The sequence below is a fragment of the Rhinatrema bivittatum genome, chromosome 7 (genome assembly GCF_901001135.1).
Source record: "Rhinatrema bivittatum chromosome 7, aRhiBiv1.1, whole genome shotgun sequence".
Taxonomy (NCBI): domain Eukaryota; kingdom Metazoa; phylum Chordata; class Amphibia; order Gymnophiona; family Rhinatrematidae; genus Rhinatrema; species Rhinatrema bivittatum.
Genome location: NC_042621.1, coordinates 145,484,410 through 145,556,498, shown reverse-complemented (window position 1 = coordinate 145,556,498; position 72,089 = coordinate 145,484,410).

Genomic DNA, 72,089 nt, shown 5'->3' with positions numbered 1-72,089 from the left:
CGCGCAAGGCCCTGCTCGCATAAATCCGGGCGGATTTACGCGAGCAGGGCTTTGAAAATTTGCCCGCCAGTACGCTCTATGGGGTAGATTTTCATACTCCGCGAATAGGCCTACTTTTGTTGGCGCTCCAGGCGCAAACAAAAGTATGCTGGATTTTAGTAGATACGCGCGGAGCCGCGCGTATCTGCTAAAAACCTGGATCGGCGCGCGCAAGGCTATAGATTTTGTATAGCCGGCGCGTGCCGAGCCGCGCAGCCTACCCCCGTTCCCTCCGAGGCCGCTCCGAAATCGGAGCGGCCTCGGAGGGAACTTCCTTTTGCCCTCCCCTCACCTTCCCCTCCCTTCCCCTACCTAACCCACCCACCCGGCCCTGTCTAAGCCACCCTCTTACCTTTGTCGGGGGATTTACGCCTCCCGGAGGGAGGCGTAAATCCCTGCGCGCCAGCAGGCCTCTTGCGCGTCGGGCCGCGACCTGGGGGCGGGTATGGAGGGCGCGGCCACGCCCCCGGACCGCCCCGGGCCGTAGCCACGCCCCCGTACCTGCCCCCAAAACGCTGCCGACACGCCCCGAAAATGCTGCTGCGCTCGGTCCCGCCCCGACATGCCCCCGACATGCCCCCCTCCGAAAACCCCGGGACTTATGCGAGTCCCGGGGCTCTGCGCGCGCCAGTAGGCCTATGTAAAATATGTTCACCGGCGCGCAGGGCCCTGCTCACCTAAATCCGCCCGGTTTTTGGCGGATTTAGGCGAGCAGGGCTTTTAAAATCCGCCCCTATGATATTGTATTTTTTACTTGTTTATTCATAATTTTTTAAAATGAATTACAGCTGCTCCAACATTCTGGGGATTTTGAGGTTACATCTTAAAATGTTACCACAAAGAAAATGCATAATTTCTATCTGACATTTATTTATTAGAAAGAAGAAAAATAGTTGAGATAACAGTGTAATATTAAGTTAACAACAAAACAGGAATACAGACAATTTTTTTTTTATTTTGTTAGAAAAAGGTTTAATTGGACAACAATATGGCATGAAATTTCACAAAAGTTACAAATTTCAAAATGAAAAAAAAATTGTTAAGCAGTTTCCACCCCTGTTACTGGTTGTCAGATGTTCCTTTCACTTTGTACAGAAGGCAATAATGGTCTAGCCCAGGGGTTCTATGCAATGTTCAGATCCCTTTTGAACCTGAAAAAATGTCATATATTCCCCCATCCTGTCCCCATCAATCTCTGTTCTACAACCTGTCTTAATTTATAAAAGGCAGATAACGTAAAAGACTTTAAACTGAAACAGGATCAGTTATCATTGGCAAGTGACTGGTCCCAACAAAACATTTAAGCCTAGATTTTCTAAGACACTGCGATGCCGTGAATCGCGCGTTACAGGGGCGCGGGGGGTGAAGTGGGGGTGCGGGCCTGCGAAAGCTGGCAGCGATCGCACCTCTGCAGTGTGATTGCTGCTGGCTTTCGCACCCAATAGCGCCATCATAAAAGGTTGTGCTATTGGGCGCATGCGATCGCTTTGAAAAATGGCCCCTTAGTTGGTTTTTGCCCATGTTTTAAAGAAATGCATTTAAAGTGATACAAAAAGGCATTTACAGCATGCACCTGCCTAGTAATAACTTATAAAGAACCTGCAAACACCCTAATTTATTAAGAGGGATTTACATTTGACGTTCCCCTTTAAATATGTTAGGGAAATATGCATGGCCTCCTTAAAGACACCTTACGATCAAAATACTTGTGTAACAAAAACATAGAACATTTCTTGTACAGCACATATTAGCACAAAATATGAATGGAAAATCTGAAATTACATACAATTGGTAGTAAAATCAAATTATGAATATAGCCTTGACCCATAACTGATGTATATAGGAAATATTTTTCTATTGAGGAAGCACTAAATGTAATCTGTTTTAGGGTATTTCTCTCATCTATTCATTTTTGCTGGATTTTTCTATGTGATAGATGACAAGATCTAGCTTTAAAATATTATTTTTGCTAATGGCATTCAGTGTAACCCTTTTGATAAAAAGACTGTTGGGGTACTGCAATTACACAGAGCATTAGTCTATCTGGCCTTGCTTATTCAAACAAGAAACAACCAGATTGGCTGCATTCTGCCTTTAGGGTCCTTCATGCTCAATTTTGTCTATTTTTAAGTGTCATTCAGTGCCACTCAAGCATAGGCTTCTTCAGTTCTCTTTTCAGGCAATGTGAAATCATTTTGTGCTGCACAAGGATTTTATATCAGTAGACTCTGCAGCTTGGCTGGATTTCTATTAGCTCTATCCTCAAGAGAGCCATGTACATTCTTTTACTCAATAGTTACATGTGAGCCATACATGAGAGTATTAGAGAACTTGGACTCCAGCCTGCCCACAGCAAAACCCAAAAAAGCAAGAAGAAGTTGAGGAGCTCTCCATGAGGCCAATATATTAAACCCATGCAGAAACCGGCCCATAATTTTAGAGCCAATGTTTCATACTATACCCGTTAAAAACACGCAGCCCTGCTTAATATAGTAAATCAAAATTGGTGCTAAAAATCTAAGGTCAGCTCAAAAAGTGCACCAAAACCAGCATTAAAACTGGCATTCAGAAAAATACAGCTACGCGCGTATCTTATAAAATCCGGCGTACTTTTGTTCGCACGCATAGAATTATAAAATCTACCCCTATATGAAACCACCACCTTTCACTCAAATTGTTTTTTCTAAATATTTGTTATGCATTTAATATAGAAACTTTATAGGTGACCACATCAGTGAAATTAAAAAAAAATTATGTATTGGGTTTATAGTTTGTATCATTGAAAGTTTCAAGTTGAACCCGTACTAGTGATCTGGTAATATCTTGTTTTTTTCTTTCAGTTTCCCATCCTTTTGACTTTTTTCTGTGTTCTTGAGTGAATATTTAGAGTACATCTCATTGTTAGTCTGTGATTTTCTGCCTTTTTGTCCACTTTTGTGTTTAGGTTCCTGAAAGAATAGAATGCGTATTCGTGGATTTGGAGAGAATGGAGCATGACAGAGAAGCTGCAAGTGAGGGAACAAATGAGTATGATAAGCAGGACAGTGATAACATAGGCTAGCGGTCCGCAGAGCGGGGAACACTCATGAGGTCCTCGGTAGAACAGGAATTTGTCCGCAGAGCGGGGTATTCCCGAAAAGAGTAGTGATGGTCCCAAGGAAGCCCCAGGGAGTGGGGCAGGCAGAAGTCCCAAGCATAAGGCCCTCTGAGCAGCGGATAGCCAAGGCAAGGAGAGGGCACCTGAGGAGCGAGTACCCGAGATGTCTTACACCAGAAAGCAGGAACTGGTATGCAGGGTCCTCAGAGAGTGAGGCGGAGTTAGCTAGAAGGGAACTCTTTGCCAAGTCATCGGCAGGCAGGGCCAGCTGGTTTAAATATCCTGGAGGGTTGACGTCATCCGGAGGGGACGACCCCGAGGTTCCCGCCATGATGTGCTTAAAACTAGCCCGTGCGCGTGTGTGCCTAAGGGATTCCGATGGCAAAATGGCGGTCTGCGGCGTCCGTGCCGCACCAGGAAGCCTGGAAGTGGTGAGCAGGCCGTTGGCAGCTGGCGGAGACTACCAGTCTACCCCATGGAGTCAGGGAAGTGAAGAAAGAGGTGAGCAACAGCGGTTAAAGCCATCTGCGACCGATTGGCGTAACATCCTTAACCAGAGTAGAACAGGCTGCTATCACTAACCTTTTAAAAAGAGATAGCAAAGCTTTTAAACTAGATGATGGGGGAAAGCCAATAGTCACTCAGAAGTTATTTCTGCTCTGAAGGAGAGCAGTAAGGTATAAAATAAAAAAATTTGGATAGATAGGTAGGGGTTAGAGGTCAGGGAGGAGAGGAGAGGGGAAAAGGTAGTACGGGTGGTAAAGGGGATAGGGAAGGTAATTGGAGCATCCTGGGAGGGAACTGGGAAAGGCCTACTCACGTCGCCATGTGTATTTTTTTAAAATCACCCCCCTTGCGCACGTTAGATGACACCCACTCGCACATGCGCGGGAATCTTATTTTATAACATGTGTGTGGCGACGCACGCATGTTATAAAATAGCTGTGTCCATGAGCGCGCAGGGAACCATGCACACATGGACGCATGCGCACATTTTTGAAGATCGACCCCATAGCTGATATAGAAAAGGTACAGAGAAGAGCAACAAAAATGATAAAAGGAATGGAAAATGGAGAAAGACTAAATGGAGAAAGACTAAATGGATTAGGGTGCCTTAGCTTAGAAAATGGGTTACTGAGAGAGGATATGATTGAGATTTCTAAAATCATGAGTGGGGTGAAATGGGTAAATAGGGAAGGGTTTTTTTAAAACCAATTACTCTAAATGCTGTAACCACATCCTCTGGCAATGAATTCCAGAGCTTAACTATGCGCTATGGTGTTGTACCAGGAATGAAACTGAAAGACTAAATGGGCTTTACGGTGCTTATTTGTCATCATATTCTATGTTTCTGATGCCTAGGTCAGATCTCCTATTCCTTGTGTCAATCAAGACTAGAGACAATGAAGAGGCAGGAGTATCTGGTGTAAAAAAATGAAACAAAGTAAATTTTCATCTTGTTTCAAATTAGTTAGATTTTTCAGATTTTTCTGTTTAATATCAAAAATCCAATAAACCTGATGTATTTTTGCATTCAATAGTTCCAGTAATCTGAGTTTAGAAGTTCAATATTTAAAATTTGACAAATTTATTATCTGCCCTGGTTCATTAAATTAAAAAGCTCTGACCAAACCTAGAAGTACTTATCAAATATTCAATGGTTACATTTCAGTTAATTTTTAAAACATTCAATAACTCTGGAAAAATTCTTATAAACTTTGTTTTCCAAAATTAGCACAAGTCAGTTTTTAATGTTGGTTAATTGTTTTCAGTTCTTTAGAAAAAGAATTAAAAGAAAATATATTTAGTCCATCAAAAAATATTGTGTTAATGTAGGTCTTTAGAAAAGTGCGGTCACCTGTATTGTAGAGGAATATGCACTAAAATTTGTGCTAATAAAAGTTTAAAATGAATTTCATGAAATATTCAATGTGCTTGCATGAATACTGCACAATTGGTGATGCACTGAATTTTAGTGGATAAGTGCAAAAAACAGTCTCCATGGTGTGCGAACACTATTTGCATGCATGCTCATCCATAAATCTATAGAGGTCAATATTCAAATGCTTTACCTCAGGAACTTATGGAGTTATCTGGACAAAAATTGAGATTTGAAAACTTGACCCACACCTTTGCTAAATTTTGGTGGGATAACTTATTACCCACAAAACATTTAACTGAATAAAAAGAGACAGGCATTATGGAGACAAGGTTAATTTTAGCTGGTGAGCTTCATATTCAGCACAAGCCAACTAAAATTAGTCAGATAAGTCTGGTTAAAAAACTACCTGTTCTAAAGTTACTCAAATAACTTTACTTGGGTAACTTTGTCTAGGTATACTGGGCCTCGGGCCTCCTCCACTCCTGTGGGCCCTGCCGCTGAATTTGTGCTGCACTCCGCAGCAGGCAGGATGATTCCCAACCCCCTCTTTGCGGCACCAGGACGCAGGCCTCCTCTCCTAGTAGCCCACCTCAGGCAGGGCCCTCCCTAGGCACATGGCCGTGCCTCCTGAGCTCTCTTAAAGGGCCAGCACCAATTGATGCAGCTCAGCCTCCTGGATGATGTCAGGAGCGGGAACTACTTATAGGAGCCTCCTCTTCTTGTTCCTTGACTTGGCAACGAGTCTGCTTCACTCTGGTGGAGTCTTCTGAGCTGCGTTGGTGTCTCGAGTCCTGTTCCTGCCTTCCGAGTCCTGTTCCTGCCTTCTGAGTCCTGTTCCTGCTCCAGCTCCCATCCTTTGGTTCCAACAGATGGATCTTCTGGCTTCTTACCTCGGACTGGCTTTTGGTGATTCTTCTGGCTTCAACCTCGGACTGGCTATCAGCGACTCTATGGCTTCTGATCTCGGACTGGCTTTCAGTGACTCTTCTGGCTTCGACCTCGGACTGGCTATCGGCAACTCTCTGGCTTCTGACTCTGGACTGGCTATTGGCAATCCTCTGGCTTCTGAACTTGGACTGACTTTGGATGACTCTTCTGGCTCTGAATCCACCATCTTTGCAGGGACCCACCTAAGACTAACAGGCCCTATGCACCCAAAGGCTCAACCCACGGGGAACTGGGCTGGTACTGGTGAAGCTCCAGCCGGCCCCTGAGTCAGCTTGGCCTTGCCTCCCAACGGTGGGGACCTGCGGGGGTTCGCCCTCTCAGCGTCAAATCCCCCTCAGGCAAGGGGTCCACACCCTCCTTCATCTGCATAACATCTACAGTGGTGAGAAGATGTGTGATAAATTTGGGAGTGGGAGGAGGATTGAACTATCTTCAGTCTAACTGGAAAGAGAAGGATATTACACATTAATGAAAATGCTTCCATAGAGAATCTGAAACTTTACTAGAAGAGAGAGGTCACAAATTAATTAATCTTTCTTCTGTGACTTTATCTGAAATCTGATATGATTGTTTTAAATAGTAATTTCATCAACTATCAGTAAAGTAGTTGGAAACCATATTGCTTCTCAGTGTGATTTTTGGATGCAAAGTATTGTCAGTATTGTTTACAGAGAAGGAAAAGAGTCTTGTACTGGGTTGAATGCAAAAGGGCAGTGAAGCTGCACTTCACCCCAGGGGGCACTGGAGCTCAGATGTGTAGTGCAATCTGTGGAGAAACTGAGGGCTGATTTCTCTTTCTATGTGTCCCTGGGTTCAATCTATGAGAGCCATCCCACCCTGGGTTACATCAAATTTATTATTATACTTTTAAACCTGCTAATTGACTCATGCAGATGAAATTAGACTTGTCTGTTGCCTGTAGTTTTTGGGTGGGATATATATGTTTGTTTGTTTATTAAAATTTCTTAATTGCTTTATGCAAATGCTCAAAGCAATTTACAAAATGAAATACATAATATTTAAAAATAATAAATAACCCCAAATCATAAAACAATCAAAAATTCACATGCAAGATCACAACAGACATAAATCTGGTAGAGGTCAGGGTCTAGGTATAGTGGAGAAGGACTGAGTGACCTAGCAGAAGTACCAGTGAACTGGTGATTTCAAGTACACATGCAAGTATTTTCAAAACAGTATATGCACACACTTTATAGAATACCTTCCTCTATATATAAATCAAGGTTATTATGTATATGCTATATGTTTTTACTTGTCTAAAATATGCATATATATGCTTATAAAATTGCAAAAATATGTGTTTTCTTGCATTGGAAATACTTGTATGTACTGAAAAATAGATTCATACTTTTGGAGCAGAAATTTGTGGTATTTTATAAACTGTGTATCTCACACCGCACAGATTATAAAATACTAGCATTAATTTGTGCACTTCTACTTACTCACATGTATGTAATACTGTGGATAGGTTTGAAAGTTAGCCTCTAAAATTGCAAACTATGCTCAGATAAGTCTCCAAAAACATGTGAAACTTTTGAGCACTTGATAAAATAATTCAGATTTACCAGTTGTTATTCTATTTTTTTTTCAGTATTCCCTATGAGTTTTTAAAGAAATAAAGGTTAACAAATAGAAACATCATACTATGAGTTTTTGTCAGAGTGGCTTGCAGCAGTGTCCTTGAGGTTAACCTTTAATTCTTGGAGACTCCAGGACAGACCTGAAGGGTTGACAATCTAAGTGATGTACTGCCAGTTTTTATCAAGGGACTCTCACCAATGTCTCTGCCCTCAGTGAGATGTTTTCTTCATTGCTATCAGCCCAACATTGTACAATATGGCTTTTTTAGTATGCTGCTTACAGACAAAGGGAGCTTAAAATGATAGAAAATGTCTCATACAATTTGTTTTGCAAGAGAAAAAAATGCAGGCATTCAGTGTTCTTCCAGTCTGTTACCCTATATGTATCATAATTTCCAACTATATCTCTCCCCCCCATTCTCTCGCAGGTATAAGAATTGCTATTACACTTTCCAATGTAAGGCTACATAGCTACATATCTGTTAGTTTTCCTTATTTAGATGTTTTTATCCCACCACTATTTATTTGTTAAACAGGACATGAGAAGGGAAAGAGAAAAGCCTGGGGATAGGGAAGAGAGAGTGAGGAATTGTAGGGGGAGATTTGTGATAGCAGGAATGGGAGGGGAAAGCTAGAATGCACCACACACATAACTCCATCTCTCTAGCTTTCCCCTTCTTGCACATTCTCACACCATACCCCTTCCCTCTCACAATCACATGTCCCATATATTCATATCCCCTCTCGCACATGCACATATATACAATTCTACCTCCATAATCCATGCACATACAGCAATCCCAACCCACTCTGACACCACCCCTTTCTAAGAGTAAGCCAGTCTCCCTAAAAGGAGTGTACAATTGAACCAAATCTTAGGCCAGAGCAACACAGATTGAACCAAAATGCAGGCCTAAGTAATACAAAGATGGAGTTCTAGCCACATAATGACCTCAGCAACTAGATATGACTATGAGAACTACCATGAGCAGAAGAAACTGCTGTTGTTCATTATATCAAATATCTGTATTCACTTCACAATTTTCTAGTTCAAACCAAACACAGACTTACTAAATTGTGGATTTGGAGAAACTTTGTATCTAGCCATGAGGCAAGTATTATACAAGAAATGTCTCCTGATGAACCTCACTGTCTTGTGCTTGCCAAGAGCACACCAGTCCCAAGGCTATGGGTGGTGGTAACATCCAATCAAGGTCAACACTTAGACCCAATACATCTGCATATGTATGACATTCTGAGCTGAGAAAAGAGTTTCGATTTTACAGACTGCAGAACTTTTTCCCTATTTATTGTTGCTGTTCATGTGACCCTTTTGTCCGTGAACTTGGCACCTAAGACTCTTTTCATGAAGTATTAGCGAAGCTTCAAGACTATATTCAAAGCTTGGCCCAGCCCTGCTTCATTAACTGTAGAGTACTTGCTGATCTCACACCTGCATAAGCCTTCTTCTACCTATATAGCTTATAGAGGCATCTGTGAACATTTGTGGTGCTGTCTGAAATTATGGTGTTAACCTATCATGTATTGCCAAACATCCAGCTGGCTGGCTACCCTCCATGACCCAAGACATGATCCATGATTGACCAGGAGTGCAACCCTACTAGTTTAGCAAACGGTGAGATCATAGGCTTAATTACTTCTCTAACTGGGGATAGTTATTTGGCAATCTGTGTTTGACAAGTGCAAGTTAAGTTTGAGTTAACACAGGTATATTTGCATAAGTTGCTTCATAAGAGTGTATTGCTCTATTAAACTAGAAACTTAAAACACAATTATATCTGCTTCATAAATCACTATATGCTTATGCTGCCACAATAAAAACAATCATCAACCTCAAAAGGTACAAGTTCTGCTCCCTTGAAACAATGAACTTGTGTCATATGTTATCTGATTTTTATAACAGGTAATAACTGTAGTGATTCCCTTATAGTCTGGAGGTTCCACTGAGATTTTTAAAGGTTTTTTTTTTTTTATTAATTACACTGTATTTGAGTTGATTTCAAACATGCATACACTGCCCAGAGACAGGTGAAGGAAACTTTGATTTTAAAGTGTCCAAAGACATGGAATGATATGGTGGTTCTGTGAAGCTCACAGATAAGCTGCTTGATTTATATCTTTTTAGACAATGTATTTGCTATAAACTTCAAGGTTGAATTTGTCCTAAATTCTTTCAAACCATAAGTAACTTTGCACATCAGTAGATCTTTCTAAAACATGCCATTCACTTTGCTTATGAAATGTTTCTTTTCTGTGAAATGTTAAAGTTGAGAAACTAAGTGCACAGTTAAAGCTGAACTCTGCCTTATGGCTTATCATTCTAGTAAGAGAAATATTACTCTTATAGTTTTACATTTGATTTTTGAATATTTGGAATTAGTTCCATTTCATTGCAAGCTTTGCTATCTGGAAAACCAGGCATGGATTTTAATGATTCTCAATGTAATTTACAAAGTATATTTTGTTAATGCATCATTTTCTCATGATTAATGAGTCAATTAAGATTTTAAATCAAAGGAATGCAGAGCTTGAAAAGTTAATTAAACAACAGAAAGATGATATATCTTTGGTTCAGGCAAAGATAGGTAGCTATAGCTGAGACTGAGATGAAATGAAGATTAATGCCTTAGAGCATGTCTGGTATATATCCAGCAACATGTATGAAAAAGGGATCAAGATAATTAAATCATGTGAGCATGCTGCAGTGCAGAGCTCTGAGCAAGCATGTTTAGCTGAGGTGAGAAATCAATTGACTAACTGTTAGAATGTGTATCAGTATGAAGCTTTACATAATGCTATTTTATAGCATGAGTTACAAAAAGAGCATTCTCAATATTTTGAGTTTAAAGAAGTTATTACATCACTGATTAAAGATTTAGAAACAATGAAGGAAAAATGTAAGTCCTCAATAGAGTCTTCTTCTCCAAGAGTTAAACAGAGAGCCCATCAGATAGATCCAATTCCCCTGAGGTACCATAAATATTGGCAGGCTTTGGAAGCTCCAATTTTAAGTCTGGTGTGGAGTTTTCAGATGATTTCAAGATTGAGAGAATCCCCTCCCACTCCCTTCTTGCCAAGGTATTGACTATGCCCAAATCTGGGAATTCAGTCAAAGAAGAGAAGGGAAGAGGGATATCTCACCCAAAGCCCGATATGCTATTCCAGTAGCCACCGCATGAGGGAACTCAAGAAGAAAGAAACCCTGATTCTTGCCAAAGATTTGTGTTAGATTTAAGAGACTACCTAACAAAGTCTGGCCTCTTAAACAACATTTCAAAAAACATTATGGCTTGTGTTTGAAAAATTGTGCCTCTTTAAGCAATGGAGTATGCCATCATAATGAATTAAAGATTCTTCTTTATGAAATTTGAAGTATGGGACTGATTTCATATTTCTGCATTCCCTTGATACTTGGATAATATAATTGGAGTGCAGTGCCTGCTCCTCTACTGTGTTTATATGTTACTTGCACATGGACCAAATTGGCTGAATATTGAATGAGCTGTATTAAAAACCAGATCCCACATGATGACATTTTTACTAAAAGCAGACTTAATAGTAATATCTCCAGGGCAAAAATAAATTGTCAATGCTGTGCTTAGCTTTAACTTTTATTCAGAGAAAAATCCAATTTTCTATCTTGTCCATAGGTATCCACATCCAGTTTAACAAATTTTCTCATGTCTGTTAAACCTAAACTGACTACATCAGCAATTCTAAGTGAAGCATGTCAGAGTGAGATCACTGCCCCAAATTGAGACTCTATGAAGAAGCACAAATATTTATTTAGGTAAACTTAAGCCTTTATGACAAAGAAGGTATTCTATTCTTGTTAAACTGAAGGATGTGTTTCCCTGTGAGGTCCTTGTAAATTCAGCTTCAGAAATCACATTGATTACACACAGACTCTTTTTGAAACTGAATACTTCTGTAGAAAGGAAGATTACTAACAGGCTGATTTCCTGTTACCAATCGCTAAAGGGTTCTAGGGGGACAGTCCATTAGAACCACTAAGAAAGTGGGGCTCACCATTCAGATAGGAAAATTGATAAACATCTAGTAATGATTAGGGATGTGAATCGTGTCCTCGATCGTCTTAACGATCGATTTCGGCTGGGAGGGGGAGGGAATCGTATTGTTGCCGTTTGGGGGGGTAAAATATCGTGAAAAATCATGAAAAATCGTTAAAAAAATCGAAAAAATCGAAAAATCGAAAAAACCGGCACATTAAAACCCCCTAAAACCCACCCCCGACCCTTTAAATTAAATCCCCCACCCTCCCGAACCCCCCCCCCAAATAACTTAAATAACCTGCGGGTCCAGCGGCGGTCCGGAACGGCAGCGGTCCGGAACGGGCTCCTGCTCCTGCATCTTGTCGTCTTCGGCCGGCGCCATTTTCCAAAATGGCGCCGAAAAATGGCGGCGGCCATAGACGAAAAAGATTGGACGGCAGGAGGTCCTTCCGGACCCCCGCTGGACTTTTGGCAAGTCTCGTGGGGGTCAGGAGGCCCCCCACAAGCTGGCCAAAAGTTCCTGGAGGTCCAGCGGGGGTCAGGGAGCGATTTCCCGCCGCGAATCGTTTTCGTACGGAAAATGGCGCCGGCAGGAGATCGACTGCAGGAGGTCATTCAGCGAGGCGCCGGAACCCTCGCTGAACGACCTCCTGCAGTCGATCTCCTGCCGGCGCCATTTTCCGTACGAAAATGATTCGCGGCGGGAAATCGCTCCCTGACCCCCGCTGGACCTCCAGGAACTTTTGGCCAGCTTGTGGGGGGCCTCCTGACCCCCACGAGACTTGCCAAAAGTCCAGCGGGGGTCCGGAAGGACCTCCTGCCGTCCAATCTTTTTCGTCTATGGCCGCCGCCATTTTTCGGCGCCATTTTGGAAAATGGCGCCGGCCGAAGACGACAAGATGCAGGAGCAGGAGCCCGTTCTGGACCGCTGCCGTTCCGGACCGCCGCTGGACCCGCAGGTTATTTAAGTTATTTGGGGGGGGTTCGGGAGGGTGGGGGATTTAATTTAAAGGGTCGGGGGTGGGTTTTAGGGGGTTTTAGTGTGCCGGCTCACGATTCTAACGATTTATAACGATAAATCGTTAGAATCTGTATTGTATTGTGTTCCATAACGGTTTAAGACGATATTAAAATTATCGGACGATAATTTTAATCGTCCTAAAACGATTCACATCCCTAGTAATGATGATTACCCATAGTTCAGGGGAAGAATACTTACCTGGAAATTAAATCCTGAAGATTGTTTCATATCTTGGACTACATATAGGAAGTAATTTGCCTTGAGTCAAATTCCTGATTCCTTATGCCAAGGTTCTTCAAGGGGGGGGGGGGGGGGGGCGGGTAAAATCCTTGTCCCATTGAACTTAAGGACACCTCTATTAGAACTAATTTTCAGAGGTCAGATGATCTTCATTTCCTAGAGCTCCACTGTGAAGGAGTGGGAGAGAAAGGAAAGGAGAATGAGAATGTCATTTTGATCAATAAAGATCTAATCACATATATTTCTCATTGTCGTGATAACATTGTTACAAACACACACCAGAGGAAGTAATTAGAGCCAGGCATGAATCTCTTGGGTTTTTTAATCATTTCCTGAACTGGTGTTGAATTTACTAGTCATAGACTTGTGTCCTATCAACTCCCCAGATGAGGAGTTGATGAATTGGTCAGAACTTCTCCTATATGCATTTATACACTACATTTCATCTGACCTTATGATAACAAATCTTATAAGGCTCATGGTAAAAAGGACTACCTGGAGTTGTCAACGGAGCTTGGCAAAATAGAGATTCCACTTGTTGAAACAGAGGATTCTTACAAAGTTGTCTAAGCTATAGGCATGACAGATATCTCAGAGGAGATAGAAAACATGGTGGAGATTTCTCAGAATCAGCCCTTTCCCAGATTTGAGGAACTGCTAAACAATCAGCTTTCAGAAGCTAATGAGAAAGATCATCAAAGCATTGTGTATAATTCATAAACTAATCCATGATGAAAAGGCCTTAACACAGTGCTGGCTTAACACAGCACTGCGCGTACATGTACCACACAGAAACCTTAGATCTGCCAATAAAGCTCTACTAACTATCATTCTGTTAAATCAGCACGCTCATTCAGGTAAAGGAGAGAGCATTGATGCTGGCTGGACCTGTTCTATGGAACTCCATGCCACTCGAAATAAGGCTGCAGAGAAATTTGAAACTATTTAAAACTAGTCTGAAAACCTGGCTTTTTAAACAAGCTTTTTATAAAGACAAAGAGAAGGAGGAAAACAGTTGAAAGATAATGACGCACCAAGTAATCAGTTTTTTCCTCTAATATCTCCAATTGCATATTAATGCTAGATTTGAACCGCTTGACAGTTTTTCAACTGACATATAAGCCTTAATTAACACATAGTATTTTCTTATTAAAATATGTTACCGTACTATGTTGGCACATGAATAATTTGTAATCTATACCAATTATAGTTTTTTTTTCTTATTGTGCCTTTCTGTAAACCATTGTGATGGTGAATTAACTTAACGATGGTATAGAAGAGTTTTAAAATAAATAAATAAATAGTGCAAAGATGTATTTTCTTCTGACATCTATGATTGTGCATGACTGACTTACATGTAACCCAAATGCTACAGATCTTGATGACTATTAGAGCCACTCCCCACTGCTCTACAGGAGTGTCAACATTTGAAATAATGACAGAGAAAAAAAAATAACTAGCTATGCATCTTTTTACAGGATGAAAGATGCTCATCTAACAAGAATTGCACATGAATATGTTGCACACCTGAGACAACATCTACAGAGTACACTTGCTCAAAAGACCCTGGAACAGTCCACCAGAGGTAAAAAGAAAGTCTATTATAAAAAAAACCAAAATTGATGATAAAATGTTTTATTACAATTTTACCAAAGATAAAGCAATAGAAAGTAATTTTTTACTTAGCTGGAAAGGTCCATTTCAAATTGTGGACAAAGCTTCACGTGTTCCATATCTTATTCAAATTATAAATGCATTGAAGGTGAAGATCTCATTAAATGACTTTTATTTTATTTATTTTATTTATTTATTTGTTGAGTTTTATATACAGTCATTCGGTAAAGCCATCATAACGGTTTATAAGGTTCAACTTGCAATACATTTAACAATTAAGCAAAAAGTATAACAGGATGCATATTAAACACACATGAGAGACCTCCGATTACAAAGATATTAACTAGAACTAGCACTACGTATTGCACGAAGGGGTGCACAAAGAGGGGTGCCCCTTTGGCGCGCCCCTTCGGCATGTGACGCAATGCGTGCGACGCCTGGTGTTCCAGCGCCATTTAACGGTCCAGCGCTGTCATCAGTGATGTCAGGGGGGGCGGGTCTCCTGATCGGGGATCTTACATGGCCCTTCTCTTTTCAGTTCCAGGTGAATTCTTACTTTGTTTTTCTTTTATTCTCATGGCTGTGGGTGCTGCAGGGTGCCCAATGGTAGAGGTGGGTGGCCTCCCTGAGTGCGGGCGCCCAGTATTCTTTGATCAGTTGGGATCTGCCATAAGTTGGGAAATAGGCAAGAGTATGAAAAGGATGCCAAACTCCAGCTGGTACCACACAAACAAGCTATTTATTTACAAGCAAAACCAAAGTACAGCATGGAGGCCGCTTATCTCAGCAGTCTTTCAACAATCAAATATACACAGTCCTTGCTTAGGCTGGCTTCCTGCCTTCTCTCTCGGGCCTCTACAGCTTTCTGGACTCTGCCTTCTTATCCAAGGCTGCAGGGGTCCTTCCTGGCGCAGAATCCATTGCTGTGTTGGCTCTTAAGAAAGACTGGGCCAGTCAGCTGTGGTGGGTCTTTTGAGATGTTCTGAGGGAGTTTCTTATATACTTCCTGACATACTCTCTCCTCCTCAGCTCAGAGTTGTCAGGTCAAGTGTCCAACCATGCCCGGACTAATTCCTTGCTGTTCCTCAAGGATGTCTCACCTTGGGTGGATTTCCCCGACTACCTGTGAGCTTGCCCCACAGAGTTGCAAACTGGGGACAATCACATCCCAGAATGACCAGGTACAGGAGCTCATGAAGAACTCCTGCTTCCATAATGGCTTGTTATGCTGGGATCATCAGCAGGATGTGACTGATTGAATACTTCTATTTGTCCCCATTTTTGCAAGCAAGTCTCTCCTCTTATGATTGATGTGTTCTTTTTGGAGCAGGTCCTCATGAATGAGAGTCTTGCCAAACTCTGAATCCACCAAAGCTTGGGTGGGTACTTTATCTAGCTCCACCTGGATCTTAAATTTCTTAAGATCCCATTGTGAATATTCACCAAGTTACAGTTTTGAAGTTTTGTGATAGTGTTTGCCCATTCATGTCCCCACGTTCTCTTCTCTGCTCTGCTTCTACCCCTCACACCTCTTTATGCTGTTCTGTGAGCTTGTGTTCACACTCCATGTCTTAATGCCATAAACATTCTTTGTCTGTATGGTCCTCTGTCTTACAGAAAGAGCATGTCCATAGATTTGTTTACCCATTGGCTTTACCCATTCCATTCAAGGACACTTTCTTTTCTGCCCTTTCATGCAGACAGTAGTCTTTTTTATTTCCATTCCCCTCACAAAGAGCACAGAAGGAAAAATATCCATAGCTATATTCCTGGGTTGTGCCTGTATCTCCAAGGTTCCTTTATTCCTTTGATTTGAAGATTTGCCTTTATGCAACTGGACTTTACTCTCTAGTATTGGGTGCATCACTAAGCTGACATATATAACTTTTCTTCCCTCATAACGACAATCCTTTGCCAAATGACCTCTTCTTCCACAATTAAAGCACATGGGAGAGACTATGGCCAGTGGTCTGGTGCAAAAGCTGAGCTATCCACCTCAGTGAGTCATTGCTGGGATCCTCTACTCTCTTTGCTGTGCCAGGGAAGCTGTTCAGGCTGTCTTTCTAGCCTCCTTACCACATCAGGCATTCATTGTGCCTGGTGGAAAGAGTCTGCCACTTCTAGAGCTTCTTTTCAAAGTGAGCCCAGGGTATTGACAGACCCAATTAAACACATGGGCTGGTCAAGCCCATCTTGGAACTGTTCCAGAAGCACCTGATGGCTCCCTTGAGGCCAGTCTTTGCCTCTGGTTGCATCCATTTCCATATGATATTTTTCAATTGGTAAAATAGATTTTGGGAACTTTCTGAAAACCCTCAGAACTGTTGTCAGAAGGTTTCTGAATTTTATCTTGCCCTTTCTATCATAGTGTTCTTGACTTTTGCATAGGTGTCCCTTCCTTCCAGATTGTTCACTTGGAAGCCACTTGACTTTTGCCTGTAAGCAAATTTTTCCAGGTATGTATTCCACTTAGTTTCTGGCCAACCTGTCATGCGAGTGGTCCTTTCAATGTTTCTCAATAAGATCTCTGGGTCCTCTCTGCCTTCATTTTTAACAGGAGTACCAAAAAGGAGGCCAAACTCCAGTTGGTTCCACACAAACAAACTCTTTATTTATAAGCAAAGCCAAAGTACAGCATAGAGGTCGCTTACCTCAGCAGTCATATGAACCAGCATAATCAAATATGCAGTGCTTGCTAATTTGGCTTCTAGCCTTCCCTCTGGGGCATCTCCAGCCTCTGACCCAGAATCCCTTGCTGTGTTGATTCTTAAGAAGGACTGGGCCAGCTAACTGTGGCCGTTCCTTTACAGTGTTCTGAAGAAGTTTCTTATAAATTCCCTCATAGAGTCTACATTAATCAGCTTAAACTTTGCCATCCCAGCAGGTTTCCTAGCCAAGAATCTATTGTTGAAATTATGGATACTAGCCAAGTAACAGCTTAGTCTATTTTTCTTTTACAGATAGATAACTAATCCATGAAGTCCCTTTTCCTGATGCTGTTACTTATGGGAGCCAAGGTTGCCAAACTGATTGAATTTAGTCCTTCCTCAAGAATTATCATGCAGGATAACCCTAGGTTTCTAATTACCTAATCACAGATAGTTACACAAAGTATACCTGTAATATCTGGACCAAATCTTGTCCTCTCTGAGATAGAAATCCTGGATGTGTTTTGGGGACATGTAGTTAACTTTAGTGAAGAATTAGGTTATTTGATGGATTTTAAAGACTTCCAGTTTCATTGAACTGTCTGTGGACCAAGATGCCTAATTATGATTCTTGCTATGTGCACATTTTATCAACTGTTTGTTTTGATATGTGCCCTTCCTACTTTTTTAATTCTTTTATTTACACAGTATGTTATTTTGTTTTTTCATGAATAGAAAAATCAGGGCCATGACCAACTCTGGGCAGAACTATTCTGCTTCTGTCCCACTGCATTTGCTGGAGTTAGTGGAAGACAAGCTTACTGAATGTAAATTTTCATAAAGAAGTCGACTGCCCCAGCTAAAGTGGGGAGGCCACAATCAGGGAAGTGCCTTACCTCTGGAGCCAGAGACCAGGGCAGAGGCTGGGAGGTGAGCCAGGGAGCATTATTTAAAGGTGGGCCGGCCTGCTCTCCAGTCTCTTCTTTCAGCAATTTTCCTGCAGGTTTGGTTGCTTTGCCTCTCTATTCCTCTTTCTCCTTGTTTGTGACACTTGGCGGCTGCGACCGGGGTTGATCAGTGTCACATGAAGAGTTTGGGTGAGGGGCGAGGGTTGAGCAGACACCCTGATGGGATGAGCTGGCAGACACGTGATTGGAGAATGTGTGACAGGAGAGCATCTGGATCCTAGGCAAAGAGGTGAACAAAGAGAAGGAAAGGAAAGGAAAAACCAGATCAAAAGCACATGCCTCAAAGATCTGTGGTAGAAGATAATGATTGGCTTCATAAAGTGCCTTACTCAAACACAGCACATCTATTCCATTGATGACAGGGAGGAATGTCTGCCAGCCCTGAGTCAAAAGGACACCAGTGTCTGTCCATCTCCCTTCTATGAGAAACTTATAATGTTGAGGCAGCAGTGGTATATTGACAGCTATTCATGCTGAAACATTTGAATGGCCAGAGGCCTCTTCATGGCCGAGAGTCACTCCATCAGAGCAGATTGTGCAGAGGCCACATGGAGGACACTCATCTAGTAAGTTTGGCTGTGCTGACATTCCATGCTGGCAGCCAAAAAAGTCCTGCAACAATTTCTAAAGCTGGGGAAGAGAGTTGCTAAGTTGCAGCTGTGGTCTGGGTACATTCCAGGAGCAGTATGTGTAGGTATTTCCTTCTGGCTTCCCCAACTCCCACTTCCCTCACATTGAGGGCAGCCCGATCAGGCATCCGCAAGGTAATATTAAAAAAACAAAGCAGTAGGCTTGTGCTATCGGCCAAGTGCAGTGAGCAAGTGCGGCATCGGGGCAGTGGTCTTTGGTGCAGATGAGATGGCACGACATGATGAGGCCCTTCTGAGATATAGGGAGAACCTAGTGGGCCAGCCTGCTCAAGTGCCTGATGAGTCAGGGTGTTGTGATCAACCAAAGCCTTTGGTGGCATATTCTTAGGCTGGGAACCTTGTTGGGCAGTGCAGCAGAGCTTTTGCTACAACGCCTTGGGTGATAGCTGTTCCAGGCCTTGGCAGGTTTATTTCTTGGGGGTTTGTTGCTGCCACGCTAACCCTAGTGGTAGGAATGCGAGCTATGTTTTAAGACTTCATTCCCTCACCCTTTGGATCATACCAGGTACTTGTGACCTGGCTTGGCCAACATTGGAAACAGGTTACTGGGCTTGATGGACCTTTGGTCTGACCTAGTATGGCAAGTCTTATGTTCCTATGTTTTTATCCACGTTGGCCATATCAGAAGCCAGTGGCCTCTTCAGGGCTGAGAGGCCTCAATGCAGATCTGTGTCACATTTTTATTTTATTTTAATTTTATTTGCTTTGGTACAGCAGTGGGACATTTGACAACCAGGAAGGCGGGCGTACATGGGGCACCTTTGGCATAATATGTGTGATTTGTGGCCATGCAGATTGGAAGTGTACAATTTGCCAATCAGGGTGAACTAAAAAGATAAAAAATAAAAAAATAACTTTATTAATTTCTTCTAAGTAAATAAGGATGGAACATGGCGGTGATTGTATACAATGTCCTTGGGGGTGGCCTAATAGGTATATAGAGTGATGGTGGTACAAGCTGGACAATTGCTAGGCATGACAATTGGAATGGTCAGTAGCAGACAGGAAGTCATATCCCCCTCATTTTTATTTCCCTGGTGATCATTTCCCCTGTATTAGGTCCCTTGTGAGATTTCAATTGGAATACTGTCTGCAATTCTGGAGACTATACTTTAAAACCAAGTGTAGTCATTCCAATAGATGGGCTGGGAAAATAGTTACCTTCATTTTAAGGCAGGATGGACTTAAGGATCTAATACATCACCACATTTCCAGCCTCTAAAGCCAGCACCCACTGAACAGAGCTGTCCTTTCATAAGAACATAAGAACATAAGAAATTGCCATGCTGGGTCGGACCAAGGGTCCATCAAGCCCAGCATCCTGTTTTGAACAGAGGCCAAACCAGGCCACAAGAACCTGGCAATTACCCAAACACTAAGAAGATCCCATGCTACTGATGCAATTAATAGCAGTGGCTATTCCCTAAATAAACTTGATTAATAGCCGTTAATAGATTTCTCCTCTAAGAACTTATCCAAACCTTTTTTGAACCCAGCTACACTAACTGCACTAACCACATCCTCTGGCAACAAATTCCAGAGCTTTATTATGCGTTGAGTGAAAAATATTTTTCTCTGATTAGTCTTAAATGTGCTACTTGCTAACTTCATGGAATGCCCCCTAGTCCTTCTATTATTCGAAAGTGTAAATAACCGATTCACATCTACTCGTTCAAAACATCTCATGATGTTAAAGACCTCTATCATATCCCCCCTCAGCCGTCTCTTCTCCAAGCTGAACAGCACTGACCTCTTCAGCCTTTCCTTATAGGGGAGCTGTACCATCCCCTTTATCATTTTGGTTGCCCTTCTCTAAACCTTCTCCATCGCAACTATATCTTTTTTGAGATGCGGCGACCAAAATTGTACACATTATTCAAGGTGCGGTCTCACCATGGAGCGATGTAGAGGCATTATGACATTTTCCGTTTTATTAAACATTCCCTTCCTAATCACTTCTCCCAGGCAGTATTGGCTAGAACGGCAATAAGTTCCTGTAGCACACTGTTACAGCATGGACTGAAGGGAGGCCAGAAGCAATTTCTCAGTGGATCTATTTATATTATATAAAACATTTTGCAAAAAGGGCTAGATCTTTGACAGTGAAGTTGCCCTCATCATAGGGCTTAAGAGGGGCTTCATGGAGTGGCAGCTACTGACGGTTATTTACTCTTTCAGATAATGGAAGGACTAGGGGGCATTCCATGAAGTTAGCATGTAGCACATTTAAAACTAATTGGAGAAAGTTCTTTTTCACTCAATGCACAATTAAACTCTGGAATTTGTTGCCAGGGGATGTGGTTAGTGTAGTTTGTGTAGCTGGGTTTAAAAAAGGATTGGTAAGTTCTTGGAGGAGAAGTGTTATGGCTGGGATTGGCCACTGTTAGAAACAGGATGCTGGGCTTGATGGACTCTTAGTCTAACCCAGTATGGCATGTTCTTATGCTTTTAATTAAGTTGACTTAGAAAATAGCCACGGCTATTACTAGCATCAGTAGCCTGGGATACACTTAGTTTTGGGGTACTTGCCAGGTTCTTATGGCCTGGATTGGCCACTGTTGGAAACAGTATGCTGGGCTTGATAGATCCTTGGTCTGACCCAGAATGGCATGTTCTTATGTACTTATGTACTTACTACCAAACAAACAAAGAAACAAAAAAAAAAGCCTGCTGAGCAGTTACTATATATGTGCATTGGCTGGCAGTAGCCATGTGATTTGGTGCCAAGCTGTAGTAAAGGGAGACAGCCATTCACATTTTGCCCTCGATATGTCCAATAAAGAATCCAGATCGGACATTTGGCTTCTAATTCTGTATTGTTGCCTCCACGGCTTTGTTAGATAGCCTTCCTTGCTGTTTCATCATGTCAATAGGCACCCATTATGTCAGGGGTGGCAAAACATTAAAGGGACAGCAAGATAGCTGGAGAGCAACAAATAGCTCATGCTGCAAAAAACGGCCCTCTGCCAGTATGTATCAGCTGGCTTCTGCATCACAGCCCACTTTGGGTATGAACCCATCTCGTGGAGTATGACAGACATGCGGAGGAGGGGGGCATTGCCAACTAGAAACATACCAAATAGACATCTATGCTAAGGATGACTTACATATTCATTTAGGAGGGTTAAACTGTCTTAACCTTTTATAAGGACAAGTCCAGCCTGTACCACACAGTAACTCAGCCCAGGGACAATTATTGCTTTACTCAGGCCCACGTGTGCCACTTTGCTACAGGCTGTGGGTGGATGGTGAAATTCCAACTTTAGCTCCTGAGCTTACCATTTGTATGTAGTGGCTGTCCCTTGCTCTTGTCCTGTACTTCCATACCTTTTAATTCTCTAGTCTTGGTTTCATAACTCTAGCATTGCATACAGACATTCCTAGGGAGGTCTATTTGTATTTCTAATTTTACAGGTGCCTTCCAATCTCTAGTTATCAGATGCGATAAGCAGTTTGGGGTCATCCACAGGCTCTCTATTTTTCCATTGAGAGTTTTTATTTTCATCGTGCTCAGTAATTAAATTCTCTTTGATACATCCAGAGACCATCAGAATCGATCACTTGCCACCTTTACTTCTGATAAGATTATGTATATCTCACTGAGAGGCCATTTCATGCATACAGGACTCAATTCACAAAGGTTACCTAATGGTCTGAAATGGTAGTGGCTTCTGTTTACATAGGCCAGATGCATGAATGACCGAGGACCAGATTTGTCCTTACATAGAAACATAGAAATGACGGCAGAAAAAGACCAATCGGCCCATCCAGTCTGCACAGCAAGCTCTCACATTTATTTTCCCAAACTTATCTGTTTCACCAACCACCAAGTTCAGGGCCCTTGGTGGTAACTGTTTGAGTTACCTTCCCCTCTTCTATGCTGTTGGAGGCTACTACTTAAACAGGTATACTTGCAATCCCCTGTCAGTGTACTGTTTTAGGTATGAGGCCAATTTGGTCATGTTGCTTACACTGTGCCAGATGGTGTGCTAACTAATTGTTGCCAAGGCTATCATTTTAATAGCGGTTTACTGACATTGCATCCAGACATCTGTAACATCGATATGGTAGGCCAATCCAGCAAAGGTATTCCTGGACAGCCTGGACAGCCTGGACAGGAATACCTTTGCTGGATTGGCCTACCATATCGATGTTACAGATGTCTGGATGCAATGTCAGTAAACCGCTATTAAAATGATAGCCTTGGCAACAATTAGTTAGCACACCATCTGGCACAATGTAAGCAACATGGCTGTCCAGAAAAAGTTTGGGTTATTTGTCATTTTGATTCTTTCGCAAGCAGCTATTTGCTATCAGATTCTTATGCAGGGCAGCATTAAGCATCCCACATGCCCGACACTTCTTTCAGTTCTCGCTTCATATCATTTTTTTTTTTTGGCATGTCATCTAGGGCATTCAAGTGTATGTTACTTGGTTCAGCCTGTCCCAGGCACTAGAGCAGGATCACTTGACCTTCAGCCCACAGAAATGTAGGTGCCCTGGCAGTAGCATATACTGTATCCAGCTTGGCATCAGAGAATATGTTCATATCATGACCCATACATTGAAGAGTTGAAGTTCATCTCACATGACCTCAGACAGCATACAGATGTTGGTTCCTGATGCATCGACAATATACTGCATTTATTCTCAGACTATTGTCTTCTTTATATAATCTGTCTAGGGCTGTAAGTCATTCAGATGCTTATATGATCCTAATTTGGAATGCCTTGAATGACTGGTTACATTAATATCAGTTCTTCAAAGATGATTACGGCATCCTCTTGAGCCTCAGCAGCTGTGCAGGTATTCTCATGGATGAAGACAGTGAGGTGATAATTGTCAGATGTCTCAGTTGATAGCATTCTACCTATCCAAGACCAGTATATATTAGAGATGTGAATCGTGTCCTCGATCGTCTTAATGATCGATTTCGGCTGGGAGGGGGAGGGAATCGTATTGTTGCCGTTTGGGGGGGTAAAATATCGTGAAAAATCGTGAAAAATCGAAAAAACGTAAAATCGCAAAACCGGCACATTAAAACCCACCCCCGACCCTTTAAATTAAATCCCCCACCCTCCCGAACCCCTCCCCCAAATGACTTAAATAACCTGCGGGTCCAGTGGCGGTCCGGAACGGCAGCGGTCCGGAATGGGCTCCTGCTACTGAATCTTGTTGTCTTCAGCCGGCGCCATTTTCCAAAATGGCGCCAAAAAATGGCGGCGGCCATAGACGAACACGATTGGACGGCAGGAGGTCCTTCCGGACCCCCGCTGGACTTTTGGCAAGTCTTGTGGGGGTCAGGAGGCCCCCCCCCAAGCTGGCCAAAAGTTCCTGGAGGTCCAGCGGGGGTCAGGGAGCGATTTCCCGCCGCGAATCGTTTTCGTACGGAAAATGGCGCCGGCAGGAGATCGACTGCAGGAGGTCATTCAGCGAGGGTTCCGGCGCCTCGCTGAACGACCTCCTGCAGTCGATCTCCTGCCGGCGCCATTTTCCGTACGAAAATGATTCGCGGCGGGATATCGCTCCCTGACCCCCGCTGGACCTCCAGGAACTTTTGGCCAGCTTGGGGGGGGCCTCCTGACCCCCACAAGACTTGCCAAAAGTCCAGCGGGGGTCCGGAAGGACCTCCTGCCGTCCAATCGTGTTCGTCTATGGCCGCCGCCATTTTTCGGCGCCATTTTGGAAAATGGCGCCGGCTGAAGACAACAAGATTCAGTAGCAGGAGCCCGTTCCGGACCGCTGCCGTTCCGGACCGCCGCTGGACCCGCAGGTTATTTAAGTCATTTGGGGGGGGGGGTTCGGGAGGGTGGGGGATTTAATTTAAGGGGTCAGGGGTGGGTTTTAGGGGGTTTTAGTGTGCCGGCTCACGATTCTAACGATTTATAACGATAAATCGTTAGAATCTCTATTGTATTGTGTTCCATAACGGTTTAAGACGATATTAAAATTATCGGACGATAATTTTAATCGTCCTAAAACGATTCACATCCCTAGTATATATAACATATCTATAGGTAGGTTCTAAGATGACCCCAACAGTAGTTTCCCTTTGTACCAGTTGCTTGTCCTTGAGATGTTTTATTGGGTAATGATGGTTAATTTCCAGGTATGACAGTTCTTCGAGCATCCAACTTAATCCGTGAAACGGTCTATCTTATTGACTAATCTCCTCATTCTGGCAGGTGAATTCAAGCACATGTAAATACCCCTATTTTAATCTCTAGTGTGGGTGGGCAGGCTTTAGAGGAACCTGGTAAAGCGATCCTGTAAGTTTGTGGGCATGCATTAGTTTCCCTGCCATCACTGATACAGATATAAGCTTTTATGAGATGCTGTGGTTCTTGCAACCTCACACTATGTGTAATTACACTATGTGTAATTTTACTGCAAATCTCCAGACTCAACCTTATGTGATTTTTCGGATTTATTCTCATAATCACTCAAGCTGGGCATCACACACTTCCTTGCCAAAATGTGTTTTGTTCCCTAGGCAGATGCCATAGGCTGGACCAGCAGGGTGAATTACCTAGTAGTTAGTTGGCCAAAGTGGTTCTATCCATGATGGCAGTCTTCTGTTCAGCTACTCGTTTGGTGACCAAGGTGCTGTTTAGGGGTTGCAGACATCCTGTAGCTCTGTCTTTACTATCTGCCCAGCACTAAATAATTCATGCCTTGCTAGGGCAAGCCAGTCTCAAGGAGGCATAAAATATGACTCTTCCATATTCAGGGCTTTAGGTGAATTACCAGAGGAGGTCAGGCAAGCCCTGGAAATTATGGAGAAGCAATACAGGAACATTACAGACCCTCTGCTGAAGGATATCAACAGCTCAGCCCCTGTGACTTTTGTCACCCCACGCTCAAAGATCAGATGCTACCGCTTAGGCTATGGCCCTTGGCCCCATCACTTTTTGCCACATGAGCTCCATTTCCATCTCACATTGGCTGGGCTCCCTCATTTCTGAATTTGTGCTGCTGAAAGGAGTGTGCTCTTTGATTATTGTTGCATGCATTACATCCCATGTGATAAACCATGCGGGTTCAGCCTTGACAGGCACATGGCACATTACAGATTGGAGCAAATTGCATTTCAGAATGGAGGGGTCTCACTATCTTCTAATCAATATGATTTATGTTCTCAGCATTATCATGGCTTACCAAGTCATTGAACAAGAGCATCAAGAGTTGTTAAAGTTCTAGGCAGCATTAGTTGTTGTAAGATATGGACACAGTTAGGTTCATGGGGGGTTCACGGAAAGTGAGGTGTCAGTACCATGGGCTTCTAGTGGAGGGTTTACCATGCCTGTGGTGCACAGATTTTGCAATCTTGAAAGCTGAATAGATAGAGAATACCAACTAGTGTGGTATTCCTGCTTTTATTTTGCATTGGTGGCTGACAGCAAGATGAGTTGCCTGTCAAGTCTTTGACTTTGATGGCCAGGATTTGCCTGTGCATCACCCTAATTGGGTTGTCATGCTTAATGAGTGACACCTGCTCTTCTATAGAGCAATACTTTGTTGCACCACAGAGACATTTGTCAGTAATAAGGATCAAATTGCAGGATAACCCGAAGGGCGAGGCTTCAATGGCCCTACATACCCCAATGGCGCTAAATTGCTATAGCATGATACTATAGGGCACTTAAGAATTGGAACAAAGCTTCAACAGTCCTATGTCCACAACAGTGCTACATTGCTGTAGCATGATGCTATGGAGTATTTGGGAAAAGGGTGTGGTGATCCCTGGGGATTTAAAATATACCAGTAATTAATGTCTTGTAATTGAATGAATGTTAGTAATTGCTTAGCAATTGAATTGTATGTAATTTACCTATGCTATGGCCATATTCATCCAATAAATATCTTCGTTTTGAAGAATGGTGTGACAGAGTTGTCTCTTGCAAATACAACAGGAATTTGGCACAGGGATGGAGAAGGAGAGGGGTTTAATTATATTTAGGTAAGAAGAGGCAGTTCACACCTGTGATGGTTATGTTTTAAGAACTCTTGGGATTGAGTTACTTGAAGGAAGTGAGCTTGCTCATAATGATAGAATTTACTTCTTCTACAGCATCCCAACCCTATGAGTCCTGGAAATCAGGAGTCGGATCCAGAAATCAAACTCAAGTCCTCCAATCAGCAATGCACAGAACTTGCCACTGAGCTATGGAGCCAGCCTTTAGATTAATCTCCTTTTAATAAAATATGAGAAATGTATGACTGAATTGTTAAGAATTCACCATCGGAACACTGAAAAGCAATTTAATAAATGTAAATTTCACTTGAACAAAATGTTAAATAATTTCATTAGTATAAGTCAATGATAGGGAAGAGGTATGGTCTAATTAAAATTTTCAATCGATTACTCATGAGATGATCTTAGATTAGAGTGTTCATGCCCTGATCTACACAAATGGTTCTTTTTTACCTGGACATGCCACTGTTTTCCCATGCATTAGTTTAGTCAGATGTATTCAGGTAATACAAGCAAAAGACTGCTTATTTTCCCCTTTGGAAGTTTTAAGAAAGTTGAGACAGAATTAAAAGCCAGGCTATAGACAATCATATGTATCTTTCTTACTTACTAAACTGCAAAATACAATGAAAACTTGTTAGAATTAGAGGCACTGACAAATCGCCAAGTAGTTATGCTTTATAATATACTTGGATTAAAAAACAATGATAGCAGTGTGAGCTATTCTAGGTAAGCATTTTATAATCCTAATTAGACTTAAGTGGTTATTTAATTAGATACACAAGGGTTATTACCTAAGCAAGCCCACAGTTACAATCATAGTGGCTCAAGCTTATCCACAATGGAAGCCTTTTTTCAAATTCCTGATTATCAAAGTATTACAGAAAGAAGAAATCTTTTGACCAAGTCCTAACTCATTTCTAGCTCATTACTGGCATAAAAGCACAATAAGAGCCTCTACAATAGGCTTCATCATTGAATAGAATGATTTGGTATTATAGGTCCAGCTTTTAAATAGCTTCTTTCTGTGATAATGGCCACATAGGTCTTGTTGCTATTTTAAGGAAACTGCAATTTAAAAAGGACAAATCAGAACCAATTTTTCTTCATACTGTGCTGAAGTTCAAAATCACATAATATAACCAAAATGAATATGTTAGGCTTGCAAACCAAGAAGTACATCTTATAGCAGCTATAATTCGGAATAAAACTTACACCCATATATTAAAAATGAAACAAGTTCCGTGTGCTCGTTTCTATTCATGCTTGTTGACTACATCATTAAGATATGGAGGCAGAATTCAGTGATGTGTCAAACTCAAGAATCGTCAATGCATATTCCAGTACTGTATCTATGTATTAAGTTCTGTCAATCAAAAGCCCTCAAATACAACCCTGAGGCTCCAGATCCCCCAAATATGTCCTCAAGGACAGGACCAGCAGACTTAAAACCAGTAATACAAATGATTAATGGCTGCAATATTCTAATGATGCCATTTTGCAAAATGAAGACTTTCAGGTTGCCTGGTCAACAGGTCTAATTACAGATCGGTCATATCTACCCATTTTTATACCCATTCACAGAAGAGTTTGGGGTCTTTTTGGAGCAGAAATCATTAAACAATGCCATTCATATGAGCAAAGTTTCACTCAAGGAATTTGAGGACCTTTGCACTGCAATATTTTCCCATTTTGTTAGTTATTTTTGTTTTGCTTCTCTTCAGTGATCTTTTTTGATTTACTGCCACTAATATTTTAGTGTGGACTAAAAAAATGAATGCACATTGATTGAAATGAAGGAAAAAAAATGAATGCACATTCCTAGTTACTACTGCCAGGTTTTTGTGATTGTAGTCTGCACTGTAGTGGAAATCACACAGCATGATGATTTGTCCCTGCTTGTGCAACTTTGCTGAGTATATGTTATATATTAAAAATGAATCTGGATATTTTTGACCCCTGAAGAAGCAGATATCGCTAAAATATGGTACTATGTTGGTTTGGGTTTTGATGTGTGAACACAGTGCCAACAATGTTCAGCAATTCACGAAATGCATTTGGAATCTGGGAAGCATGTTTCATGTTTTTGGAAACATTTAAGATAAGTCCAGCGATACAGTTTTTAAATGTCTTTTTGAAAGACTTATTTAGGCATATAACTCATTCATATGATGGTTCAAAGGTGCCTTTATCTGACACTGTTTGCAGCCCATTGCATAGTAAGAGGCAGTCAAGTGCAACATTGAGCAGTAATTGTCTGATGCTGTGTTCACCGGTACTTGTTGAATATATGATTTAAGCTGTTAAAGTACTGGCATTTTGATGCTAATTTTGATTGCCTCTGTAAAAGTAGCAGCAAATTTTGTACTGACTTTACAGGAAATATTCACGAAAAAATGCAGGGTGACTTCAAAATGAAAAGGGGTAGTCAAGGAACATTCCTGGGCCGAGCCAACACTTATGCGCGTAAGTTGATATTTTAAAAGACACTACGACATGTACATTTGCCAACTTATTCGTCTATTTTTATACCTGCTAATTATCTAGCATATGAGATATTAAATGAGTTTACTATGTAGTTCTTACTAGGTGGGAGGTCTGCGTGAAATGGGAGTTCAGGCTGAAGAATCAGGAAAGTCTTTGAGCTGGAGAAGGACTGATTGAACTAGTGGACTAATTGGTGAACTAGTTAATTTCATTTATGAGCACATTTTAAAAGCATGAACTATATATAAGTCCTACCTTATTTTTGTAAACAAAAATAAACATGCATAGATTTTTAAAATAGGTAGGAAATGTATGATTGTTCAGTGCATTGATATGCATGGTTTCGATGCATTGAATATATTCACACATAAGTCTACATATATGCATATGTTGCAGGACAGAGATACGTGCATTTTATAATATATGCATATATCATGCAAGTGTTTTATAAAATACTTGAGTAAAACTGGTTTTCACTCAAGTAAATGGGCTTTTGAAAATTATTAAAATGTATGCCATTAAATTGTCCATAAGATTTGCTCACATAAGTACATTTTACATGCAGAAATGGCTTTTAAAAATTGTAAAGAAAGTAGTTACATTTACACATGAAAATCCATTTTAAAATTCACCTATCTCTGTATATGCTGCCATGTGCATTTGTTTGAAAGTTATCCTCCCTGAGTAATTTTAAAATGCATGGTAATAAATGTGTCCAATTCCACCTGTTTAATGCCTGCCTACTGTTTCATAACTGGAATAATGAATAGGGATGCACAATAGAAAAACATGTCAAATATGTTTATTTTCTCTTTAGTTCAGATTAGCCAAATCAAATGGCTGCGGTTCCTGAAAAAATCTGAATCCCCTTTGGTTCATTCATTACAATTCTATTAAAGGGTATGGGTGAAGTAAAGCAATGCATGCAGAGAAGAGCCAATAGGTGATGGGAAAAGGAAGAAGTAGGACTAATCATGTTAAAGTACTTTTTCAACCAGCCTATTCCAGCAGGCAACCACAAGTCATAACTACATTATTTTTTTTAGGTGAAAATAAAAAAAATTTTAAGCCATGCTTATTTTATTCTCAGTCTTACTTCTGTTGGATTTCAGAGAGGCATTGATTCTGAAGCTCTTTGCTTCAAAACTAAGAGTGAAAGAAATGATGAGAACAAAGGTAATTCATAGGAGAAATCATTAGAATTATTCACTGACAGTGTTCCTAGCTGTGGTTTGGGATGCTACCTAGTAACAGAAGAAAGTCTGTAATTTCTGTGAAGGGGTTTCCATTACAACTGACACTGTGGCTGAAGGAAATATACAGCTAGATTATGCACTGCACTGCACACTGTATTGACATTCAGGCAGTATCCTATTTTCTTTGTGTAAAATATTCAGTATGACAGTGTATTGAGTCTTGTGTGTGAGATACTTGCACTAGCTTAGACATTTTATTTGGAGGAAATTTTCAAGGGCTTGTGCAAATAAAAACATCTTATAATCATATATGCTAAATGTATGCATGTACACAGAATTTTAACAAAGAAGTGAGTATGCACATACTCACTTGATCGCCCAAATTGATGAGCACATACAAAGTGGGGTGTTCAGAGCATTTCATGGTGTGGTTTTCATGTACACACAAACTTCCATATTTTATAACTATATACAGGTAAATTTCAGGTATGCATGGACACTTTTACACCAGCTATTTAACATGCTAAGTTCAAACCTTTATTTTAGTTTTGAATCTGCTTTTTGGCATGCTGAATGCAGCTGATCCCCCTTTTTGATGCTTTATCCTTGACTTAGGGGTGCTACAGGTCCTGGTTCAGGTCAGGATGTGGAGGATGTTTTCTCTTCTGGGGTCTCTGGCACTATCCACCATGATCTTTATCACACTCTGTATTGACAATTTCCAGAAGGTGCCAGATAATAAAAAATAAAAGCAGGAAAGCCAAAATTATCAACTCAGGGAGAAATCAAGAATCACAAAAGGGTCCATTCATCCCAGTTAGTCCACAATTAGGTTGAACTTAATAAAAACACTGGAGTCTGTATCTAGTATTCAAATAAAATAGTCTTTACTGTAATTTAAAAAAAGAGGATCGAGATCAAGATGACAAAAATAGAAATCAACATACATCCAATGATCAATAAAAAGCAAATGGTTTCTTTGTCCATCTATACTCTTATTTATTTATTTATTTATTTATTTATTTATTTATTTATAGACTTTTCTTTGCCGACATTCGTGAGGCACATCATACCGGCTCTGGCTGCTGGATTCTCCCATTGAAGGAGGAGTTAGCATCTGTTACGGATCTTGCTAAGGAGTTAGCAATCTGTTAGGAATCTGCCAAGGAGTTAGCAATCTGCTAGTGCTCACCCTGCCAGGAGGGCAGAGTGAGCAATCTGGAATCGATCAGCTCCTCCCAAACGGAGGAGATAGCAATCTGATAGGCTTGGCTCCTGTAGGAGGAGGAGTTTAGCAATCTGTTAGTGTTCTGCTTCCCCAGAGGGAAGGAGTAGCAACTGTTATGCTTTGTTCCTGTAGAAAGATGAGCCAGCAACCTGTATGATCCCCACGGGGAGATAGCTATCTGATATGGATCAGATTCCGCAGAAAAGAGGAGTAATGGTCTGATGTGGGTTGGCTCCCACAGAGTGGCAGATGATAATACCACTCTATTAGTGTAAGGAGTAACACTTAGTAGAAATAGTGAATCCCTGGGCTGATGGCAGATGACTGCGCCCTCAAGTGGAGATCCTGAGAGGGACCACCGGCTAGGCTGGAGTATTGAGACAAACACAGATAGTTCTTTATTAGACTGGAAGTAGAACCACCAGAGGTGGCAGTATTGAGTTGATGTGCCTGGCAGGGCTGAAGTCCCTCTAATACTGGAACTATGATCTCTGAGTTACTGAGCTGTAAGTAGAGACTATAGGTAGTGAGTAGACAGGGTATGCTGGACATAACCAGTGGTAGATGATACACTCACAATTGTAGATATCTCTAATGTCTTCTTATGCAACTGAGAATCTTCAGTATTCAGGAACAGGAGCCGCAGGCAAGTACTGGTTCCTATTAGAGATGAGCTTCATTTTTTTCTACCGGTTCGTTTTTTGAGTCGGACACTTCGGGGTAAAGTTTGTTTTTCCTCAGTTTTTTGGAAAAACGAACAAAAAACTAAATGGGGAAAAACAAAACGGGCCCAAAAAACGATGCGGGAAAACAAAGCTAAAAAAACCCCACCCCAAGCATTAAAATTTACTATAATACATTAAATACAAACCCCCCCCCCCCCCCCCCCACCATCCCGATCACTCCCCAAGACTTGCAAACATCCCTGGTGGTCCAGCGGGGTCCCACGAGGGATTTCTCCCTCCGTGCCATTGGGCTTTCCGGCTTTCTGGCCTGCTGCCAGTATTCAAAATGGCGCCGATCGCCTTTGCCCTCACCATGTCACAGGGGCCGACCGTCGGTACCTGTGACATAGTGAGGGCAAAGGCGATCGGTGCCATTTTGAGTACTGGCATCGGACAGCCGGCGTGCAGGAGTTCGCTCCTGGACCCGCTGGACTTTTGGCAAGTCTTGTGGGGGTCAGGAGGCCCCCCCAAGCTGGCCAAAAGTTCCTGAGGGTCCAACGGGGGTCCCGGAGCAACCTCCCGCACTTCGGCCGTCTGATGCCAGTACGCAAAATGGCGCCAATAGCTTTTGCCCATACTATGTCACAGGGGCTACCGGTGCCATTGGTCAGCCCCTGTCACATGGTAGGAGCACAAGATGGTGCCAATGGCCATGTGAGAGGGACTGACCAATGGCACCAATAGCCCCTGTGACAAAGGCTATTGGCCCCATGATGAAACTGGCACCGAGGGTGTGAATGCAGGGGATGGCTCCTGGACCCCCCGCTGGACCACCAGGAAGATTTGGTAAGTCATGTGGGGGTTCAGGAGGGTGGGGGGTTTGTTTAAATTTTTATTTAGGTGGCCGTATTATTCGGGGAAGATTCATGTATTCGTGGGGAATCGCGATTCATTTCGCTTCCCCATGAATACTACAAATAGTGCAATATACGTTGCGGATCGCCAATACGGCGAAAACAAATGCACACCCCTAATAGATTCCACTATTTTTCCAGCACTGAAGTCATGCTCACTGGTCTATAGTTTCCCGGATTGACCCTGGAGCCCTTTTTAAAATATTGGTGTTACATTGGTCACCATTCAGTCTTCAGGAACAATGGATGCTTTTAATGATAGGTTTCAAATTTTAATTAATAGATCTGAAATTTCATTTTGAGTTCTTTAGAACCCTGGGATGCATACCATCTGGTCCAGGTGATTTGCTACTCTTTAGTTTGTCAATCTGACCTACTACATCTTCCAGGTTCACAGTGATTTGGTTCAGTTCATCTGGCTCATGTCCCTTGAAAACCAGAACTGGTATCTTCCCAACATCCTCATTAGTAAATACAGAAGCAAAGAATTCATTTAATTTTTCTGCAATGGCCTTGACTTCCCTAAGGGCCCCTTTAACCTCTCGGTCATCTCACAGTCCAACCGACTCTCCCACAGATTTCTTGCTTCATATAGATTTTTTAAAGTTTTTATTAAAGAGTTTTTGCCTCTATGGCCAACTTCATTTCAAATTCTCTCTTAGCCTGCCTTGTGTTTTATACTTAACTTGACAATGCTTATGCTTTTCCTATTTTCTTCAGATGGATCCTTCTTCAAACTTTTGAAGGATTTTTTTTTTGGCTAAAATAGCCTCTTTCACCTCATCTTTTAACCATGCTGGTAATTGTTTTGCTTTCCTTCTACTTTCCTTAATGCATGGAATACACCTGCACTACACTTCAAAGATTGCATTTTTAAACAATGTTCACACCTTTTGTACATTTTTAACCTTTGCAACTGTACCTTTCAGTTTTTTCGAACTATTTTCCTTATTTTATCAAAGTTTCCCTTTTGAATATTTAGTGTTAGAGCTGTAGATTTACATATTGTCCCCCTTCCAGTCATTAGTTCAAATTTGATCATGTTATGATCACTGTTACGAAGTAGCCCCACCACCATTACCTCTCTAAACAAATCCTGCATTCTACTAAGAATTAAATCTAAAATAGCTCACTCTCTCTGTTGTTGATTCCTGCACCAAATTTATATACCAACATATCACATCAGTTTACATTCAGGTACTGTAGGTATTTCTCTATCCCTTATAAGTTTTGTACCTGAGACAATGGAGGGTAAAGTGACTTGTGCGAGGTCACAAGGAGCAACAGCAGGACTTGAACGCTGGTCTCCTGATTCATAACCCACTGCTCTAACCACTAGGCTATTCCTCCTCCCATGAAGCAGTTGTTTATGCGATCCAGGAACTTTATGTCTCTAGCCTGTCCTAATGCTACATTTACCCAGTCAAAACTGGGGTAATTGAAATCTCCCATTATTACTGCACTGCCAAATTGGTTAGCTTCCCTGATTTCTCTTAGCATTTCATCATCTGTCTGACCATTTTGGCCAGGTGAAAAATACTGTAATCCTGTCATTATATTCTTACCCAATACACATGGGATTTCTACCCATATCTACTGAACATTTAATCTCTTGTATGACCTTTATTGTGTTGGACTCTATACCCTCCCACATCCCTACTAAGTTGATCTTCCTTATCATTGTGATAAAAGTTTTACCCTGATATAGCACTGTCCCATTGGTTATCCTCCTTCCACCAGGTATCTGAGATACCAATTATGTCTATCCCATCATTTACTGCTATACACTCTAACTCTCCCATCTTACTTCTTAGATTTCTGGCATTGGCATACAGACATTTCAAAGTACGTTTTTTGTTTGTATTATCAACCTCCTTTTCAGTTGATATGGGTAATTTGGAATTCTGGTGATTCTTTATTTATAGGCACATGGATTATGATTGCTTTTATTGGAAACTCTCTGTTGGGATGCCCTAACTCTCCTGTTTCATAAGTATCCTTCAAAGATATATTCAGGAACCATGGACTGCTTAGTGACTGTCGGCTTTCCCCCTTATTCTAGTTTAAAAGCTGTTCTATCTCCTTTTTAAAAGTTAGCCCCAGCAGCCTGGTTCCACTCTGGTTAAGGTGGAGCTCATCCTTTTGGAAAAGTCTCCCCTTTCCTCAAAAGGTTCCCCTGTTCCTTACAAAACTGAATCCCTCTTCCCTGCGCCATCGTCTCATCCACACATTGAGACTTCAGAGCTCTGCCTGCCTCTGGGGACCTGCATGTGAAAAAGGGAGCTTTTGAAAGAATACCACTCTGGAGGTTCTGGATTTCAGCTTTCTACCTAAAATCCTAAATTTGGCTTCCAGAACTAGGGATGTGCAGAAGGAAAAAAATTGTTTCAATTTGGGTTTCATTTCGCCAGGACCCAAATTCATTGCATTAGTTTCATAGGGGGAAAAACCAATTTGTTGATTAGTTTTATTTGTTTTCCATTTTCCCATTAAAGTCAATGGGGGAAGTATTTCCAGCCTATTTTTGGCTGCAGAATTGGGGTTTTCTTATCAATTCTGATGAAACTTCTGGGGAGCAATCATCAGAATGATGATTGCTGGCTAAACCTGGGAAGCCTTCCCTTTCCTTTGCACAGGAAAGGGCTCCCTAGAATGGGTTGTTGGCCCCTAGAGTGGAGCACAAGCCTTCAGGCATGGCGTGTCAACGTGGAGGAGGTTTTCATGTGAACAGCAGTTCTGGTTCAACATGGGTCAATGGGTACTAAGAGATAGGCTGGCTACAACTGGGGAGAGTTCCCTTTCCTTTGTGCAGGAAAGGGTTCCCTGAAATGGGTTGGCCCCTAGAGTGGAGCATGAGCCTTCAAGTGTGGTGAGTCAATGTGGAGGAGGTTTCCATGTGAACAGCAGTTCAACATGGGTCAACGGGTGCTAAGGGATAGGCTGGCTACACCCGTGGAGAGTTCACTTTCCTTTGCGCAGGAAAGGGCTCCCTGAAATGGGTTGGCCCCTAGAGTGGAGCACGAGCCTTCAAGCGTGGCGAGTCGATGTGGAGGAGGTTTCCATATAAACAGTGGTTCTGGTTCAACATGGGTCAACGGATACTAAGAAATAGGCTGGCTATACCGGGGAGAGTTTCCTTTCCTTTGTGCAGGAAAGGGATCCCTAGAATGGGTTGGCCCCTTGAGTGTGGTGGTTCCATTGGCATCTAGTGAATACCCAGAAGCTATTAACTGTACTTATGCACTTCAGATGATGACAAAGGAACTTGAAAAGCTCTCAGAAATAAGAAAACTGCTACTCAAGTCCAAATCTACAATATCAACCTATGTTGAATTTGTACCCTACAGTGCCTCTGTAAACTATGGGAACACAGAGGATGAACTAGAGTACAACTACCACCAGTTTTCTATAGTACTAGAAACATTAATGTTGGCACCTAAGAAATATCTAGGGAAAATGGCCCATATTATGAAGGTCATAAAAACTATTTGGCATATGAAATACCCAAGCTCCAAGCTGGACAGACAGGCACAGCATTTGAGGTCAAGCAATTGTAGGGACATAAGGCCAGGACAGTGGACGGACAGGCACAGTGTTAGAGGTCAGGCCCTTGTAGAGACGTATGGCCTGGACAGTGGACAGACTGGCACAGCATTAGAGGTCAGGCCCTTGTAGGGACATAAGACCTGGATGGACAGGCACAGCATTTGAGGTCAAGCCCTTGTAGGGACGTAAGACCTGGACAGTGGATGGACGGACAGGCACAGCATTTGAGGTCAAGCCCTTGTAGGGACATAAGGCCTGGACATTGGATGGACAGGCACAGCATTAGAGGTCAGTCCCTTGTAGGGATGTACAGCCTGGTCAGTGGACAGACTGGCACAGCATTAGAGGTCAGTCCCTTGTAGGGATGTACAGCCTGGTCAGTGGACAGACTGGCACAGCATTAGAGGTCAGGCCCTTTTAGGGACATAAGGCCTGGATGGACAGGCACAGCATTTGAGGTCAAGCTCTTGTAGGGTTGTAAGGCCTGGACAGTGGATGGACAGGCACAGTGTTTGAGGTCAAGCCCTGTAAGGACGTAAGGCCTGGACAGTGAACGGACAGGCACAGCATTAGAGGTCAGGCCCTTGTAGGGTCATAAGGCCTTGATGGACAGGCACAGCATTTGAGGTCAAGCCCTTGTAGGGACATAAGGCCTGGATGGACAGGCACAGCATTTGAGGTCAAGCCCTTGTAGGGTCGTAAGGCCTGGACAGTGGACCGACAGGCACAGCATTAGAGGTCAGGCCCTTGTAGGAACATAAGACTTGGATGGACAGACCATTTGAGGTCAAGCACTTGCAGGGATGTAAGGCCTGAACAGTGGCCGGACAGGCACAGCATTAGAGGTCAGGCCTTTGTAGGGACGTAAGTCCTGGATGGACAGGCACAGCATTTGAGGTCAAGCCCTTGTAAGGACGTAAGACCTGGACAGTGGATGGACAGGAACAGTGTTTGAGGTCAAGCCCTTGTAGGTACGTAAGGCCTGGACAGTGGACAGACTGGCACAGCGTTTGATGTCAGGCCCTTTTAGGGATGTAAGACCTGGATGGACAGGCAAAGCGTTTGAGGTCAGGTCCTAGTAGGGATGTAAGGCCTAGACGGACAGGCACAGCATTTGAGGTCAGGCCCTTGAAGGGACGTAAAGCCTGGACATTGGCCGGACAGCCACACCATTTGAGGTCAGGCCCTTGTAAATACCCACAAGCTATTAACTGTACTTATTCACTTCAGCTGATGACAAAGGAACTTGAAGAGCTCTCAGAAATAAGAAAACCGCTACTCAAGTCCAAATCTACAATATCAACCTATGTTGACTTTGTAGATTAGTTCCCATAGTTTACAGATTGCCTCTGTAAACTATGGGAACACAGAGGATGAACTAGAGTGCAACTATCACCAGTTTTTTATAGTACTAGAAACATTAATGTTGGCACCTAAGAAAGATTTAGGGAAAATGGCCCATACTATGAAAGTCATGAAAACTATTCAGCATATGAAATATGCAAGCTCCAAACATCTTAAGTCAGCTTTTCATGTTCTTACATTCTAAATGTTGTAAAACAAGAAAAAGAATATTCTGTAAAGAAGTGATGCACAAATACATGAAACTGAAATTAGAAATACTAGAACTAAACTCAGACAGGCACAGTGTTTGAGGTCAGGCCCTTGTAGTGAGTAAAGGGCTGGACAGTGGACAGACAGGCACAGCATCTGAGGTCAGGCCCTTGTAGGGACAAATGGCCTAGACAGTGGACAGACTGGCACAGCATTAGAAGTCAGGTACATGTTCTGATATTATCTGGAGCATAGGAGGCAGTTGGAGCTGCTGCAAGGCTTTCAATTGCTTTTATTCATCTTGCCATTCACAGGGAAAATTTGGAAACCCAAGCAAAGGAATGTTTATTTTCAAAAATACTAGCATTTCCATCAACTCTAGCGATAGCCTTGAGTGGTGAGGGCTCATGATATCGCCTGTCATTGAAAATACACGTTCACTGGGCACACTGGTTGGTGGAAATGTATTTATTTATTTATTTATTTGTTTGTTTTTTATATACCGATATTCAACTAGAGTCATCACATCGGTGTACATATAACAAAAAGTTAGAAATGTTACATTGTAATAATCATAACAGTGACAAGACTAAATGTAAAAAGAGAAGAAAAAATAAAAAATGTGTGAAAAAGAAGTAATGAGAAATAGTTAAAATGAGATTAAATAGTTTAAATGGACATGACAGATATTGCTGAGCCACTTTGACTAGGTGTGGCCAGACAGTGAACTTGTGTGCCCAATTTGCCAGCGGATCTGTCTGCATGTCCTCTTTGGGCTCTGTGAGATACCGTGTCACTGACATTTGTGCTGGTGTCTCCTTTGCTTGGGTGGGCTGAGAGTCCTTCATGCCAGCTGCTTTCTCTCTCGCCAGTTACAGAACAGATGATTTTTTAGGGGCTACATGGCTTTGGCGTACTGAAGTGTAGGAGGAAGTACTAGCTGTCACTGACAGAGTACTGATCCTGCTTGGGCTTGCACTACTCTCTGAAGTGCTCGCTGTTTCCTCCTCTGCTTCATGCTTAATCTGTCTCTGCCTATGGCACTCCTGTTCACGGACTTTTACTAACAGCAGCTCCTTCACAAATATGAGACAATCGGACTGTAGGGCGAGTTTCCCTTTCACATGTGCATCACAGACTGTGGTGAGCATGTATGTGTGGTCTTCTGTTAAAGGTCTTAATCTCTCTTGCACCTGCTTCTGCAAAAAGTCCAGACAATGCAGCACCTCCGCTGTCATTCCCTCTTCCTGTTTAAAGCCCTCCAAATTTTCCTCCAGAAAATTAACTATAGGGATGATGTCAGCCAAGGCGGCACTTCTAGAACTCAGCTCCTCCGTAGCATCCTTGAAGGGCTACAGGATTTTTACCAGCTGACTCATGACTAACCAATCATGATGCCCTAGGGGACTCTGCATACCTATGTCTTGAATGAGACGTTTGTGAGGCATCTCCAAATCAGTCTGCTTTTGTCAGAAACTAGGGATGTGAATCGTTTTAGGACGATTAAAATTATCGTCCGATAATTTTAATATCGTCTTAAACCGTTATGGAACACAATACAATAGAGATTCTAACGATTTATCGTTATAAATCGTTAGAATCGTGAGCCGGCACACTAAAACCCCCTAAAACCCACCCCCGACCCTTTAAATTAAATCCCCCACCCTCCCGAACCCCCCCCAAATGACTTAAATAACCTGCGGGTCCAGCGGCGGTCCGGAACGGCAGCGGTCCGGAACGGGCTCCTGCTCCTGAATCTTGTTGTCTTCAGCCGGCGCCATTTTCCAAAATGGCGCCGAAAAATGGCGGCGGCCATAGACGAACACGATTGGACGGCAGGAGGTCCTTCCGGACCCCCGCTGGACTTTTGGCAAGTCTCGTGGGGGTCAGGAGGCCCCCCACAAGCTGGCCAAAAGTTCCTGGAGGTCCAGCGGGGGTCAGGGAGCGATTTCCCGCCGTGAATCGTTTTCGTACGGAAAATGGCGCCGGCAGGAGATCGACTGCAGGAGGTCGTTCAGCGAGGGTTCCGGCGCCTCGCTGAACGACCTCCTGCAGTCGATCTCCTGCCGGCGCCATTTTCCGTACGAAAACGATTCGCGGCGGGAAATCGCTCCCTGACCCCCGCTGGACCTCCAGGAACTTTTGGCCAGCTTGTGGGGGGCCTCCTGACCCCCACGAGACTTGCCAAAAGTCCAGCGGGGGTCCGGAAGGACCTCCTGCCGTCCAATCGTGTTCGTCTATGGCCGCCGCCATTTTTCGGCGCCATTTTGGAAAATGGCGCCGGCTGAAGACAACAAGATTCAGGAGCAGGAGCCCGTTCCGGACCGCTGCCGTTCCGGACCGCCGCTGGACCCGCAGGTTATTTAACTCATTTGGGGGGGGGGTTCAGGAGGGTGGGGGATTTAATTTAAAGGGTCGGGGGTGGGTTTTAGGGGGTTTTAATGTGCCGGTTTTGTGATTTTTAGATTTTTCACGATTTTTCACGATTTTTCACGATATTTTACCCCCCCAAACGGCAACAATACGATTCCCTCCCCCTCCCAGCCGAAATCGATCGTTAAGACGATCGATGACACGATTCACATCCCTATCAGAAACTCTGCCCCACCTTTACACTTCTGTGGAAGTGTGCTGCTATGTTCCTGCACTTGTGTATTAATGTATGCAGGTATTCATTCTCTTGGTGATTGGACTCCAACCCCAGAGCTGACTTCACTACCAGGTGCAGAGTGTGTGCAAAACAACGGATGATCTGAAAGGCCCCGTCACATATTTCCTTTACCATGTTTACACCATTGTGTTGTGTTTGTGGATTTGTGTGGACCATTAGTCACAGTGGAGATGATTCCTCCCACGGGGAAGGACCCCGTGGGGAACAACAGCGATAGGCTAAATGCAGAGAGCGGACACTTGTAGATGGAAAGCTTTATTGTACTGCTGTAGGTAGATGGTATGAGGCAGGAAGGAAAGGCACTAGAATCCGATAAGGTGCCAATACGTTCTGACAGTTTCAGATGTAGAAGTTTCGCCCAGATGTTCAAGGTAGATAGGAACCCACGGTGTGGGATAAGATGAGCCTGGTGGGCGGAGTTGGAGAACCGGATTATAGAGGTACTCACTGGAGCGTAGTGCAAGCGTCTTCTTGGCAATGAAGATGGTGGGACCAAAAGTCCAGTGTGCAGGATACATACATTGGTAGGCCCTCGAGGAGAGAGTATCTGATAGTCCGGAGATCCTGAAATGAATAAAAAGAGGGAGACTCCCGAAGAGCGGTTGTCTAATTAGTAGAGACCCCGAAGGGTGGATGGAAGTGAGAGACCCCCGAGGAGCAGGTGCCTAGAGCTTCTTAATGGAGCAAGGCCCTGGAGTGTAGAGCAGCATCTAAGCGTGCATCTTAGAGCAGTCAGAGTAGCTAAACCGGAGCCTTTGCTAACTCAAAGGTGGAAGCGTAGCGGAGGCTTTAAATACCCGGAAGTATTGACGTCATGCGGTGGGGACGCCCCTGAGGTTCCCGCCATGACGTGTATTTGAGCATAGGAGATGTGCGCACGCACCCTAGGAGGCCACAGGAATGAGCATGGCAGACTGGGACACCCATGCTGAGCTGGAGACGCCAAGGCCCTCGGCACTCGGCACCGGAAGCAGCCATCTTGTCCAAGGTGGAGGAAAAGGGAAGAAAAGAGGTAAGGCAGAGCGGTCGCAGCCATCTGCAACCGACAGACGCAACACATTGTCTGTGACAAAGAACCCTGCCTGAAGATTCCTGTCTCACTGGTGTAGCTGCCAGCCTGCCAGCATCTGTCTGATGCATGCTAGAATAATGGATGAGGTATGGGCCTCATCCGTCAGGTGGGTGTGCAGTAAATCCCACCTTCACCCTGATACTTGTTCACTAATAGAGCTGCTTCCTGCCGCTGCCTCAGCCAGGTCCCACCAGTGTGCTGTCAGGGACCTGGCTGAGGCAGCATTCATGGCAGTCCAGATATCGCAGGTGAAATGCACACTCCCCTCTACCTTAGCTAGCAGCGCTTGGATGCGACTGCAACACTGGTTGTACATGCTGGGGATGACCTTTCTGCTAAATGTGGTTCTGGAGGGGACTTTGTAATTTGGAAATAAGACCTTCAGCAAATGTTTGAAACCCACATTCTCCACTACCTGCAAGGGCTGGTCATCAAGGGCAATCATTTCCCCGATGCTCCTGGTTACAACTTTTGAGGTTGCCTGCCTCCTTCCCCGGGATAGCGTTACCGAACACCACCCCATTTCCTCCATGGTGGGTTGTCACTTCTGACACATGGCAGGGGGCTGCTAGCCTGCCACCTGACTGCTAGAAGGGGCTGAGGGTGTGGGGTGACTCTGCTCCTTTTCAACCACTTTATGCTGCCTGGTAAAAGGAGTCCCCTGACTGGTACTGCCAACATCCCCAGATGGCAGTACTGTTGGGTGTTGCTTCTGAATATGATGCATCATGCCAAAATTAGTTAGATTTCCCATTTGCTTGCCTCTGCTAATAGCCCTGCCACAGTAATTACCCTGAGGAAAACGCGGGTCCTCCCTCACTTTAAAGTGGCTCCAGATCACAGATTTCTTTCATGATCCCTTCTCTATAGCCTTCGGGGTGGATGCTGTCACTGGAGTTGAAGAAGTGGGTGCACTCTGAGAAGCAATGCCAGGGGCATCAGTCACACTCTGTGCCTGCGCTGACTGCTCTTCCTCCTCATCACCATCAGTTTCATCTCTCCCCTGCATCACTGAAGTAGAGGGTAAGACAGAACTAACTAATCCTCCTAAACCTTCTTCAGCTATTACTTCTTCCATTTCTGATGCTTAGAATCCCACACAAGATGATTCTTCATCGGAATCAGAAGCAAACAGTACCTGCACCATATTTTCAATGCTAAGTCGAGTCTGCTGTCATACTGCTGCTTTTGTGTCTTGCCATTTTGTCTTGCATGAATCAGCCTCCCCTTCCCTCACCTCCAAATCTACAGGGTCAGAAACAGGTGGTGGCGGTGCATCATCCTTGAATTTCAGTTTTTTCTGGATGGAACTGCCTGCCCCTCCAGAGATTTTAGATTGGAACAGCTCCCTTTTTAACTTTAATAGGGGAATGACACTGCCTTTTGAAGTGCCTCCTCTGCCAGTGTCTCCTCTGACAATCCCAATCACTCGACCACGTCTAGCTTTCCCTGACATCATGGATTTAATGTCACTGCCTACTAGGGATTTCAATTAAAAGAATTATTTCCAAAAGAGGCCTACTGGAGATTTGGCTTCAAAGAGCACCACTGTCCCAATATATGTGAGTCTGCAAAACTGCCCAAAGGTGCATGATGCAGTGCCTTGTTGTATACTACAACTGGGACCACTGTATGTGCACACAGCAAACTTGTAACTACAAAAGAGGCCTACTGGGGATTTGGCTTCAAAGAGCAACGCTATCACAATATATGTTAGTCTGCAAAACTGCCCACAGGCGCACGATGCAGTGCCTTGATGTACACTACAACTGGGACCGCTGTATGTGCACACACCAAACTTGTAACTACAAAAGAGGCCTACTGGGGATTTGGCTTCAAAGAGCAACGCTATCACAATATATGTTAGTCTGCAAAACTGCCCACAGGCGCACGATGCAGTGCCTTGATGTACACTACAACTGGGACCGCTGTATGTACACACACCAAACTTATAACTACAAAAGAGGCCTCCTGGGGATTTGGATTAAAAGAGCACTGTTGTCCCAATATATGTGAGTCTGCAAAACTGCCTACAGATGCAGTGCTGTACCTTGATGTACTCTACAACTGGGACAGCTGTATGTGCACACAACAACATTTTAACTCCAGAAGATGCTTACTGGGGATTTGGATTAAAAGAGCACTACTGTCCCAATATATGTGAGTCTCCAAAACTGCCTACAGATGCAGTACAGTACCTTGATTTACACTACAACTGGGACTGCTGTATGTGCACACAACAACATTTTAACTCCAGGGGCTCTTAGAAGCTGACCCTTCTCCTCTGGTTGAAATCTTAGCAAAACACATCAACACAGACTCTCCTGCCGTTATTCTAGAAGATTTCAACATCAATGCAGACTCAAACCCACTAACCCCTAACTGCGAAGCCTTTCTTTTCTCCCTCGTGGCCATGGGTTTTAAGCAAATCATTAACGAACCCACCCATAAAGCAGGCCACACTTTGGACCTTATCTTCATAAATGAAAACATCTCACCTACAACCCCTCCCTCTTGTACTCTGATCCCTTGGTCTGACCATTCGTTGATCTCCACTGAACTCTCAATAATGAAAACACCGGCCCCACCTTTCCCCAAAATGAATATCCACTTCAGAAAAACCTGCTCTATGGATGACCTCAAGTCCCACCTCTCCACGAACCTACAAAACATTGTCTTTACCAACGCAGAATCGGCCATGACCTCTTGGCATAACATCACCAACTCCGTAGCTGATAAAGTATGTCCCCTGTCATCGAAGGAAATTAACCCTGCCCGTCAAAACAAAAAACCTTGGTTCTCTCTAGAAATAAAAAACCTTAAACAAGAGCTATGCCACAAAGAACAATGATGGTGCAAGGACCCCACCCCTGCTTCACAATCAACCTACAAAACCGCCATGAACTACTATAGGAATACCATACTACGCACTAAAAAGGACTTCTACGCCAATAAAATCCACAATTTGCAACAGTTCAATTGCTTTATGTTCTTAACTGGTTTCGCTATTGATTTATATTATGTTTTTGTTCTTAAATTGTTCTTAAATGATTCTTATTATGTCCACCTTAATTGCATAATGTCTGTAAAGCCTGTTGCTAATTTATTGTTTACTGTAAACCGAGGTGATGTTTTTTACGTGCCGCGGTATATAAAAAAAATCACTAAATAAATAAATAAATAAATAAATAAACTTTCTCTACGATGCAAAGGCCATGTTTTCATACTTCTCAACACTTACAAAACCTACTCCCCCAACCATTCCTGATGATGAAGTTCAAAATAAATCCATTGAACTCGCAACGTTCTTCGAAAAGAAAATCTCGAACTTACTAGCCCCTCGGATCCCCTTGAATAACCAACCCCCACCCCTTTACAACCCCCCTATTATTCATAATCCTACTTTCGACTCCTTTGAACCCACTTCAACCCTAGAAATAGAATCCATCCTCAAGAACATGAAACCTTCCTCTCACCCATCCAACCACATACTGACTAAACTCCTTCTTACCATCCTGAACACCATCTCCAAACATCTGGCGGATATAATAAACTGCTCCCTCTCCCAAGGATCAGTCCCTGACCTCCTGAAAATCACCTCACTTAAACCTCTACTAAAGAAACCCAACTTGGATCCAGCTAACCCTGCTAACTTTCGCCCCATTGCCAATCTTCCTTTCATCGCTAAACTAATGGAAAAACTGGTCAACAACCAACTCTCAGAATACCTGGACACTAACAAGATTCTCTACCCTTCCCAGTTCAGATTCCGTAAATTACTAAACACGGAATCCCTTCTGATTTCACTAACAGACAACATCTTAATGGACCTAGACAAAGGTCAATCCTACCTACTGGCTCTACTCGACATCTCAGCAGCTTTCGATACCGTGAATCACCCCATCCTCATCAGCCATCTCGCAGACATCGGCATCTCTGGTACCACCCTCAACTGGTTTAAATCCTTCCTCAGCAACAGGAAATACAAGGTCAGAATAAACAACAAGGAATCACCTCCCACCTGCTCTTTGCATGGAGTACCTCAGGGATCATCCCTCTCACCAACGCTGTTTAACATATATCTGCTACCCCTCTGCCAGCTCCTCTCAAGTCTAAACTTAACACATTTCATTTACGCCAATGACGTACAGATCTTGATCCCCATAACAGATCCCATTTCCAAAACCCTTAATTTCTGGAACAGCTGCCTCCACTCCATCAACCTACTCCTCTCCAGCCTCATCCTTGTCCTCAATACTTCCAAAACGGAACTCCTCTTCATCTCTCCCAACAACACTAACCCCCTTTCCAGCAACCTTAACATTCTTTCAGTGCCCTAAGTGAGAAATCTCCGTGCCATAATAGACACGCGAATGAATTTTAAAAAATTCATAAATAATACCAGAAAAGAATGCTTCCACAAGCTACATGTTCTAAAATGGCTCAGACCTCTCCTCCACTTTCAAGACTACCACACAGTCCTCCAAGCCATCTTGTTCTCAAAAATTGATTACTGTAACTCTTTACTCCTAGGCCTTCCCGATTCCACTACTAAACCTTTACAAATGCTCCAGAATGCCGCCGCAAGGATCCTCACCAACGCTAGACGAAGAGACCACATCAGACCAATCCTCAAAAACTTACATTGGCTCCCTATCAACTTCAGAATCTTGTACAAATCTCTAACCATCATACACAAAACCATCCACCATAATTACTCACTCCAGCTCAAAATCCCATTAAATCTTCACTCCTCCACGAGACTGATCAGAACTGCCTATAAGGGATCCCTTCAAACACCCCTTGCCAAATCCACACTTCACTCCTCCATACACAAATGTGCATTCTCCACTTCCGGACCCACTCAATGGAATTCATTACCACCAGAGCTTCGCCAGGAACAATGTCTATCCATCTTTAGAAAAAAACTGAAGACTTGGCTATTCGAACAAGCCTACCCATAATCGGCCAAGCCTCAAACAATACTAAGCTACTTATACTGACTCTTAATGCAGTCATCTATTGATACAATCATCTATTAAGATCCTCAAGATTTGATGCCAATCCCGCTTCACGTTCTCTCGATAAGTTACTTGATGTTAATCTTTTTTATCGCTAAACTTATTTCAACTTAAATTATTCTCAACTTCATACTAGCCCTATGTTAAAATGTCTACATTTCCGATTTGTCCGAGTTCCTCGCCCCTGTTATATGTAACTGCTCCACATGTCTAGCTGGTTGTTTCCCCTTGTTTGATGTAAACCGGTACGATAAGACTTGTCTTGAATATCGGTATAGTAAAAACTAGTAAATAAATGCATTAATTAATTAATTAATTAAATGGCACTGCTAGCAGCTTGTCTCAGTGGGAGAGACAGAGAGAACATCTGAGATCAATAAAAAAAAGTGCGGTCAAAAAAAGCCTAGCTGGCTGGCACTGCAGCAAAAACGAACAAATATCTTTTTCAATAGAAAATTCTATCTAAGTAGCTTGCAATTGAATACAGATTTGAGACAATCAGACTAGCTCTGAGTAAAGCCACCATCCCCAGACCACCTCTCTGGACCACTCCCACAAAGAAAGAATTTGGCATGCTGAGTGCTTAATGTATAAATAGTGCAGCATCATCCGGAACAGCGTCACAGATTACTGAGTGAGAGCGGCAATTGGCTGCATTAGAAAAATGCTTAGCTCTGATAGGTTGCATTCTCATCTCCTTGCCAAATTGTCTGACCCACTCTATGACAGGGCTGTGAGGTCACTTATGACTCACAGGAAAGGGCTGGTTTTTCTTATGGATACTCCCACATGGCCTTCTCCTATTTCAAACGACTGCTAAGAAATCACTGTGAACCAAAAGAATGAAACTAATATGATATGTTTTATTCGTGGGGGATCGTCATGTGTTTTGCGAACCCACGAATAAAATGAACAGGAACTTATGTGTTGTGGATTGCACATTCATGGAAAACGAATGCACATCCCTATCCAGAACCTCTCTCCTATATTTTCCTACGTCGGTGCCCACATATACCATGACAGCTGACTCTTCCCAAGCTCTGTCTATAATCCTAACTATGTGATGCATGAGGTCCGCCACCTTCACACCAGGCAGACAAGTTACCAGAGGCCCTGCACCCTTTGCAGTACAAGAGAAGGCTCATCTGCATATTGCTCCCAGCATCCCCTGGGAGAGGAATCCAGAGGTCACAGCAAGTGATCCAGGCTTTGAACTCAACTGCCCCAGCTTCCAGAGGCCACGCATGCTTTGCAGTAGAAGAGGATTGGAAAGCTCATCTGCATACTCTGCACCAGGCACTGGCAGGCAAATTACCAGTTTTGAAATGGTCTGTTTCATTTCAAACAAAAGCACATACCTGCAATCCACATGGCCATTAATTTTGTTTTTAAGACTTGCTTCTTTTTAACAGTACTAACATTTGACGTACTAGTCTGTAATTTCCCTATTCACATAAGAACATAAGAAAATGCCATACTGGGTCAGACAAGGGTCCATCAAGCCCAGCATCCTTTTTTCAACAGTGGCCAATCCAGGCCATAAGAACCTGGCAAGTACCCAAAAACTAAGTCTATTCCATGTTACCATTGCTAATGTCAGTGGCTATTCTCTAAGTGAACTTAATAGCAGGTAATGGACTTCTCCTCCAAGAACTTATCCAATCCTTTTTTAAACACAGCTATACTAACTGCACTAACCACATCCTCTGGCAACAAATTCCAGAGTTTAATTGTGTGTTGAGTAAAAAAGAACTTTCTCCAATTAGTTTTAAATGTGCCCCATGCTAACTTCATGGAGTGCCCCCTAGCCTTTCTACTATCCGAAAGAGTAAATAACCGATTCACATCTACCTGTTCTAGACCTCTCATGATTTTAAACATCTCTATCATATCCCATCTCAGTCGTCTCTTCTCCAAGCTGAAAAGTCCTAACCTCTTTAGTCTTTCCTCATAGGGGAGTTGTTCCATTCCCCTTATCATTTTGGTAGCCCTTCTCTGTACCTTCTCCATCGCATTTATATCTTTTTTGAGATGCGGCAACCAGAATTGTACACAGTATTCAAGGTGCGGTCTCACCATGGAGTGATACAGAGGCATTATGACATTTTCCGTTTTATTCACCATTCCCTTTCTAATAATTCCCAACATTCTGTTTGCTTTTTTGACTGCCACAACACACTGAACAGACGATTTCAATGTTTTATCCACTATGACACCTAGATCTCTTTCTTGGGTTGTAGCACCTAATATGGAACCCAACATTGTGTAATTATAGCATGGGTTATTTTTCCCTATATGCATTACCTTGCACTTATCCACATTAAATTTCATCTGCCATTTGGATGCCCAATTTTCCAGTCTCACAAGGTCTTCCTGCAATTTATCACAATCTGCTTGTGATTTAACTACTCTGAACAATTTTGTGTCATCTGCAAATTTGATTATCTTACTCGTCATATTTCTTTCCAGATCATTTATAAATATATTGAAAAGTAAGGGTCCCAATACAGATCCCTGAGGCACTCCACTGTCCACTCCCTTCCACTGAGAAAATTGTCCATTTAATCCTACTCTCTGTAGGATTAAATGGCAAACTGGCTAAAAGACTGTTTCCAGTCTTTTAGCCAGTTTGCAATCCACGAAAGGACATCACACCCTATCCCATGACTTTTTACATTTCCTAGAAGCCTCTCAACTGGACCTCTTTTTAAAAAACTGCGTTACATTCGCCATCCTTCAGTCTTCATATACTATTTTTAATGATAGGTTACATATTCGTAGTAAAACATCTGCAATCTCAAATTTCTTTGAAAACTTTTCTATTTTGAGAGATGGGCTTGATGAATAGAAACCTAGAAGAATTTTCTAAATCACCATTCCTTATCAGAATATGTCTAATATAAAATCAAATATATCCCTTAGAAAATGTAATATCAGATCAGACATTTCTCCAAAAGTGTTACATCTGAAAAAAAAATCCTTGTTTTAATAAAAGCCCCATAATAATGTAACTAAATGGACATTGTGGCCTAATAAGAACCGCATGCCCTTGCTAATAGACATCAAGACATATAAAAGATTGTAAGCTATCATAACTTTGCTTTGAAGAACTTACAACAAAGAATCTTGTGAGCAGGCACACAGTATGAGTTTTAAGTAGTATTCTGAATTTCTGTAATACTATACCAATCTAATTATTTTTATAAGGAAAGGCAAATGAAAAGGTATTTCATGATAGTAAAAGATCAACTGCACTAAGAACCCTTACATGAATAATACATGACCAACCCTGAGATATAATTTAAATGGGAAAAGGTATCAGTTTGATAAAAGTTTTAATTAAAACTTCATTTCTATTAATCATCTTAACTTTTTACAATGTCCTTACAAAATTACAAAAATATAGACTCCATTCCAAGAATTGCTTTGTTTGTGTTTTCCAAGTGTATTATTTTTATGCTTTCCAATATATGGAATACTGAGATGAATTATATAAATAGAGCTAGGGCATTGACTTTAAAATTTACCCTATCTGTCTAGGAACAACAAGCTGTCCAAAGAAGAAGGGACAGAGGTCACTAAGGCCTGGTATTTACTAAGGTCGCAAATCTTAGAGAATCCGGCGGTAACGGGGGTGGGGGGGTGAAGTGGGGGACGGGCCTGTGAAAGCAGGTAGCGATTGCACCTTCAAAGCCGGCTTTCACACCCAATAGCGCCCTCGGAAAACATGGTGCTATTGGACACGCTACTCGCCGCCAGCGAAGTTTCTGCTGCATCTGCCCCAAAGACGCCCCGATTCCTTCTTTTCTGGGGCCGACCACCCCGACTCCGCCCCGATCTAGCTCTAGTTTTCACATGTGAAAAGTCCTTTTTTGCGTGCGATACGCTGCGAAAATCACCCCCTACATTTGGAGTGCTGAAAGAAATTGGTAATATCATGGACAAATTTGAAGACCTGAACAAAACTGGATCAGTATCTTCAGAGAAAGAACTTACCAATACAATCCATGTTTCTTTATTAATGGAGGTGATTCCCTTCAATGAGGTTTGTACATCTTTGTGCAATCAGAGAAAAAGCCTTGTCTTGAATGCCCTACCTCAAGAGCTCCGAACAACAATGTATATAAAATGTTTCAAAAACATCCTAAGACCTTAGCTCTTTTTCCAAGATTTCTGGGAAAGTGTTTCAAATAAAAATTAGCCAAATTATAAATGAGCAGGCCTTACTAGCTTTATTGTAATGATGCTTGTTTTTAGTAACTCTGTCATTGTGGTTTAAACCATCATGTTGCGCTGGTGGTGGACCCTTGGCCCGAAGTGGGGTTGATGCTACCTGTAGGGCAAGCCCCATAGGTTCCCACCATCGGGAGGAGAAGCAGACCAGGAGACGGAGGCTGACTGGAGCTTCGCCAATACCAGCCTTCGTTCCCCGCAGGTTGAGCCCCTGGGTGCCGGGGCTGACTGGTCTTAGGTGGGCCTCCGTCAGATGACTCCCAGTGGAAGATGTAGCAGGTAACCAGGGACCAGCAGAGGTATCGGAGGGACTGAGGCAGGTCCGGTCGAGGCAGGGATCCAGAAACCCGGGTGGCAAGGATGGGCCAGGAACAAGAGTAGGTGACGCCCGGGCAGTACAAGTCCAAAGCCTGGTAAGGCCAAGGAGATACCAGGGGCATGGTCAGGAACAGGCTGGAGTCAGGGCAGGTGGCAGAGCTAGGTGAGGTACAGCAGAGCAAGGGACAAGGCCAGTAATCAGTCCAGAGCGTAATCCAATGAAGCAAGGGTCAAGGCCAGTGATCAATACTTACTGTGGTCCAAACATAGCAAGGGTCAAAGCCAGTAATCAGTCTTGAGCGTGGTCCAAACATAGCAAGGGTCAAAGTCAGTAATCAGTCCTGAGTGTGGTCCAAACATAGCAAGGATTAAAGCCAGTAATCATTCCTGAGCGTGGTCCAAACATAGCAGGAGTCAAAGCCAGAAATCAGTCCAAGGCAAGGGCTAGGTAGGAACCAGGAACGGAGTCAGGAACAGGAACCAGGAACGAAGTCAGGAACAGGAATGAGCAAACAAGCACACGACTAGCGTGGAGACTTGTCGCCAAGGCAGGGAATGAGTGGCGGGCCCTGCCTTAGGGGCCGATGCAATAAAGTCGCATAGAAAGCGAGACGCTGAATAGTGAGCGCCCGCTTTCTTAAGGCGCACATGGTGCCCCATCTCCTACCGCTTAGACTATTGCAACCTGCTCCTCACAGGTCTCCCAGCAAGCCATCTCTCTCCACTGCAATCTATCCTAAATTCATCTGTGTGACATCTTTCACCAAAGTTGCTACGCTCACATAACCCCTCTTCTGAAGTCATTGCATTGGCTCCCTATCAGCTCCTGCATGCAGTTCAAGCTCCTCTTTCTCACCTTCAAATGTCTTCAATCTTCAGTGCCTCACTACCACTCCTCTTATCTCTTTCTACACCCCTCCTCATGCATTCCGCTCACTGGACAAGTCACTCTTACCTGTGCCCTTCTCCTCTACTGCCAATTCCGGACTCCGTGCTTTCCACCTGGCTGTGATGAGCTTGAAATAGTCTTCCTGATCTGGAGCATTATGCTCCAGATCAGGAAGACTCCGTGTGTGTGTGTGTGTGTGTTTAAGTCCCATCTAAAGACTCACCTTTTTGAAGTTGCCTTTAAATTTTAGTCCTGATTGTCTGCTTTTAATCTTTTTAACTAACTTTCTTTTCTTTATTTCTTTTTTAACCATTATCATACTCTATGAAATACTCCAAATCTCTTGTCCTGTATGTTTGCCGCCTTAGATTGTAAGCTCTATAGAGCAGGGACTCTCTTTTTATTGTGTATGTACAGCTCTGTGAATGTCGTGTAGCACTATAGAAATGTTAAGTAGAAGTAGTAGTAGTAGTAGCAGTGACTTTGTGCATGGACAATTCTGTGTACAATCAGTTAACTAAGAAAGGATTTCCAAAGAGAACTCATATGTATAGGTTTGCTTTGAAAGTGCTCCACAATAGTTTGTGCTTACATTCTATATTTAGACTTTACAAATATGCAAAGAGTTATAAAATTGTCCTTATAGACTACATACTCCAACACATATACATCCCAAATTCACAGTCCCACACACACACACATAATCCAAATAACTCACTCTGAAAACATGCACCCTACAAAGCACACAGACATATCCCTGGTGAACAATTCACATCACACCCAGACCCCAGCACTTCACACTCATACAACCCCATATACATACATATACAACCCCTCACCTCTCCCCCAAACACACATTCACTCTACCAAACACACAATCACAGACACACATAGGTGACATTCAGTTCCCCCAATACACACAATTTAATACCAGTAGACCAGAGGATGTCCCTGCCTGATCTTCTTCTCTAACCTTATAAGTGTATTTTTTAGGAGATGAGAGAGTGGATAAGAATTCTGGCTGTATGTTCCGTAATGAAGGAATAGATTTTGGCAATGTTATAGAGAAAAAATATGCATGTTACAGCAGAGTTTTGGATAAGTGTAGAGAACTATAGAGAGAAGTCAAAGATGACTCCTAGGTTACAGGCGCCATGCAATATTTAAATTAGGGGGTCGCGTTAGCAAGGATGCACTAGGGTCGCTTGCTAGGATTTAGCGGTGACGGTTTTCGTGACTGGCGTATGGCAGTAAGGGAAACCGACATCGATAAACCGTGCGGAGGGTCAGGAGGCAATAAAACTGTCAGCGAGAAGCGCACCGAGCCAGCAAAAAAAAAAAAAGAAAAATTGCACAGTGGCATCTGGTCGGGGCACGCACCGCCCTCCGGATCCCAGCGGTGCTGACTTTCCTGCAGCATCGACACTGCTAGCAAGGCGAAGTGGAGGTTGCTAAAAACCAATGCCGAGTTTATCGGTGTTGGTTTCCCTTCCTGCCGAACGCCGTTAAACTTGACGTTGGTTTTTGTGATGGGCCCAATTGTCAAATTTGTTTTCTTTTCTTTTTTTTCTTTTTATTCTGTTTTTGATGCGCACATCTATTAATGCCTGCTCTTGGCAAGCGTTAATAGATGACAGCTAAATGTGCATCAGAGACGCACATTTTTCTTTTTGCATCGAGAGTGAATTCCTAATACCCTCATTCACATGCACTTGCATGTGAAGAGCGCTATAACATTCACTCCGCATTAGACACGCCTTGAATAGGTGCTAATCCCCTTATTGCATTAGGGAATTGATTAGTGCCTATTTTACATGTGTCTAACTGCACGTTAACAGTGCACTCGGCTCAGCACACCATATTGCATCGGCCCCTTAAGTATCAGGGCCCCATGATGTCATCATCCGGGGCTGTGGGTTAGTTTCCTGCTGTGGCCCCTTTAAAGGCCGGCAAGGCACGCGCAGGACGCTGGCTGGTGGCATCTCCATGAGGCACATGTTGGGAGACTTGCCAGGGGCCGTAGGGGTCCACAGAGGAGCCACAAGCACCCGAGGAGGTAATGGGGGTACAGGAGTGCAGGTGGCTGCCCACCGCCGCGAGTGAGGACCGGCCAGTCCGGGAGCCGGGTGCCGGATGTGAGTAGGGCTGGTCACGGGCCTGCCACAGCTGGGATATGCAACACATCATACGTTCTTACATTAAGGGCCAGATCTTAAAAGATATGCGCGGGCGTAGATTTGTTCGCGCAACCCGGCGCGAACAAATCTACACCAGATTTTATAACATGCGCGTGCTGCCATGCGCATGTTATAAAATCTGGGCTTGGTGCACGCAAGAGGGTGCACACATGTGCACCTTGCGTGTGCCGAGCCTGAGTGGAGCCCCGATGGCTTTCCCCGTTCCCGAAATCGGAGCGGCCTTGGAGGGAACGGGGAAAGCCATCCCCGTTTGCTCCGAAATCGGAGCGGCCTTGGAGGGAACTTTTTTCCATCCCCCCCTACCTTTGCTCCAAAAGTTACACCTGCTTGCGCGCGCCAGCCAGGTGCCGGCGTACCATGCCCCGGCACAGGTCACTGTGCCGCAGCACTCAACCCTGCCCCCGGACCGCCGCCACGCTCCCGGCCACGCCCCAGGACCTCCGCCCCGCCCCTGGCCCCGCCCCCGGACTGCCCCTTTTTGAATATGGATTGGATAATAAATTACATTGATGTGGCCTACATTTTAAAGGTATAGTGATTATCTACAAAGAATGTTGATCAGGTTACATTCTGTAATCATCTAATCTGAATTCTAAACTTCATATTGCCAGTGTCTTCTCTTTTTTTTTTTGATATATTTTCAAATACACATTGGGGTGGATTTTACGAGCCCTGCTCGCCTAAATCCTCCCAAATCCGGGCGGATTTAGGCATGCAGGGCCCTGCGCGCCGGTGAGCCTATTTACATAGGCCTACCGGCGCGCGCAGAGCCCCGGGACTCACGTAAGTCCTGGGGTTTTCGGAGGGGGCATGTCGGGGGCGTGTCGGGGGCGGGACCGAGCGCAGCGCAGTTTTGGGGGCGTGTCGGGAGCGTTTCGGGGGCGGGTCCGGGGGCGTGGTTATGGCCCAGGGCAGTCCGGGGGCGTGGCCGCGCCCTCCGGACCCGCCCCCAGGTCGCGTCCCAGCGCGCTAGCGGCCCGCTGGCGCGCGGGGATTTACGCCTCCCTCCGGGAGGCGTAAATCCCCCGACAAAGGTAAGGATGGGGTTTAGACAGGGCCAGGTGGGTGGGTTAGGTAGGGGAAGGGAGGGGAAGGTGAGGGGAGGGCAAAAGAAAGTTCCCTCCGAGGCCGCTCTGATTTCGGAGCGGCCTCGGAGGGAACGGAGGTAGGCTGCGCGGCTCGGCGCGCGCCGGCTATACAGAATCCATAGCTTTGCGCGCGCCGATCCCGGATTTTAGCGGATACGCGCGGCTCCGCGCGTATCTACTAAAATCCTGCGTACTTTTGCTTGCGCCTGATGCGCCAGCAAAAGTACGCCTATTCGCGCGGTCTGAAAATCTACCCCATTATATTTAAAATATTACAGGAAAAAATATGTTGCATTACATTAGATAGAAAGAAAATTGTATCCCTCATTCAATGCTTATAACAAGAAATATAATTTAATGTAGTAACTAACTCTTATTTTAAATAACAATCACAATCAAAGGGGGAATATTCGTTGAGGACATAAAGGAAATAATATCCCTACAAGTCTTAACCTGATACTGGATGCTGTCTTGTTTTAAACATTATCTTGAAAAACCTAGGGATTATGAGGGGAAAAGGAATCCAAATGTACTCTCAACTGCTTGGGAGAGAAAAATATAAATGTATTGGTTTCTTTATAACACACCTACAAGAGAAATGTAACATAAAGATGGCCCCTAATGATATCACCTCCTGTCTCATGATTAGAAATCCCTTGCGTCTCTCCTGCATGATCTTTGATATATCAGGAAACATACAAAACTTTCTGCCATGGAACATAGCATTCACATTTTGAAAATAACAAGCCATCAATTTATTAATATCTTGTTCCATTATCAGAGAAACTAACAATGTAGAGAAATCAATAACCTCTACAGCAGATGATTCCAAAAAATTAGTTAAATTTAGAAAATCAATGGAGGGGGGGCCTGTACATTTGTACGATTCTGTGCATTTGGTGGAAGAAAATATACCTTATTTATAGGAGGAAATTGAGTCTCAGGTAAATGAAGAATTTCTGCTAGAAATCTTTTGAAGATAGTTAAAGGCATTTCCCCCATTATCCTCTGAAAATTAATCTTATGTATTTATTTTATTTATTTAAGGGTTTTTTATATACCGAGGCACGTTTGGAACATCACCTCGGTTTACAGTAAAACATCTTATTTCCTACACACAATTTAATACCAGTAGACCAATTAATTGGATAGATCGCTTATTGTGACCTTTATTACTATGTAATTCAAATTGTTTTCCTGGTTAGTTAACTTTCTGACTATGTTACCCAGAGTTTTTTTCTTATATGTTCATGGTTTCATGTATCGCCTACAGGCAAGTTTTTGTTCATTGTAAACTGGTTTGATTTGTATCTAATGCAAGAAGATCGGTATATAAAAACTAAAATTAATTAAATAAATAAATAAATAATGCAGCAACTGGGCTTTACATAAAACACTTAAAAATTAACAAAAGGTAACAGTCATTACACAGAAATCCATGAATTAACAGGAACTTCATATTAATACTTAAAAACTAAACAGCGACTGAATGCTGAGAATAAATACAGATCAACAATAGGTTAAGGGCAATGCTTTGACATAGTGAGATAGTGTGAACAAATTGGAGTGGGTATTACAGGGGAAAATATTTTGAGGGGGGGAATAAGTGCCAGGATGTCTGATATCTTGGCTGGTTGCCAGGAGGGGGGAGAGGTGCGAGGAAATCAAGGGTATGCCTGTTTGAAGAGCCAGGTCTTGAGGTTTTGTTTGAATTTCCTGGGGCACAATTCCTGGCGTAGACTTGGGGGCATTTTGTTCCATAGGGCTGGTCCTGCAGTGGTGAAAGAGCATTCTCTGGTGGAGACAAGTTTAGTAAGTTTGGGTGATGCTGTAAGTAGTTTTGCCTGAAGCTGCGTTCTGGTTGGTCTGTTAGGATTGCAAAATATGAATTGCTCTGAGAACCATTGCATGTTTTGGTTGTGTATGGATTTGTGTATGAGGGTGAGGGATTTCTATATTATCCTGGAGGAGACTGGTAGCCAGTGAAGGAGTTGGAGAATTGACGTAATGTGATTGTGACGGTGGGCATTGGTGAGTATGCGGGCGGCAGCATTTTGCAGCATCTGCAGGGGTTGGATGGAATTTTTTGGGAGGTCTTAGATTGAGACAGTTCTCCAGCAGTTCTAACCGTCGAGATAGGGCTGCTCTGTCCTTTATTGTCACAGTATTAAAGCTCTTTAACTGTGTTATGTCCACATCTACTTTCGCTACAGTAGACTGCACTTGAATCAGTGTGTTTTCTTGGTCCGAAATCTTTTGGTTCATTTGCAACAAGAAGGAATACAATTTTGTATTACTTTCCCGAACAGCCATTGTTAGTCCTGCGGTTAATTACCAATATCTCAGGTCGAACACCTGGTGTAAGGGGGGTTGTTTCAGAGGTAGATGGTCCCGTTGAATCAGCGCGGGTCAAATTTTCTTCCCCCGCTGAAACCTCTTCGCTTCCTGGTATTGCATGACTCGTTGATGCTTCTCCCAGCTCTCCCACGCCTCTGACCTCATCGGTCTGTGCCGTCTGCTGGGCATCTGGAGTCGATGATCCTCGAGCTGCCAGCGGTCGCACGTTGGGGGGGCTGAGGGAAACCTCGGTCCCTGGTGAAATTACCTCTCCTCCAGGTATGTCTGCAACGGGATTTACCTCCCCGATACTTACAGCTCCCTGGGCTAGGAAGTTGGCAATAAGTGCCTGTTCTGTGTTGTATCCTTCTTGTGTATTAACATGGTCAGACTGATATGTTTACCTATGCTGTTGAGTTAAAATGTGTACATAATTGGATGTAAGATAGCGTGTTTTAAAAACTTTTTATTGATACCATCTTCACATTATCCAAGTACAACATTCGTTGGAAAAAACATACAGAGATAAGAAAAAAAACACATAATCATTCATGAAAAGAAAACAAGGAAGAAAATCATCTCCCATGTTCTACCAGGCTACTACAAGTGCTTAACAAAGAAAATGAAAAGCGCTCACTGGGAAGATCTTCCAGTTACAGACTTACATCAGACCTATATGGAGTGTTGCGCACCCCGTCTGCGCCTGGCCCATGCATGGGCCTGCGCACCTCGCTAGCTCCTCTGTAGGTCATGGGTCGGCCTCCCCAGTGGCAGCCATGAGCTCCTCCAGGCCTCGGCATCCCGCGGCAGCGGTCACCGGGCCTTCCACTGTGCACCAGGCCTCACGCCAGAGTTCAGCATCCGCAGTGGCATTGGCCATGCCCCTACGTGTGCGCGGACTGCCCGGCCTCTTGTAGGGCCAGGGGCAGGTTCTAGCTTTGCTACGCGTCCTGATTGAACATACAATATTTATTTATTTATTTATTTATTTTAAATTCTTTTATATACCGAAGTATAGCAGATTGCCTTCACTCCGGTTTACATTGTAACAATTTATACAAGAAACACAGTTTGTTTGTTTTTTTTTAACTCATAACGTAAGAACAGACAAATATGAATATAACAATTCAGCAGAGGTAGAGTATAACAAGTTAGCAGTATACAATTTCCATCTTAAGTTCGAATAAATTTAATACAGAAGTATTAGGGTTCAAGATGAGGATTAATGTTAATTGAAATAGTCTGTGAATGATTGTCTAAACAACCACGTTTTTAGTTCTTTTTTGAAAGCTTTGGAATCTCTGATAGAACTTAAGTAGTTTGGAATAGAGTTCCATTCTATGGGTCCTGCTATCGAGAAGGCTCTATTTCTAGTAGCATATAGTTTCGCAGATGACAAGGGGGGAATGATTAGTTGTAGTTTTTCAGAAGATCGTGAAGAACGGGGAGACTTGTGAATTGCGATCATATTATCTAGAGAGGAATTATTTTCTTTGTAAATTTCGCTATGTAGAATAGTTAGGGTCTTGTACTTGATTCTTTGTGAGATTGGTAGCCAATGAAGGTTTTTAAATGTTGGAGAGATATGCTCAAACTTCCTTTTGCCCATGAGCACTCATGCTGCTGCGTTCTGTAATAATTGTAACGGTTTTAAAGTGGATTGAGGAAGTCCTAAAAAGATTGCGTTGCAGTAATCTATGCTTGAGAAAATAAGAGTTTGTAGAATCGTTCTAAAGTCGTTTGGGTACAGTAAGGGTTTGATATGTTTGAGAATCTGTAGTTTATGAAAGCCTTCTCTTATAAGGAAGTCCCTGCCTACACATTCTTGCCTTGGCAATCAAGTCAGCACTGAAGTGTACTACTTTGCCTCCGCGTTCACAGTCTTGTTCCAGTCGTGCTCCAGTCTTGTTCCAGCCCTGTTCTAACCTTGTTTCAGCATCCTACAGTTCCAGCGTCCTACTATTCCAGCCTTGTCCAGCGTCCTTCTGTTCCAGCGTCCTTCTGTTCCAGCATCTGTCTGTCCTGTCTTCCCAGGTAATACCCTCAGACTGTCTCTCTGGTACTGACCTCGGCCTGCTCCTTGACCATTCTGTTCGCTGCCTGGATCCTGACCTCTGCCTGCCTTGTGACCTTGTCTGACCTCTGGAACCTGATCCCTGCTTCATTGACTACTCCGACTGATCCTCGGATTCTGACCCCGGCTGCCATTGACCACATCTCCTGATTCTGGCTTTGTCCCTTGCCTTGTCATTGCCTATGCTGTACTGGCCTTCCTTGCTCCTCCAGACCTACAGCCTCGTGTCCGACTGTGCTCCCTTGCTGCTCATGGGCATGCCTCTCTACTACCTCTCTGGGAGACCCTGTGAGGTCCACCTAAGTCCATGCGGCCCAGGTCCCTTCGGGCTCCACCCGGGGGAACCACGGGCTTCCAGTGGTGAAGGTCATCCTTGCCTCTGTTTCCTCCTGTGCTCCACCCCCTGGGGGCAGGTGCTTCCTGGTCCCTACCAAGGAGCCGTTCTCTACTGCTCCAGGACAAGGGTCCACCTCCAAGCGCAACATGAAGGATGAAGTAGCCCTTTGGGTCAGTGGCAAAGAGATGTTGACTTGAAGCTGCCTCTCATTAAGGAAAGTAAACAACTGGAAAGGTCAAAAAATACATACTTTACTACTCTATTTTTAACAATACACGTAGAGGGAAAATTAAGTGAAAACATAGCCCCTAACTGAATAACCCCAGATCTCAATAATACAATTTTTTTCCTCTTCATTTGGGTTGCCTTGGTATGATCTGGAAAAACATGTACTTTTGGTCCCAAAATAAGGAACATCCCTATTTTGAATAAACATTCTCAAAACAGAATCCCAGTCAGAGTCAAGAGCTAAAGTTATAATAAGAATGGATGAAGAAACCCCTTCCTCCATAGATTTCTCCAAATTAGAGGTTAAATTAAAAATATCCAAGGAACTTTAAGATGCAGCCCCAACATGGTCAGAATTTTTTGAAGAAGGCAAGTAATAACCTTTTGATATAGGTGGTATAAGGTTCTCAAGTATTTTCAAAACTTCTAAAAAGTATTTTCTCAACATTTCCACTGACGAATTGAGAAGCTTCTTAGGAAAGTTTATAATCCGAATATTGCTAGATCACGTTTTCTAGATTTTCCATCTTATTGAGCAAGTAAAGATGACTGTTAGAAATGACCTTGACAGATTAGGTATATAAAAACATTGCACCTCATTTAATAAAGTCATTTCTTGTGGTCCAGCAAAATCCAAAGACAATGAAGAAACACTCTGGGATCAATATTCAAAACTGGCTGGTTAAGTAACTTAGCAGGTTAGAACTTATCTGGCTAAGTTACAATATATATTCAGCAGCATGGCTATGCCACTTAATATATGCGTATAACTGAGCACTTAGCTGTATAATCCTAACTGGCTAGTTTAGACCGGCTCTATGGCAGGTCTATGTAGCTTAGCTGTACAACTTATGCGGCTAAATCTGAATATTGGCAGTTAACCGCATAACATAAGACATAAGAACATAAGATATGCCATACTGGGTCAGACCAAGGGTCCATCAAGCCCAGTATCCTGTTTCCAACAGTGGCCAATCCAAGTCACAAGTACCTGGCAGGTACCCAAACAATACATAGATCACAAGCTACTACTGCTTATTAATTACCATCATAGCAGTTTATGGATTTAACCTCTAGGAACTTATCCAAACTTTTTTTAAACCCAGTTACACTAACTGCTGCAACCACATCCTGCGGCATCCAGAGCTTAACTATGCGCTGAGTGAAAAAGAATTTTCTTCAACTTGTTTTAAATGAGCTACTTGCCAGTGCAGAGAAGGGCGATTGAGATGTGGTGAGCAGAATTGCACACAGTATTCAAGGTGTGGTTTCACCATGGAGCGATAGAAAAGCATTATGACAACCTCCATTTTATTTTTCATTCCCTTCCTAATAATTCCTAACATTCTGTTTGCTTTTTGATCACCAGAGCATACTGGGCCGATAATTTCAATGTATTATCCACTATGACTCCTATATCTCTTTCCTGGGTTGCTTACTTGCTCCACTTTGATCCTCCCACTACCCACCTGCAACTTATGCGGCTACGTTTTTAATCATACAAGCATTTATACAGCTAAGCAGCGGTATTCAGCCACATAAGTCCCACTTATCTGGCTAAATAGCATTCAATGGACGTTGAATATCAGGTTCCCTGAGTATTTCTAAGGAAAGGCCCTCTGAGTACTTCTAAGGAAAGGCCCTTTTAAGGAAAGTTCCCTTCTCTCTTGTCAGCTACTGGCTCCAGCATCTGGAGAAAAACAGTCATTGCCCCGCGGTTGTCTCCTGATGTCATCAAGCTGCTGGAGGGGGTCCTGATGCTGCTCCAGAGTAAACAAAATTTCAAGATCTGGGATGGAGAAGGCAAACCTTCTCTTGTGCACTTCCCAACAACCGCTCCATGGAGCTATTCAGAGGATCTTGCAGATGATAAAGGTGCTTGTCAGTAGGGTCCATTAGCATTGTCATTACCATACCACCAGGGAAAGTTTGTGCCTTACCCTTCCTTTTACCCATCAAACAGCAAAAAAATATTCTAAGAGGAAAGGTTTAAATAGGATAAAAGGAAAAGAACCTTCAGAGCCTAGACTTCAGCATGTGGCCATCACTGATTCCCTCATAAGATAGGGTTTAATAGTGTCAGAACTGTTTGTTTTAGATAGTCCTGTTTATGTGGCACTTCCCAGACTTGCACACCCTTTGGCCAATGTTTAAGCTGAAGTTGCTGTTTTTTTTTTCTTTTTATAGAAAGGATGTGTTGCACGTCCCGGTCGTGCTGGCACCGTGCTCAGGCCTGCTCACCTTGTTCCAAGCTCCGCAGGTCCCAGCCTTTCCTCTCTCACTGCCGCAGCTAGTCGCCTGCGTCCGGGGCTCAGGACGGCGATGTCCCAGGCTGCCTCCAGTGCTTCAGTGTCCAAGGCCTCGCCCCTCGCCCCACGCAGGTGCTCGGTGTCCTCCGCTGCCTCGACTCTGCCCCTAGGCGCGCACGCACAGATCGCCCAGCCCTTTAAAGGGCCAAGGGCGGTAAACTCCTCTGTGGTGCATCCCAATGACGTTACTTGACTCAGTATTTAAGCAAGGGCCTGCTCCTCAGTCCCTCGCCTTGGCAATTGGGTTGACACCCTCGTGTGTAGCTAGTTGCCATTCCTTGTTCCTGTGCTTGTTCGAGGGTTCCTGCATTCCTTATTCTTGTGCTTGTTCCAGTGTTCCTGTGTTCCCATGGTCCTTCCTGTGTTTCAGCGTCTGTTCCAGTGCTCCTTCGTTCCTGAGTCCTGTTCCTCGTCTTGCTACCCAGGTAGTACCTTCTCGGACTGATACCCGATACTGACCTCTGCTCATCTTGACTTTGCTCGGACTGATACCTGGAACTGACCTCTGCCCATCTTGACCATGCTCGGACTGATACCTGGGCCTGACCTCTGCTTGCTCTTTGACCACACTTGGACAGACACCTTGAACTGACCTCTGCTTGCCTTTGACTACGCTCAGACTGATACCCGAAATTAACCTCTGCTTTGGCTGACCACCCTCAGATGGATACACTGGCTTTGACCCTTGCACTCCACTCGGACACTTTCTTTTCTCCGTCTGCTTCAACACCGCCGATGGCCTTCTTCGAGATGGACCACTAGGCACTGCCTATCCTTCCCGGAGGACCTTCAGTTCCTGCCTTGTTCCCGTGATCTTCGGTACTCTTGATTCCAGACTAACTCGTCTGCTCAGCAACAGCCGCGCACCCCTTCTCTTGGTGGGCACACCTCTCCATCATCTCTCCGGGAGACCCCCAGAGGCCCACCTAAGCCCAGGCAGTCTGGGAATCCAAGGGCTCAACCCGCATACCCCCCGGACCGTTATTGGTGAAGTTCCTGTCAGCCTCTGTCTCCTTGTGTGCTCCACCTCCTGGCAGCAGGCGCCCTCTGGGATTCATCAGAGGGCCGTACCAATCCTGCACCAAGCCAAGGGTCCACCTCCAGCGCGACAGGATGCACTTTTATTTTTCAAATCTGCTGATTATTGGTTTTAAAACTTTTGAAATCTTGAATTTGAATAAATTGAGATGTGATAAACAGTTCTTCCACAAGAAACTAGAATTGTAGGAAATATAAATGGACATCTATATCAGAGAAATTATAATATTTTAAAATGGCAAAGCACTGTTTAAAATAGACTAGAATGGGGTTCTAGTACAAAAAAAGAGCAAGTTCAGGCCATTAAGGGAGGAGGAACCCATGACTCTGGAAATGGTTAGGACTGAAGGGGATCCCATGCCTTCTCCCCATCATGGTCCTTGTAACTGCAGCTCATTTTCCATCTTCCTGGCCCCCCTTCAGCCTCTAATGCTAATCCCTCCTCCCCACCACTTAAAGCCTCTGCTGTGGTAGTAGTTGCCAGATAATATAGAAAGATGATGGGGAAAAGCAGAGGAGACAGCAGAAGGAGAGAGAAGTCAAAAGAGGGAGAATAGGTAAAGCAAGTAAGTAGGAAAAGGAGAGGCTAGGGTAGAGGAGAGAAAGCATGAGGATGAGAAAGAATAGAAATATCACAAGGAGAGATGAGGAGGTACACAGAATATAAAACAGAGGAGAAAAAAATAAAGGAATAAGCATGGATAGTGCATGGGGGAGGTAAGAGAATAAAGAGAGCACAGAAAGAAGGGAAGAGAAGAGACAAGATGAGGGAAAGATGAAAGGCTCTGTAGGCATTGGCAATAAGCAGAAAGCTGGGTTGAGTTGAGATATAAAAGGAGGATCTATCCAGGTAGAGGAGAGGAGGTAGCAACTAGCCTCATTTTTACATGCAGTTGTTTTGACCTCATATAGTCCACCTGGAACACAAGAAGAAGTGAATGTTCTCCTAATTCTGATGCTGCAGCATTGGAGTCTGAGTATGAGGGGGAAATAGTTGGTGTGAGAAGAAAAGTATGTAAAGAAGTAAAAAGCTGAGATGTTGTGAGGATAGGAATCACGGGAAATTATTCCTGCAGTCACTGTTTTCCATTTCAAATACAACAGATGTTTAAAACTTGAATCTGGCATCCACAAGTGCAGTTCTTTCTCTATATAGACTTCAAATGTTGCCATAAAGAACCTATTATGGAGAGCAATTCCGTAAACATGATCTGCTCTGACTGATGGAATTTGTTTATAATGCCTGAATCTGCCAGAAGAAATACATTACATCAGATGGAAGCATCAACTAGGAAACAGGAAATTTAATGCAAAGCATACTTTTTAAAAACAAAACATAAAAGCAAAATATTATATATAAGTAAATTGAATAATGAGAGGGTTTCCAGTAGCCCTAAGCTTTAGCAAAGACACATTTACCTGCTTCCTTAATAGAGGACATTTTGGTCTATGCATTAAAGCTTTGGGCCGGATTTTAAAAGCCCTGCGCGCGTAAATCTGGCTGGATTTACATGCGCAGGGCACTCACGCGCCGGCATGCCTATTTTGCATAGGCCGCCGGCGCGCCCATAGCCCCGGGACGCGCGTAAGTCCCAGGGCTTCATAAAAGGGGCGGGGAAGGGGCATGTCTGGGGGGCATGCCCGAGGTCAGGGGGTGGTTCGGAGCGGGTCTGGGGGCGTGGCGCCAGCCCGGGGGCATGGTCGAGGCCTCCGGACCAGCCCCCAGGTCAGTTGATGGCGCGCGCAGATTTACACCTGCTTTCGGCAGGCGTAAATCTGCCAACAAAGGTAGGGGGGGTTTAGATAGGGCCGGGGGGTGGGTTAGGTAGGGGAAGGGAGGGGAAGGTGCGGGGGGGGGGGGGGTGGTGGAAAGAAAGTTCCCTCCGAGGCCGCTTCGATTTTGGAGCGGCCTCGGAGGGAACAGGCAGCGTGCGCCGGGCTCGGCGCACACAAGTTGCACAAATGTGCACCCCCTTGCGCGCGCCGACCCCGGATTTTATAAGATATGTGCGGCTACGCGCGTATCTTATAAAATCCAGCGTACTTTTGTTCGCGCCTGGTGTGCGAACAAAATCTACCCATTTGTGTGCATGCTAAGACCACATAAACAATGCTGCTAATGTAACAGAAATTTAATAATGAATTTGGCTGTTATCTACCTTGAGACCAGCTTGGTAAAGATAGAATATCAAATGTTCATAAATAAATAAATAAATGCAGCTTGCAGTAAAAATCCTTGCAATTCACAGAGGCAGTAACTTACAAACCAGCGTGTGGGCGCACATGCATGTGCGTGTTTTAGCCCATGCTCAGGGATTTGGCTATTTTATAACTTGCACTCATAAATATGCACATGTTGTAAAGTAACCTGTCCATGTGCAAATGTACTTCATATTTTAAGTGGGTACACAGATGCATTCAAATGCCACTTCGTACCACATAAACAGGAGGATTTTAAAAGGAGCATGTGCTGACACTATTACCAGTTTTATAGAAACTAGGGGTGTGCATTCGTATTGAACATAAATGTAAAATGCTACTTTTTTTTTTTTTAACTTAAAAAAGTGATGAGACATAAACGATCGGATTTCCAACTTATTCAACATAGCTATGTTGAATAAGTTGGAAATCGCGATTGTTGATCCAAAATAATTTAAACCCCTCACCTTCCTTAATCCCCCCCAAAGACTTACCACAACTCCCTGGTGATCCAGCGAGGAGTGAGGATGCCATTTCTGAAATTCTTTGCGAGGAGCACGTGACGTCGGCGCCACGTCGGAGTGACGCGGCGTCACGTGATTCCCCGCGGGTTTGCGCCGGAACGCTCGTTCGGCCCAAAAGGAACTTTTGGCCAGCTTGGGGGGGTCAGGAGGCCCCCCCAAGCTGGCCAAAAGTTCCTTTTGGGCCGAACGAGGGTGCCGGAGGGAACTCGCGGGGAATCACGTGACACCGCGTCACTCTGACGTGGCGCCGACGTCACGTGATTCCCCGCGGGGTCGCTTCCGGGATCCTCGTTCGGCCCAAAAGGAACTTTTGGCCAGCTTGGGGGTGTCAGGAGGCCCCCCCAAGCTGGCCAAAAGTTCCTTTTGGGCCGAACGAGGGTGCCGGAGGGAACTCGCGGGGAATCACGTGACGCCGCGTCACTCCGACGTGACGCCGACGTCATGTGCTCCTTGCAAAGTTGGTCAGAAATGGCGTCCTGACCCCGCTGGACTACCAGGGAGTTGTGGTAAGTCTTGGGGGGGGGGAGAATTAAGGAGGGTGAGGGGTTTAAATTTTTATTTGCACATATGGACATATACTCAACTCATTGAATTCTGTTTATGTCCATATTGACCGCAAATGGGACCCCCTTTGGACATATGGACATATGAACTTAAACTTTTGCTCTGCACATCCCTAATAGAAACATAGAAACATAGAAATGACGGCAGAAGAAGACCAAATGACCCATCCAGTCCACCCAAAAAGCTTTCATACTTATTTTTTATCATACTTAGATGTTACTCTGACCGCTAAGGTCAGGGCCCTTATTGGTAAATTTTTTGTTCTAATTTATTTCCACCCCCACCATTTGATGTATAGAGCAGTGCTAAAGGAAGCTACTCCCATGCTTGTTTGCCCAGCCTGTGCAATTTAGTCCTTGTTGGTTGTTGTCTGAATATAAATCCTCTTTTCTTCATTCCCCCTGTCATTGAAGCAGTGAGCTGCACTGTTTATGTATTCACAGTGAAATAACAGGCTTGATTGGTTCAGGGTAGTAACCGCCATAACAAGCAAGCTACTTCCACGCTTATTTGTTTTTCCAGCCTGTGCAATTTAGTCCTTGTTGGTTGATTGAATATAAATCCGCTTTTCTTCATTCCCCCCGTCATTGAAGCAGAGAGCTGCTTGGATATGCATTGAAAATGAAGTATCAGGCTAATTTGGTTTGGGGTAGAAACCGCCATAACAAGAGAGCTACTCCTACACTTAATTAAGAATGCAGATCCTTTTCCCCACATTTCCTCTTACCGTTGAGGCATAGAGAAATGTTGGAGTTGCATTAACTGTGTGTATGTTTATTGAATAAGGGTAGTAGCCGTCATTCCCATAAGCCACCCCCATGCCTCTTCTCTTCATTTCATTCACTTCCTCTAGACTTAATGGATCCACAGTGTTTATCCCACGCCCTTTTGAAATCCTTCACAATTTTGGTCCTCACTACTTCTTCCAGAAGAGTGTTCCAGACATCCATAACCCTCTCTGTGAGGAAATACTTTTTAACATTTGTTCTGAGTCTTCCTCCTTGGAGTTTTAAATCATGACCCCTGGTTCTGGTGAATTTTTTCCAATGGAAAATGTTTGTTGTTGACTTTAGATCATTAAAACCTTTCAAGACTGTATCATATCACCCCTGTTCCTCCTTTCCTCCAGGGTATACATATTTAGATTCTTCAATCTGTCCTCATAAGTCATTCGATGAAAACCCTCTACTTTTTTGGTCGCCCTTCTCTGGAACCTCCTCCATCCTGTCTCTGTCCCTTCGGAGATACGGTCTCCAGAATTTAACACAGTATTCCAGGTGAGGCCTCACCAAGGACCTGTACAAGGGGATAATCACTTCATTTTCTTACTCGTTATTCCTCTCTCTATGCAGCTATCGCCTTGTAGCATTGTTTCGCCAATTTCAGATCATTAGACACCATCACCCCAAGGTCTCTCTCCTGCTCCATGCACATCAGTCCTTCACCGCCCATCGAATACATTTCTTTCGGATTTCCACACCCCATATATATGACTCTGTACCTCTTGGCATTGAATCTCAGCTGCCATATCTTTGACCAGTCTTCCGGCTTCCTTAAATCCCATCTCATTCTCTCCACTCCTTCCGGCGTGTCCACCTTGCTGCAGATCTTAGTAAAAGGTACCAGCTCATCACCAGTTTGCTTGTTAAGAGAGAAGTCCTCCAACCCCCCCTATTAAACTCTGGGATTTTCACATGCCAGGGATTAAAAATTTACCCGTCTGAGTCTTGCCCATGATTGTGGTCTTCTTTGAGGTCAACAACATTTTTTACTACAGTGCTTTTTTTCAAAGAGCTTTGAAGCCATCTAGCAATATGTCTTTCCTACAGCTACTCCCTCTACCATGGCTTGGACTGCATCTTCTTCACCGACTGCTTTTGCAGCCTCAGTCAGTGTTATAAAGGCAAACCCAATACCTCTTGATTGCACAGGGCACCAATAGGACAAAGTCTGAACTTTGCCTTTTAACGTCACTTCACGAATTCCCCACACCTTATTGAGAGTTTGATCATTCTCCTGTAGGCCACTACCAGACATATAGTGAATACACTAATATATTTAAAGGATGCCAATTTGACAGATTCCTACTCCCATAGCAACTTAAAAATTAACTAGGAACTCAACAAATTTGAGATGAAGGCAGCAGTCCAGTAGCAAGAGGAGGTCTCCCAGTCTTTTGCCTCGAGTGTCACATGTATGATTTTTTACCCACCAGTGAGAAGTTCTATGCATGCATCCAAAGCAAAGAGCTCCTGTCTCTCAGAGAATGAGTCCGATCTCTGGAGGCTAGAGTGGCAGACCAGGAGGAGCTGAAGCAGACAGAGAGGTATATAGATGAGACATTCAGGGATATAGTAGCCAAGTCCAAACTTCAGACAGGCAGCCCTGGTGCTGCCATGGAGGAAGAAGGTCTCATGATTGGAGAGCAACAACCTGGTACAGCAGGAAAGGATCCTGTAGCAAGGACCTGCTCTCCGGGTGGTGCATTGTCCATATACACTGAGGATGTGCCTTCCAGGGCTACTGCCCAGGAGGGAAGGGTTAGGTCAGCCATCATAGTTGGTGATTTGAGTATTAAGAATGTAGACAGCCGGGTGGCTGGTGGGCATGAGGATCGCCTGGTAACATGCCTACCTGGTGCGAAGGTGGTGAACCTCACGCGTCACCTAGATAGGATTTTAGATAGTGCTGGTGAAGAGCCGGCTTTTGTGGTACATGTTGGTACCAGCGACATAGGAAAATGTGGGAGAGAGGTTCTAGAAGCCAAATTTAGGCTCTTAGGTAGAAATCTGAAATCCAGAACCTCCAGGGTAGAATTCTCTGAAATGCTCCCTGTTCCACGCGGAGGTCCCCAGAGGCAGGCAGAGCTCCGGGGTCTCAATGCATGGATGAGATGATGGTGCAAGGAAGAGGGTTTCCGTTTTCTAAGGAACTGGGGAACCTTTTGGGGAAGGGGGAGACTTTTCTAAAGGGATGATCGCCACCTTAACCAGGGTGAAACAGACTGCTGGTGCTAATCTTTAAAAAGGAGATAGAGCATATTTTAAACTAAAACAAACGGGAAAGCTGACAGTTGCTCAGCAGCGCATGGTTTGGAGGAGGTATCTTCGAAGGATACTAATGATGCATTAGAATTAGGGCACTCCAAAAGTGAGTTTGCAGTAATAAGAACAGCAGTCAGAGTGCCTGTAATTAAAAACTCACCTGAGCAAAACAATTCCAATTTATCCCTATCAATTAAAAGGTTGAATGAAAATACAAAAAAACCACACTTTGAAATGTCTGTATGCTAATGCCAGAAGTGTAAGAATTAAGATGGGAGAATTAGAATATATAGCAGTGAATGATGACATAGACTTAATTGGCATCTCAGAGACATGGTGGAAAGAGGATGTACCAGGGTACAAATTACATCGCAATGACAGAGAGGAGCACCCAGGAGGCGGTGTAGCGCTTTATGTCTGGGATGGCATAGAGTACCAACAGGATAAACATCCTGCATGAGACTAAATGCACAATTGAATCTTTATAGGTAGAAATCCCATGTGTGCTGGGGAAGAGTATAGTGATAGGAGTATACTACTGTCCACCTGGCCAAGATGGTGAGACAGACAGTGAAATGCTAAGAGAAATTAGGGAAGGTAACCAAATTGGTAGTGCAGTAATAATGGGAGATTTCAATTACCCCAATATTGACTGGGTAAATGTAACATCGGGACATGCTAGAGGATAAAGTTCCTGGATGGAATAAATGACAGTTTTATGGAGCAATTGGTTCAGGAACCGACGAGAGAGGGAACAATTTAGATCTAATTCTCAATGGAGCACAGAATTTGGTGAGAGAGGTAATGGTGGTGGGGCCGCTTGGCAATAGTGATCATAATATGATCAAATTTGAATTAATGACTAGAAAGGGGACAGAAAGCAAATTCACGGCTCTAGTGCTAAACTTTCAAAAGGGAAACTTTCACAAAATGAGAAAAATAGAAAAAAATTGAAAGGTAAAAAGTGTGCAAGAGGCATGGACATTGTTAAAAAATACAATCCTAGAAGCCCAACCAGATGTATTCCACACATTAAGAAACGTGGAAGGAAGGCAAAAGGATTACCAGCTAGGGGAGTGCATTCGTTTGCAACATATTGGCAATCTGCAATGTATATGCCATATTCATTGTATTCATGGGGGTCACGAAATGAATGGTGAACGCCCACGCATACAACGTATCACTAACGAATAAACCCCCACCCTCCTGCCCCCCCAAGACTTGCCAAAAGTCCCGGTGGTCCAGCGGGGGTCCTCGAGTGATCTCTTGCACGGGCTGTTGGCTGTCAGTATTCAAAATGGCACGGGTAACCTTGCACTTACTATGTCACAGGGGCCGACCAATGGCACCGGTAGCCCCTGAGACATAGTAAGGGTAAAGGCTATTGGCGCCATTTTGAATACTGGCAGCCTACGGCCCGATTGCAGGAGATCGCTCCGGGACCCCCGCTGGACCATCAGGGACTTTTGGCAAGTCTTGGGGGGGAGTCCTGACCTCTCCAAGACTTTCCAAAAGTCCCTGGTTGGCCCCTGTCACATGGTAGGAACACAAGATGGCGCTGGCCGTCAATTGCTCCTACCATCTGACAGGGGCTGACCAATGGCACCGGTAGCCCCTATGACATAGTAAGGCAAAGGC